This window comes from Vanessa tameamea, chromosome 26 (assembly GCF_037043105.1).
Source record: "Vanessa tameamea isolate UH-Manoa-2023 chromosome 26, ilVanTame1 primary haplotype, whole genome shotgun sequence".
NCBI classification, from domain to species: domain Eukaryota; kingdom Metazoa; phylum Arthropoda; class Insecta; order Lepidoptera; family Nymphalidae; genus Vanessa; species Vanessa tameamea.
The window spans coordinates 8034019-8094966 of NC_087334.1; the positions used below are offsets into that span (position 1 = coordinate 8034019).

At 33.5% G+C, this 60948-nt stretch overlaps 2 protein-coding genes across 2 annotated transcripts in view; both read right to left on the bottom strand.

Annotated features, from left to right (window-relative positions):
- Positions 1–21162, bottom strand: part of LOC113398503 (talin-1-like) — a 51591-nt gene extending 30429 nt beyond the window's left edge. The window contains exons 1-40 of the mRNA XM_064219193.1: positions 21050–21162; positions 19609–19745; positions 19201–19350; positions 18810–18913; positions 18550–18685; positions 17935–18126; positions 16578–16659; positions 15522–15690; positions 15037–15209; positions 14032–14187; positions 12961–13046; positions 10836–10921; positions 9760–9859; positions 9174–9251; positions 8606–8724; positions 7746–7862; positions 7105–7227; positions 6859–6973; positions 6703–6780; positions 6353–6474; positions 6119–6232; positions 5610–5771; positions 5236–5449; positions 4930–5072; positions 4453–4561; positions 4182–4259; positions 3967–4088; positions 3793–3885; positions 3556–3714; positions 3260–3473; positions 2868–3010; positions 2532–2637; positions 2226–2303; positions 1972–2093; positions 1806–1898; positions 1430–1588; positions 1122–1335; positions 812–963; positions 572–680; positions 40–117 (exon numbers count right to left, since the gene is read on the bottom strand). Coding sequence (XP_064075263.1) covers positions 40–117; positions 572–680; positions 812–963; positions 1122–1335; positions 1430–1588; positions 1806–1898; positions 1972–2093; positions 2226–2303; positions 2532–2637; positions 2868–3010; positions 3260–3473; positions 3556–3714; positions 3793–3885; positions 3967–4088; positions 4182–4259; positions 4453–4561; positions 4930–5072; positions 5236–5449; positions 5610–5771; positions 6119–6232; positions 6353–6474; positions 6703–6780; positions 6859–6973; positions 7105–7227; positions 7746–7862; positions 8606–8724; positions 9174–9251; positions 9760–9859; positions 10836–10921; positions 12961–13046; positions 14032–14187; positions 15037–15209; positions 15522–15690; positions 16578–16659; positions 17935–18126; positions 18550–18685; positions 18810–18913; positions 19201–19350; positions 19609–19745; positions 21050–21147 — 5083 coding nt within the window. The 5' untranslated portion in view covers positions 21148–21162. The remainder of the gene's footprint in view (positions 1–39; positions 118–571; positions 681–811; positions 964–1121; positions 1336–1429; positions 1589–1805; positions 1899–1971; positions 2094–2225; positions 2304–2531; positions 2638–2867; positions 3011–3259; positions 3474–3555; positions 3715–3792; positions 3886–3966; positions 4089–4181; positions 4260–4452; positions 4562–4929; positions 5073–5235; positions 5450–5609; positions 5772–6118; positions 6233–6352; positions 6475–6702; positions 6781–6858; positions 6974–7104; positions 7228–7745; positions 7863–8605; positions 8725–9173; positions 9252–9759; positions 9860–10835; positions 10922–12960; positions 13047–14031; positions 14188–15036; positions 15210–15521; positions 15691–16577; positions 16660–17934; positions 18127–18549; positions 18686–18809; positions 18914–19200; positions 19351–19608; positions 19746–21049) is intronic.
- A 4606-nt stretch (positions 21163–25768) lies between these two features.
- On the bottom strand, positions 25769–58131 carry Apolpp (apolipophorin). The gene is made up of 59 exons (XM_026637261.2): positions 57939–58131; positions 50201–50227; positions 49587–49783; positions 48964–49128; positions 48354–48503; positions 47847–48036; positions 47402–47565; positions 46975–47045; positions 46597–46762; positions 46287–46469; positions 46024–46176; positions 45560–45707; positions 45357–45477; positions 44982–45144; positions 44662–44856; positions 44247–44426; positions 43288–43825; positions 42959–43132; positions 42139–42482; positions 41728–41943; positions 41479–41611; positions 40986–41361; positions 40575–40800; positions 40223–40377; positions 39897–40056; positions 39330–39554; positions 39044–39219; positions 38692–38800; positions 38406–38562; positions 37861–38030; positions 37623–37768; positions 37168–37422; positions 36874–37015; positions 36377–36521; positions 35901–36092; positions 35459–35697; positions 35059–35157; positions 34808–34861; positions 34564–34729; positions 34131–34312; positions 33789–33988; positions 33476–33605; positions 32809–32980; positions 32458–32576; positions 32088–32216; positions 31844–31984; positions 31214–31379; positions 30566–30771; positions 30161–30292; positions 29846–29950; positions 29561–29745; positions 29125–29356; positions 28735–28882; positions 28132–28272; positions 27753–27868; positions 27219–27342; positions 26931–27046; positions 26462–26656; positions 25769–26083 (listed from the first exon to the last, which is right to left on the bottom strand). The coding sequence occupies exons 1-59, from the start codon at positions 58018–58020 to the stop codon at positions 26066–26068; spliced, it is 9909 nt and encodes a 3302-aa protein (XP_026493046.2). The 5' UTR covers positions 58021–58131; the 3' UTR covers positions 25769–26065.
- Between the last annotated feature and the right edge of the window lie 2817 nt (positions 58132–60948).

A 60948-nucleotide genomic window follows, 5' to 3' on the forward strand; every position in this document is an offset into this window, starting at 1 on the left:
AAAACATTACAACAATGAATTTACATAAAACCACCATACCTTTTATAATATCAGGAGTAAGACTTGAAATGGTGTTGATTGCTCTTATAGCTTCATCATAGTCAGGTCTTTCACGATCTAGGAAACGGATACAATTAGCAGAAGGATAGTTAATGATAATATAAACGACATTTACAAATGACGATTAAAAGAAAAAAGTTCAACAGCGGGCTATTTGAATTTGGTTATTTAACTGTCAAAATACGGGCTTGCATGATTGCAACTGTTTTTATCAGTGAGTTATGTTTTATGTATTTACGGTTCTCCTCCGCTTTTTTACACGACTTCAAAAAAAGAAGGAGATTATCGATTCTATTGTACTTTTATTGTTTCTTACTTCAGAAGTCCGTCATTTATGAACCGATTTGGAAAATATTTTTTTTATTTTGAAGGACATAATTTCCGTTCCATTGCAATTTGAAGAAAAAATATAAATATGTAATATTTTTGCTTTATATCTGATATTTCTTCAAATATCAAATGTTTTGAATTATGTAAGCTCTATTGTCCTATTTTAAGAAATAAGTTTTACCTGAAGTAGCTTGAAGCAGAGTTGCGATAGCAGCATTCAATTTCGCTAACTTTTGAGATATTAAATTATTAGTTGCTAGAATGTTATTCTTCTTAATATCGTTTTCATGCTGAAAGTTTGAAGATAGTACTTTAGTTTCACATAGAATAAACCTATACAAGTTATGTGACAATTACATAAAATAAAGTCAATTTCACATGAAGTTCTTACAAAAGTATCAAAAACAAAATATTTAATTACCATTTTATTTAATGGTACATCTGCATTTTTGATTTCTTGCGCTGAATCCACCATAGCTGATTTGGCAGCTTTTAATGTTCTGGTAAAATGGATTCGAGCCTTGTCTTCGTTGTCTCTTGATTCATCCTCAGTAGCATCACCTTCATCTTTTTCTAATAAAATATAGTTACTTTATTAATCTTTATCATCATCAATGGACCTTTTATTACGAATTTAAAAAGTTTAATATGCAAAAACACAAAATGAAATATATGTTCCAATAAAATCATTTGTTATACGCATTATTGGTAGCTATCAAACAATGTCTTACCATTGGCAACTTGACAGGCTTTTCTCAGTTTATCTAAAGCTTTATTTAATTCTTTTAGACCATGATTTAGCAGCTCTCCAGATTTATGATATGTAGGTGCTTGGATTAAAGGCTTCCACGATTGTTCCATAGTTCTTGCACGATCAGAAAGACAGTCTATCGCTGATAGTAATACTGCTTGACAACAAGCGTCCTGTATACTTGGTGCTGTTATCTATAAGATTTAATAGGTATATTATTTACGAAGTTATTTTTAACAAATTAAAGTTGTGTTTAATATATTTTTAGATCTGTAGTTGCAGTGTTACCTCAGCAGTCTTTAGCAATTGCTGTGCAGCATCAACGACTTGCACTCCAGCTGTGTCTAGTATGGTGCCTTCATCTCCACCAACACTGTTTGCGAGCTGATCTACTTTGGCCAGCAGCTGAGAAGCTTGATCGACAGCAGATCTCGATAAGTTTAAAACCTACGAAAAATAAAAACCAAGCTTACTATGATAATCGAATACAAAGTTACCTATACCATAATTAGGTTAAGTGTAAATGAGTCTGTTCACCGTGAAATTGGCACTGAGATACGCAGGCTAAGTCAAGGTCTAATTTTTTTGTAATAAAAAATCATTTTTCCTGTTTTAAAAATTTACGCGTCTCTTCGTAGAAGGTATATTTAATATGTACACTTACATCGGCTTCTTTCTTTGCATTACGACGTGGATTGAATATGAATGTTAATTTTCCAGAAGAATTTGCAATTTTGGATGCGGCCTCATTCAGCTCCTGAAGAATTTAAAATAATTAGTGTCACTTTGTTTTTTACCATATTTTCTTCCATATAAATAAATTAACTTACACCAATATTACAGTCTTCAGCGCTACCGCAAATACCTCGTGTCGCTTCAAGCATATCTTTCAAATTTTCTGTTATTTCTTGCCAGGAATTATCATCAACATTGCCGTGGAGTGCTTTTGTATCTAGAATAGAAAATTTCATATACAATCGTGATAATACTGTTTGAATATATTTATTTATACTATTTAAAAATTAAGTGTAGTTATTATAAATACTTTTATAAATATATTTATTTTATAATAATTATCGATTACCATTGATGATGTGTGGAGTAAGCTGACAAATTGTATTAACGGCTGTTCCTGCAGTATGGTAATCAGGATTGTCTGCATCTATAAAGTAAGCGAGTTATTTTGTAACATTTGAATTCAATATATTTACCTAATAAATTATATGATAGCTATATTGTACGTTTTATTCCAATTAAAAAGTCTATTGATTAGATAGTCTTATTGAGTTATTCATTATATGCTTTAGAATGACCATTGATGTGATTATTATATTCTTTCCCTGAGTTTTTAAATCATTCCTCTTTTGAATTAGTTGAATCTTAAACTTACCAGAAGTCGCTTGGACTAAGGAGGCAATAGCAGCATTCAATTGCGCCATCTTTTCAGATAAAAGTCGTCGTGCATTAGGATTTCTTGCTAAGGGACTTTTATTTGCCTATTTAAAAAGTAAATAAAAATATTTAGTTAAATATGTTTTTAGCATATCAATGCGAAATATCAAATTTATTAGTTACAAGACTTCCATCGAACATGTTTTTTTTTTTAAATTATTATTTGATATTTTTAAAAATCTTCTTGCACGACTTAAAATTTCATGTGCAAAATTAAAATAAAAAGAGTTTTGCTACCTTAACTATACTGAGTTGTATGCGCTAAATAGCTTACCAATGGTGTTTTTAATATTTCCTGTATTTCTTTATCCGCATCCATCAAAGCAGTCTTAGCTGCTGATGTTGGAACGATGAATTTAAGTCGTTCTTTTTGCTGTTCCTCGGAGTCCCAAACCTTAGGAACATCATAATCTTGCCCTAGAATTATATCAATTTTAATGTGTTGTATTATTTTATTCAGCGTAACATAAAAATGTAATGTAAATGTGGGCAAAATTTTGAACTGATATAATATTATTATTTTGAGCGATATCAAAACTTACATTTTTCTCTTAATTTATTGTTGCTTTTTAAGGTTTTTTTAGTATTATTATATCACAGTTGATTATACTTTTAATCAATTAAAAATTATTTATAAAATATTCTTTGTATTAGAATCTGTCTCACCTTCATAAGCTTGACAAGTTTCTTTTAATTTATCAATGGTTACATTTACTTGTTTGAGACCCTGGGTAATTAGTTCTCCAGATGGACGATGTAGAGGAGATTGGATTATAGGCTTCCAAGATTTTTCCAAATGACTAACACGATCGGACAGACGATCTATTGCCGATAGTAATACTGCTTGACAACGAGCGTCATCCATACTTTGTGCTGTTATCTAGTAGATTTAAAAAGAAACATTAAACTTAATAATTATTAGTTGGCTTTCCTAAATCATATCATTCGTCTGTCATTGTTACCTCTGCAGTCTTCAGTAATTGCTGTGCAGCATCAACTAATTGCACCCTAGCTGTATCTAGCGTGGTACCCTCATCTCCACCAACTCTCTTTGCGAGCTGATCCACATTGGCTAGTAATTTAGAAGTTTGGTCCACAGCAGATCTCGACAGTTGTAGAACCTATTATGCATTAGTCGAACTTTACGTATTTTTATAATTTGTACATCTACTAGTTGTGGTCATAAATTGTATACTTACGTCACCTTCTTTCTTTGCATTACGCCGAGGATTAAATATGAAGGTTAATTTACCAGAAGAATTTGCAATTTTGGATGCAGCCTCATTCAACTCCTGAAGAAATTAAATTATAAAGGTCAATTTCTTATTTACATTTTTTTTTTCATTTCATGTTAAATGTTTAAATTGACTTACCCCAATATTACAGTCTTCAGCGCTACCACAAAGACCACGTATTGCTTCAAGCATATCTTTCAGATTTTCTGTTATTTCTGGCCAGGAATTGTCGTCGATATTACCATGTAATGCTTTTGTTTCTAAAATTGATTTAATTATGTTTAGAAGTATATTTCAATAATAAAAATTAAATTGTAAACCATTATTAACTTGACTATGGATATGCTTATTACCATTGATGATGTTTGGAGTAAGATGACAAATAGTATTGATTGCTGTTCCTGCAGTATCATAGTCAGGTCTTCTTACATCTGTTGAGTAATCGTATTTATTTGTTATATCATTTTAATTCAATTTACTTGTAATTTCATATTTTAGACCTTACATCTTTCACCATAGATGGTGTTTCTAATTAAATATAAGTTAAGGATCTATACACTATCTTATTTTAATTTGTTAATCGTTGTGATTCTTTTGCTTTTAAATTCCATCTTTTAATCTTACCAGAAGTAGCCTGAAGTAGAGATGCGATTGCTGCATTCAACTGTGCCATTTTTTCAGATAAGAGACGTCGAGCATCAGGGTTTTTAGTTTTAGTTGTATCACTGGGTTCCTGTAAGAAACATATTCAGTATAAGTTTGATTAAAATTGTACACATCGACCGTTAAGGTAATACAGTAATGCAACTAAAATTCCATTAAGCAAAACTGTGGTCGTTATTTTAACCAAATCGAGTTAAAAAGTGAAAATTTGTAAATCTCCGTTAATTCTTTTTACTGTAAATGCTAAGAGGACTTTCTCTCGGGATGAGAATTAATGTTGAATCTTTAAAAACGCAATATTATTATTTTTATTTACACTATAATTATCTTGATATAATAGCTAGTTTGTTGCACTAATCTTGTTACAATGAGTTTTAAGCGGAATACGTGAATATATTTTATTAATATTAATTTTTATGAATTTAATTTTAAGCTTACTGTTAGCATTTTGATCATCTCATTTAATTCTTTATCTGCATCTTCCAAACCATTTTTAGCTGCGGATGACGTCACAACGAATTGTAGTCGTTGATTTTGTTGTAGGTCTGATTCCTCAGCGTCAGGTACATCATTGTTTTTCACTAAAATGAAATAATTGAGTTTTTCTCTTAATTTGGATGTAATAGAAACATTTCCAACTTTTTATGCTATAAGTTCATAAATCATAGCCTGATTTATACTAACTACTTCTAAATAAGGAGTTTAGTTAAAAAAAATAGTTTAAATATCTAAAAAAATTATTACCATTTAAGTTAGCATAGGCACCCTTCAGTTTATCTAGAGCCTTAGCAAGATCGAAAACTCGATCAGCTAATTGTTTAGCAAAACCGTGCCTGCCTGGCTTATCCACTAATGGTTTGTATGTTAAGGCTAGATTCTGAGCTGATGATGAAAGATTCTCGGCTGCTGCTGTTAAAGCACTCTGGCAGTGAGGCTCGTGGATTGTAGGAGCAGTAAGCTATACGTTAGAAAGTTTAAGAACTGGTTAAATACATCATATTTAATGTTAACAACATTCGTTTTAAATTCTATTTAATTTCTTTAAAATAATATATCTTTAAAATAGCGATAAATTCTAAATGATTGAAATAAAACAATATTCCAATATTTAAACAAACCTTGGCACATGCTAAGAGACCTTGAGTAGCATCAGCGCACTTCACTCCTGCAGCATCTAAATTCTCCGAATGAGGGTCGTTAGATTCTAGATTATTCAATTCATCAGCCTCCATGAGAAGCAGGGATACTTTCTCTCCGACTTCCTTAGCTATTGCCATAATCTAAATCATGGTAAAAATATAATTACATTTGTATTAAAAACATTTTACACAAAAATCTCATTTTGTAATATTAAAATAACCGCTTTTTACTAAATGCATATGTATCTATACACGGTACATATAAAAATAACATTTTTTTTCAATTTTTGTCGGTCTGTTTGTCTGTCTGTTTGTTCCGGCTAATCTCTGGAACGGCTGAACCGGTTTTGACGCGAATTTCACTGGAAGAAAACTAATGTAATAAGGAGTAACTTAGGCTACAACAATAAGTTTTTGTGAAATTCAAACGCGCACAAAGTCGCGGGCACAGCTAGTATATTATAAATTATTGATTTTACGTAATTTACCTGGTTTTCAAGGTCCAAAGTGCCATTAGCATCTGGCGTATGATCTGGTCGTTTAAATGTAAAAATAAGTTTTTTGGACACATCTGCGTAATTGTTACCCACATCGTGCATTTTCTATAAACAAAAATTTTATTATATTATAATGTCTTTGAAATAAGAAAAATAAATGAGGTCGTGAAAACTATAATTTTAAAATTTGTTTAGCACTAAAAAACCGTAAAATAATATACGTACATTAACGTCATTTGACCCAGTAAGCATGCACATATTTCGTGCACCATCTAATAGTTGTATTATTTGATCTCTGAGTTTTTTATTTCCACTTTCATTTCCAACAGACAAAAGAGATTTCGAATCTGCAATTTAATTAGTCATTTTAATTTTATTAGCAATTAAAACCTCCTTGCAAGACTTTGGTGGCAGTTGATGCCATATGTAATTCGCAAAAGTTAAAAACATAAAGAGAAATTAGAGAATACGCGATGATAGCAATCTCTCAACATATAAGAATTGTATGATATAATTAAATGATATATCAAACAAGTAGTCAAGCATACTACTTGTTGATAAGACTGTCACGACACCTTTGACGAAGTCCGGTACTAGCTCATGGATTGTTTTCATAGAATTCACAGCCATTTCATAGTCAATATTTTTCGGATCTGTAATAAATACATGCATATTTAAATTGTCTTGATTATATATAATAGTCTTAGTTTGCATTGTTTTAAATATCTCACCAGCATGAGCGTTAAGAAGCAATGCTATAGCTGCATTTAATTTGCCCATTTTGTCAACAGTTTTGACTTCTAATCTTTTCTGTTCTTCATCGGTGAGTGGAGGACCATTGTATTCCTAAAATAATATTATCATTGTGTGTGAAATATAAGTTGATTGTATTTAATTATAGTGCCAATCTCGTATGTACAACCTGTATTCTTATTGAACTATTTGATTTTATATAGATTTGTTTCAAGTGTACTAACCTCATCTAATTCAACTTTAGCATGTTCAACAGCTTGGCATGCGTTATCAGCAGCAGTTATAAAGGAGGCACGTCGAAGAGAGGCTTCAGTCTTCTCGTCTAAGATGAAACTATTACGGGAACGCTATCAAATATATAATACATTTTAGCAATTATTTTTTTTGGTATATAACAAATAAATTAAGTATTTTTTTATGCACATCATAATTTATTATTTCTTTATCTTTGGCTTTAATCACTGTTTTCTTTTTTCCAAGATACAAGATAATTATTGTTTCCAATGTTAAGAATCCTCAATACAGAAAAATTTCGAAGTATTCCCATGCTTAAAGAGTTGTCTCGAAGATACATCTATTCTTGACTAGATTGCTTTCATACACCTTCCTTTGTTTGTATAAAGTATGTTATGGAGTTTATTCAATGCTTCATAATCATGATATATGGAAGAAATTTATTCTACATCAGCAAATTTTCTCAGGATATTTTTATTTTACTAAAGACGACGATTATTATTATTAAAATCACAAATTTAGGGCTGCTTACTCCGATTGTTCTATTAAGATTTTTGTATTCGAACCATTTCGGTTTTCCTTGCTTATGTGTATATAATTGTTTAATATATTGTCTACAATTATATCTTACCCTGAGCAATTGACTGCGTCTTTTACTTTTTGGATCCAAAGAGAAGAACATCTGTGTTGATAAATCAGCAATTTTTCTTGCAGAATCTTGAGCCGTCATTAGATTGTCTGGATCGCTCTACAATTAAATAAATTATGTATTTTATTGATTTAGATTTTTTATTTTATTGTTTTTCAAGAAAATAAAAACATTACTTTAGGATGATTTTATAAGATATTACATATGCAAAAGTTTGGATGGATGTTTGTTGATCACATCCGAACGCTAGATCAGATCTGAATAAAATTTGGCACAGAGATAGACTATAGTTTGGAATAACACATAGGTTACTTATGATCCTGGAAAAATGTACCTAACACTCAAGTATTTTACACAAATGTATAAGACACATGTACATTTTCCTCGCCTCGGACAGAAACTAGTTATTTTATAAAAGATGAAACAAAATTTATGAAAAAATCAAAATCAAAATATACTTTATTCAAGTAGGCTTGTACTTTTACTTTTTAACACTTTTGAATCGTCATTTAACAAAATATAATAAGTGAAGCTACCACCGGTTCGGAATGTAGATTCTACCGAGAGAGCCGGCAAGAAACTCAGTAACAACAAGTATCAACTCCACGTTTTTTATCATTTGTATAATCTTGTATTGAATAATATGCCTTCTTTACCAATGTATTTTTTACAAATGATTTGAATTTTGAAACGGCAAAGTTAAAAATGTCTGCGGAATTTTATTATAGAAATGGAGTATATATACGGATACAGTACGTATATATTCAATATGATAAGTCATAAACATCCTATAATTTCAGAAGTATTCATAAAATATATACGTATAAAAGTAGTAAACTTACAAGGTCACTTTTCATCGTCGTAGAGACCAAAGTATTGATATATGCACATAGTTCGTCTAATTCTTCTAGAAGTTTCTTTGACTGGTCTCCTTTTAAATTGGCTGCTGTTTCATTTGCACCTGAAAATACATTTTTAGCATTTGCTCGTAACTTTAATTTAACTATCGTTGGTTTCTCCTTTACATTCAACTGATTAGAAGCTTCAATGGCTTCAAGGGATGGGTTTTGGGATACAAATTCCATTTCTTCAGGGTGTTTGTTCTATATTTCTAGTAAAAGTTTAACATTGAAAATAATAAAAAAAAATATTCTTAAAGTTTAGATATACAGATACATACAGATACATTTAAATATATATTTAACAGTGAGGTTGTCATTGCTAATATTATAAATTCGACGGAAGTATTTATATCCGTGTATTTGTTATCTCCACACGACTATACTAATTAAATTATGGACTATGATAAAATCGGACATAGAGGCAGTCGGAATTTATAGAAGCCCAAGAAAACTCGCCCACAAATAGAGATTTATGTTAATATAAATAAAATGACACGAAATAAGTTACCTTTTAATATGCCCGGTAAGTTTTCTTTGAAGCCGTTTACGATGTTTCTAACTTCCGCAATGTTCTCCTTGGTTGGATCTATCAAATGAAAGTTTGTTACGCTTTTTCTTATAAACTCTGGCGGTTGGTTAAAAGAAAGAGAATAAAATGTGTTTAACTAAGAAGATGGCATTGTCTAACTAATAATACCATAAATAACGTTCATAATAAAATCAGTCTTGTAAATTTTATGTTTCAAAAAACAAAAACTCTTAGTCTTATGTTTGCTAATGTTCAGTAAACCGTTAGGTTTAATTGGTATTGCAAGTGTTCTGTTTGGTGTGAGCGCTTTGTGCAAGGCCGTCTAGGTAGGTACCACCTACACATCAGATATTCTACTGTCAAACAGCAGTACGCGGTGTTGTTGTGTTCCGGTTCGAAGGATGAGTGAGCCAGTGTAATTAAAAAAACACAAAAAAAAAAACAAAAAATACTATTTATCCAATCATCAAAGAGTTTCTTAAGATTGAAATCAGTCTACTATCAGGTGTAACAAAAACTGAAATCTATAACTTCAGTTAGTTAATTAGATTTAAAAATATGTTACCTGAGAGCAGAACAACAGTCCTAACCGACTCAGAGTTAAGTCGATTGAGTTTCTTATCAAAATCATGAACTTTACTGTTCGACCTCTTGAGTTCACCTCTCTGAAAAAGTAAATTTGTTTTATTAATTAGTTTAGTATCTCCATCAATGACCATAGATACTGTAAGACATTTCTTAGACTGTTTTGTGTCATTAATTTAAACTGGCTTACTGGGTATGTCATGAGTTAGTTCTACCTAATCAGATACAAGGTACAAAGCCAAATAAATACCTGACGCAGGTATATAAATCTTATAATTATACTATTTTTCTATATGTGTGAGTTGTGTAACGACTAGTCATCATTGCTTTTACATCAATAACTGTCCATTTTCGAGTTTCGAGTCGTTAAAGTCGTTATATGTACGTCATGCAATTTCTGTACTAACGAAACGCTTTTAAATTACGCACCGTAGACTTTCCGTAAGCAAAACAAATTATTTCTTGAATATAATATTTATAATAACCAGATATATATAATAACCAGATAATTCGCACGTAGGTCTCACTCTAAGATCGCTTTTTCAATTCTTTGCGTGAACTATATCTGATTGAACTATATCTGATTGAATTGAATGAACTATATCTCCTATATCAGTCAGGGATATCAATATGACTTGCTGTTAAATCTTTTAGAACGTGCTCTGAACTATTGAAAATACTTAAGGTCCAAGAGTTTTAACTGCCAATATAATAATATTTATTTCACAAAAATACAAAGTCATGTTAGTTAAATACAATTATATGTATGTATGTAATATATTCTGCCTGGAAGTCAACAAGTATTAGATCCATGCTTTTTTATCATCTTTTATTATTCAATAAAAGATTAAAATCTTGTATTGAATAATATGCCTGCGGAATTTTATTATAGAAACAAATTCCTTGCCCCAAGATGGATTTAATGATTTTGCGGAGTCGGACACTTGTCAAAATAATCTTATCTTTACGTCTCGTGCACATACAATGATTATCAATGATTCTATCAAAGTGATCAATGTTACTTTGAATATATATGTATAATACAAATATACGTACCAGTGCTTGCTGACTTCTGTCTCCTTGTCTGGATGTTATCACCTCATGCACTGTCACTATTTTAGTTCCCATTTGTGACTGTTGCCCTGTAATAGAAGCAAGTAAATTTTTATTTTTTTAAACTTTATATAACTTCGCAGTCAGGCAATTGGCACTCCTGATGGTATGTAGCCACATTGGCACTGTAAGAATTAGTTCCCATCGTTGGTGGCGCCTTGGCAATGCAAGGAATTGTTCTAATTTGCCATCAGGCGGCCCAATTGCCAGTCCGCTTATCAATAGGTAAAACAAAAACTCAAGGTATCAAGTAAACTTTGAAAATAAATTCGCCGAGTTTCTTTCACCAGTTTTTTTTGTAGATTTGTTTTATAACTTACAGTAAGTAAGTGTAAGTGATTCTTATATTAAATAACGAGATTTTATTTATTTATTCAAATACTTTATTGACCACCACAAAGTTAATGGGACAAAAGGTGGACTTAATGCTTGAAGGCATTCTCTGCCAGTCAACCTTTAGGTCAAACAGAAAACCAAGACGGCGGTTATTAAAAATGAATTAACAATATATGCACATACTTATATAAAACTACATAAAAAACATGTACATACATATCCATATAGTATATACAAAATAAATATAGATCTATACTGTCTATCGTAAGAACATATATATAATATAACAATAGTTAATTTAATAATAATAACAGAAATCATAAGAGCTAGGGGCTTTCTGACAACATGTGCTCACGTAGACGAGTTTTAAAAGTAAATTTAGAGGTAGCTTTCCTAATATGTTCGAGTACTTTGTTCCATAATCGGACAGCTCGAACGGAGTAGGAATTAGAGACGAAACCGGAAGTGTGAGTAGGGACAGAGAGAAGGTAAGAATCCTTAGAACGTAGTTGACGATTGTGGTTATCACAAAGAAATTTGAATTTGCCTTTCAAATAATCGGGAGAGAGAGGATCAAAAAGAATAGAGAAAAGAGATGAAAGTAATCGGAAGTCTCTACGTTGTCGAATTGTAAACCATTTTAGTTTATCACGATACTGAGAGATATGGTCGAACTTACGAAGACAGAAAATGAAACGCAAAGAGTTATTTAAGAGACGATCAAGTTTATCCAGTTGATTTTCGTTGAGATCGTAATAACATACGTCTGCATAATCAATTATGGGAAAGACCAAAGCGTGCACAAGTATAATCTTAGTCTTGATGGGAAGGAAATTTCGAAGTCGATTCAGACACCTTAACGTGGCTGTAACTGAGCGACTAATATCAGAGATATGCACAAACCAACTGATTGTGGAATCAATATGAAGACCAAGGTCTTTTACATGATTGCGGTAAGGAATATTGATGTCATTGAACAAAACAGGCCGTAAAGATGTTAAGCTCAGATTGGTGATAAGGCGAGAGCTCCCAATAACGATTGCCTGACATTTTGATGGATTTACCTTCATTCCGAATTTTTGAGGCCAAGTATTTACACTAGCTAGGTTATTATTAATAGTTGCAACAGCATCATTTATGTCATCCAACTTGGTTTGATAGTAGAGCTGCAAGTCGTCGGCGTAAAAATGATAAGAACAGTTGATGTAAGTTGTGAGGAGATTTATAAACAGAGAAAAAATAAGAGGAGATAAAATGCCACCTTGTGGTACGCCAGTATAAAGGTCAAACCAATCGGAAAGCGATTGATCCGATCTAACTGCTTGCTGGCGGCCGCGAAGATATGATAAGAACCACTCCAAAACTAATGGCGAAAACTTGAGATGCTCGAGTATAGCAAGGACAATATCATGATCAACCATGTTAAAAGCATTAGAGAAGTCGATTAAGACTAAAATAGTGACCATTCTATTCTCCATATCATTCCGAACATCCTCCGTGACCTTCAGAAGATCCGTAGTAGTACTATGACCGGACCGAAAACCCGACTGAAATGAACTAAGGATATTGTTACTATAAACGAAGGAGGTCACTTGTTTGTAAACTGTATGTTAAAGAATTTTGGACATAAAGGGCAGGATCGAGATAGGTCTATAATCAGTGAATTGGCTAGGGTTAGATACTTTAATTTAATTTGAATTCTAAATAATAAAGATATAGAAACCATTATTACCTTGATCAACGGATATTATTTGACTCGGACCGATAAGCGAGTGTGTTTGTACTTTAGATGCGACCACATTTTGTGTCAATGTTCCTCTGAAAATTACAGAAAATTTTAATGCTTAGTGGATTAACGGCGACGTTGCTCCACCAGTATCGGAGGAATAAAAAAAAGAAATAAAGGAAGATTATCGTCGTTAGTTTTTATACGAACAAACATAAGGTTCAAATGTATATAATATAAAACTTACTAGACTTAAGCTACAACGAAATAGAAAGTTTATTATAACGAGTTTCTTAACTCTCTCTCACACACACACACACACACACCGGCATATTACTCTTAGGTTTGGTCTAACTTTTTTCTATTGTTCTAAAAGATTGTACATACATTTAATTGTTTTGTAATGGAAGAGCGGGCCATCCTAACACAAGTCCTAGTCCTTATTAGTAACTCACTAGGTTTTGGTTCCTAACCTGTTATAGGTTAAGTATTGTATGTAACACAATAAACATATTTTTTAAACAGCCTTATAAACACAATAAAATTTTTATCAAGTTACGTTGTAGCTTCACTTTATTACCTAAAAAAAGCAAACTCATCATATTCTGATTATTCTGTGATTATAATTGAATATATAAATTGTCTCATTATTTTATGCATGTTTATAAATATATTTTCATTCTCAGCTACAGAAGACATTCTCAGTCTAGCTAACTGCGCTAGAAATGTTATTATGCTTAAGCGTATACGCATAATCATTTGGAATGGCAATCCGAAACTATTGGAGGAAGTTCAGACACAGGATGAGTTTTTCATGCCTCAAAGGCATTAAGATATAGTAAGCATTCCTCAAGTGTATACGCATGAATTGGAGTTACTCCACTACAATCTATTTGTATTTGTGATTCACCGGAACACACAGACGGACAAACAAAAATTTGAAGAAATCTTATTTTGGTATATATACCGTATATACATACATATGCATTTAGTAAAACGCGGTTATTATAATATTACAAACAGACACTCCAATTTTATTATATGTATAGATAAATAGAATTAAGGAGAATTACTTACCGAGAACTTTCAACCATTTCCTCACAAATCACCTCGCCCTCAGTGTGAGTGACGTTGTATGGTGCAGCCAGTCTCTTCCGAATTATATCGATGTAGCCTTGAAGAATATCTCTTATTCTAAAGGCCTCATTAGTTTTCACTGCGTATTCCTTTTCACTGTTGATTTAATAAAATAAATATTTTAAATCTTGAACAATTTCGACCACGTAGCCTATTCGTACCGAAAATAGGCAAGTAGGATACTACTGCCGTTCCCTCATGTAATTCATGACTTGGTACAGAGTAGCATAAACGGAGAGTTTTCAGAAGCTTTTCCAAGTTCCAAACTGCTACTTAAAATGTTTGGCAGAAAAGGGTTATAAACTTCTTATTGGCCTGACCAGGGATTTGAATCCAGGGCTTCAGGATCTTCTGTTATATAGCCTAGTTTGATGATTTTTGCAATATTTAATTATAAAATATACAATTCAATTTGAATGTTTCCCATTGAGCTTTTTAAATTCACTTTTCATTTGAAAAAAACAGCTGAGATGGCCTAGTGGTTAGAACGCGTACCTATTAACCGATGATTGTAGGTTCAAACCCAGGCAAGCACCACTGAATTTTCATGTGCTTAATTTGTGTTTATACTTCATCTTGTGTTCGGCGGTGAAGGAAAACATTGTGAGGAAACCTGAATGTGTCATGCCACATGATTATCCACTAACCCACATTGGAGCAGCGTGGTGGAATAAGCTTCAAACCTTCTCCTCAAACAGAGAGGAGGCCTTAGCCTAGCAGTGAGAAATTTACATGCTGTTACTTACTAAAAAGACACAACAAAGTTGAAAAGGTACCTTAAGTACCACTAAGTTTTGCAAGTACTTATTGCTTGCGAACAGACATTCCTTCTAGAAAATTTGTAAGACGTATTTTACTAACCCAATGGTAAAATTCAGAGGGTTTGCCATTTTGAAAGGGTGCATAAATATTTGGAACGTATAAAATTGTAAATTTGAAACGTACCTGTAGTCTCCAAAATTTAACGTGAATGATTCACTTCCAGCTCGGTAACTCTTGACTTGAGTGAGAGGCCACACCTGCAGGATCTCTTTTGTCTCCTCGTCTAGTCGCAGGATTGATTCTGAATTGATCCCTAGTAACCTCGGTACAAGCTTCTTTTTGGTTTTTTGTTTTTCCTTGAACAATCAAAAAAATTTTAAGGAGGTGGTCGATGAAATGGGCGTCCTGGTGGTAAGTGATACACCCTGATATAGACATTGGTGCTACAAAAATTTTTAACCATTCCTTACATCTCCAAAGCGCTACCAACCTTGGGAACTCTTTTGTTATATCCTTTTAGTTATTGTAGTACATTAGCTCACCTTATCAAATCACCTATTAGCTTAATAATACGAAGAATTTCTGCTTGGTATTAGGTAAGTAAGTCTTTCAAATTTGCGATAGTTTTATTGAGTTCTTATAAAACAATAAGTGCAATTTTCTACTACCTTAACGAGGAAGAAAGTGACGCCATACGTCGGCAACTCTCTCGCGGTCTTCGTATACATATGTTTCGCTTCTATCTGGCTGAGACCTTGATGTTTTCGGTGCTCCTTGATGATCTTCTTCTCAATACCCCATGAAGATTCGTATTGCTCTGGGAGGAATTCTTTCAAGCTGGAATTTATCATTTGTTTTTAAAATATTTATCATGTTAGTCGTAACACTGAAAAATTGAATAAATAAATTAAAATTTAAAAAAAAATTAAGCCGACTTCTATATTTTCTTACGAGTAATTTACCTACATATATCTCTGAAACTACTGGACCGATTTTAATGAAACCACACTACACTGTTACCTAAGTTGAAGTGTACTTATCTTATATTAATAAAGATCATCTCGATATGACTTTTAGTTTTCGAGAAATTCGTGGACAAACATACATACAAACATACACTCACAAAATTTAGTACACGTGCTTGGAAGCCTAAATGGATCATCATACTCAAATATAATTAAATTCTAACAATGTTACAGACATACACGTCGAAATGACAACCTCCTTTTTTGAAGTCGGTTACAAAACAATGAACACATAAAACACTTTTTCTGGAAAACCGTTAACCTATGGAATTTATTTAAGCTTATCAAAATGTTAGCTTATATTGGAAATGTATTCCTTCTTGACCTGGGACATAAAACCTAGTTTGAATTATAGTCAATAAACTGTTATTATTTTGGATTTTTTCAAATATTTTCGGTTTTAGTGGGATTTATTTACAACTAATTTAGGAATTAGATTTTATTGGTATTTATATATTTTGGCATTAGTATTGGTTGAATCCGTGTACATGTATAGATCCAAGTGTTCACTTGATCTGTGTCAGCTGATCCATAAATGTATATCCTGTCTTAAGGACAAACAACGAGAACCACACTGATCACTGATAGCTATCAAGGTCTGAACTAAATATAACTTGAAAATACTATTTAGTTTAGTTTTAATTTTTAAAAATGTTGATGTCGGTTCTTTCTGTCGTATCTTTATAAAAATAAACTTACTTTTCAATGAAACCCGGCTTGTGTTTGTCTTCTTGAAAATCTCCGTACTGGACCTGACATTGTATCCCAGCGAATTCAGCCGCTGCAAAACAATCATTTGTTGATGATCATGTATGTGGGCACCTAGGCCAATTCTGGCTTACGAGGCCTTTCCAAAGAGACTACAGAGAGAGCTAGTTTATAGTATTGTGCATAAGTAAATGCGTTAGTTAGTTATTCTTTTAAATCTTTTCTACAAGTCTTGATTTCTATAATTAAGTAATTCACTTTTTTTTATGGCATTGGTTGGCGGACGAGCATATGGGCCACCTGATGGTATGGATGGTGATGTAAGAAATATTAACCATCCCTTACATCACCTATGCGCCATCAACCTTGGGAACTAAGATGTTATGTCCCTTATGCCTGTGATTACACTGGCTCACTCACCCTTCGGATCGGATCGGGATCGAATCGGAACACAACAATACAGAGTACAATTATTTGGCTAGAATATCTGATGAGTGGGTGGTACCTACCCAGACGGGCTTGCACAAAGCCCTACCACCAAGTAAAATTATCAGACTAGTCGTATGTGGTTAGGACTTTGTATGGGGCTAGGACATGTTATGGTTTTTAAGCCATGCAGGTTTCATCACGATACTTACCTTACATACGATACTTACCTTCACCATCGAGCTCGAGGTGAATTATAAAGACAAATTAAGCATATGGAAATTCAGTGTAGCTTGCCAGGATTTGAAACCACAAGCATCAGTTAAGATGCTCGCTTTCTAACCATTGGGCCATCTCGTCAAAAGGAGAGATGGTCTTAACCCAGTGCACTTACAAGCGGATACTTGACTTTTTATTTTGAAAGTCGTTTTAAAAAACGCTGTATATAATATTTTGGTTACGTTATTTAGACTCATTTTAGACAATACAAAAATGCTAATTATGTTTATTTATATAATGACATCATAAAAGGAAATAAACCAAATTATTTAATAGGTGTTTTCCTTGTATCGTTACTGATGTAATTTGTTTGTTTAAATTAAACACGCATCATAATTTATAAATGGATACGAACTTGACATAATTGGGGGTCATAGTATATTTTACTACCAAGTAACAATACTTAGTATTATTATGAACCGGTTCCAAAGTTAAGAGAACAAGTTTAACAACAGGCACAAACAAGATCTTAGATTCCAAAGATGATGGCGCATTGACGAAGTAAAATAAAGTTAATATTTGTTACAGTACTAATGTTTATAGGTGGTGGTGATCACTTATCATCAGGTGACCCATTTGCCTGTCTGCCTACCAAGATGGAAAAAAAGCAAGTATGATTTGGTATTACTTTATTTTTTCTCACCTTTATCTTCAGTGACAACATGTCTGCAATCGAGGATTGCGTCACGGGTCTGCACGTAGAGAAGATTCAACTGAACCGGATCCCTGGAGTCTACGTTGCGGTCTGAGTAGAAGAGGCGGCGTTTGAAGAGTAAGGTCTCCTTTGGGTCTACTTGAGATTCGCGTAAGGTTTTATGCTGGTCCAGCCATTCCACTAAAAATACAAAATAGAATAAACTATTAGTCAGTTTTAGAATTTTCGGTTGCTAATAATTTTAAATCTATAGCACTAAGTCTAACCACACTGTACGGTGGACTTCTAGTGACAGTGATAATTGTAATTAACTCTGTATCTTGAACTTTTAAAGGAATTTATGTAGTCATTGAACTATTTTTTATATAATTTATTAACACGGCTGTTAGCTTTAACAGCGTCACCAGCTAAGAAGACGAGTGTTTGACTCCGACATGAAATAAAGACGCTCAGCCAACTTTAGGGGCTGGCGTGATGCAAACCTAAGTTAAATTAAAAGTACATCATCTATTTTTAAAATGTTTTCATTGACAATTTCGAGCGATTCTTTAAGAAATCGTCTGATTTGTGGTTTTGTTTACTCGTTGATCTTAATTTATGTACCGTTATCATCCGTTTTCAATTTTTTGCTAAGCTGTTCCAATTTCGCGTCTTTTTCCCTCTGAATGGTCTTCTTTTTCAAGGTTAAAGTGCCAGTTGAAAATTTTGATTCTTCTTTCGGCTCAGATTCTTCGCGGCACTAGAATTTTATTCAGTAATTTTTGTTAGATATTTAATAATACATAAAATACTAAAATCAATCGATATTTATGATTTGTATTCTCTTGTTTAATTGATTATATTTAATTTCAATTAATTCTCACCAAACCGTATTCCTCGTTGTTAGGGATGCCGATCCTATCACAGATATGGACCATTATGTCTTGTATACTTTTTGATTCATCAACTTGAAGCGTCTTAACTGAACCTGTTTGAAATAAAATAAAAAGATTTAGTTGTTTCATGAAAGATCTTCTTACGTAAAGGATTCATTCCTAAATATTTTTAATAGTTATATAATATTTGATAATTTACGTATTACGTATACGTATTCATGGTTCGGTACGTATAGGCAATACTAAACTAAGCAACAACGGTGAAATTTTTGGATGAACTCCAGGCATAATTGTCATTCTAAATTTGAATATGAGTAGAAATAAGTTTAGATATATCTGAAATTGAATCCAGAATGTAGAAGCTATGTTTAATACTCACCATCTAACATTCGCAGTCTGAGATTTCGTATCTTTATTAAATAAAATAGAGAATCTCCATCTCGCAGCATATAGTATTCCAGCGTTCTGTCACCTTCCAACCAGATACCGGAGCGTTCATCATCAGCCGACGTTAGAAAGAAACCATATTCTGTTGGAGAATGTAATATGTTCGTGTAAATTGAAAATCGGGTATTCTAACCTAAATTATTTTACAAAATAACGTCACTAGACATTTATCTGTTCTAAGGTTACCTAGGAGAGATTGCTCATCTACTTAGGTAGTTGAAGGGGTGATGATTGGCATAAGTGCCAATCAATACCCCAATCAGCTAGTTCAATATATATTTAATGATCCTTATGATTTAATTTAAAAATAGAATTAATATTTTGCTTATAACAGTCTAACCTTTATCGGGATCTATGGTGATTATTTTCTCACGAACGATCTGGTGAGCATGTTGCACTTTGGTGGTGGTGTCGAACATCAGAGTCCTGGTGACAGCACCATCGTCCAAAACTATTTTGAGCGAGATTGGTGCCATGCTGTAAAATTAGATTTTATGATTATTTTTAAATTCCAAGACGTCCGTTTTTCATTCCTTTTACGAACATTAAAATATTTCTGCAATGTATAGTATCCCTATGCGTATAGTTTATATGTATAGTATCTTTGGTAAAAAATATTCCTGCTAATTGATTTTCTGTCACAGTGGCAATTCTCAATTGATACAATCTTGTAAGAGTGCTCAAATTTGATCTAAAAGGCAAAGATAAATGTGTTCAATCTTTTTTTGCTTCTCTGTGTGTCAACCGATTTTGACGAGCGCTCAAAGATATTTTGAGTCATAAGTATTGACGGGCTGTAGTGCATTCAAATATTAGTGTTAATAAAAAATGTTCGAGACGTACGAAATCATAATTCCTCACATTTACAATAATGATTATGGTGATTGAGTGGGTGATCTCTAGTGTATATTAATGCATAATTACAGACATGAATTACAAGTATCTTTTCGATATATGTATTAACAACGCATTCAAAAGTACTTTATATATGTATAAACTAGTAAAATCTTATTAAATCAAACTCGAAAATTCTTGGTAATATTACAGTATTGTCATATTTGAGGAAAAAGTAAAAATATCACATCAATTTTATTTAATCAATAAAACCGCCACTTTATTTACCTTAAGTGCAATAAAAAAAAATGTTATTTTAATAAAACCAAAAATAAATAAATACTACTTTACAAATAATTCGTTATCTTTGTCACACACGCGATGATTAAATGCGAAGAAAAGAGATGGCCTATGTATGATACGTTTGCTTATTTTAAAATTCTTGCGTGTTGACTAACGGATTTACACTTAAGTGTTTCGCGGTATTAAGTTAAATGTGATCCATCTATTCGTCATTTGAAGGAAGAAGACAGTATTGTTTAAATGAATTTAAGATGTAACTGGAGCCTTGGAGTTGTACTGAACCCATCTTAAAAATAATCATCAAACTAAAATGCAATCCGATACGGATTGAGGTCAGGCTCAGAGGTCAAATATTAATTATGGACGGGCATCGAACTAATGGCCTTTAGTGCATCTATTTCTGCTCTTACATACTATGTATTGAATCGATTTCCAATGAATAGATTCAGAAGTAATATATTTTTACTATTGGTAGACATTTCTATCACACAGTACAGACAATAATTTAACCGATCAAATCACACAGATTACGATAAACGTATTCATATTTTAAGTGTCAATGTGATTGAGATCACTAAAAAGCTTTCAAATTCTGCAATTTATTCTAAATACAAAATAAAATTCACTAATTTAAAATATCCTACCTTATTATCCGTAGTATTCCTCTGAACTGATGCACTACTAATGTACGGTTTGTCCTGTTTGTGTGAACGTGACTCACTTTGCGGTTCGATACGAACATTATCTTCCTGAGTTTATTAACATTTATATTGCAGATTCATGTTCTGAGCTTGATTTGTTGAACGTTGTGATGTATAAATAAAGCCACTTTTATTTATGAGCGATATTGCTTTGGGTTAACATGATACGAGAAGGTCGGAATTTGAACGCATCTTTGTGTAAAGTTTTTGTGAAATGCATGTGCCGTAAAAGTCACGAACGATTTCGTTTTTTTAGTAAGAGGAAAGAAGATGGTTTTTATTTAGGAACAATAAAGTGTTCAACTAATTAAAATATTAATTAAATATTCATCATCATCAGCCCATATTCGTCCACTGCTGGACATAGGCCTGTCCAAATGCACGCCTTATAGGTTATTAACTTAACCGCGGCTTAAGCCAAGCGAATTTTAGACGTCATAGCACATAAACCTTGTCCCCGTATTTTATCTCCTAGAGAGATGAATTAAGTTGACTCCGTAATAAATTTCATTAAAATCGGTTCAGTGGCTTAGCCATGAAAGAGTGTCATATACATAGACAGAGTTACTTTTATATTATAGATCTTTGAGTTACTATTCGTTGATTGTCGTACGGGATATGAACGTATCCTGTATAATTCAATTTAAGTGTATAATGTATAACATGATTATACAATTATAAGTATATGAATATATGTATGTCTGAAGATAAATAATGACTACTGAGTTTATGGCCAGTTGTTTTCGGTAGAATCTATTTTAGGAACCGATGATAGCTTTACAATTAAATTCATTTTGTTGTAAGAAAATGAAGAGGTACAGCTTGTTTGGTTTGTATATAAGAGGTAATCCTAAAAAAAAAACACTAGGAGCTACCCTTACTCCTGAGTGCTATATATTATAAATTATAGTTTATATCATACTATTTACTTTATTAAGTACCATATTACATTCGTGTGAATTATTAAAATATAAATACGTACATACATACACAAAACAGCCTGTAAATTTACCACTGCTGGGCTAATGCCTCCTCTCTCTTTGAAGAGAAGGTTTGGAACATATTCCACCACGCTGCTCCAATGCGGGTTGGTGGAATACACATGTGGCAGAATTTCGTTGAAATTAGACACATGCAGGTTTCCTCACGAATTTTTCCTTTTCATTCTACTGACATTAATTTTTTTATCTTATAATTTATTACATCGCTCGTGTTTATGTCCTATCCATCAATATTATCACTTAGCACCTCCACAACGTGAGTGACATCAGATGTCCAGATGTGTTTCCAAGAAGCGTTGACGTCATCACGTTTAGTAATTAAATCAAAAGTTAATGCTTTGAATTCAATCGTTACGGTGGCGGCATACGAATGCAGTCGATTGTATTCCTAATATGGACGGACATATATATATACATACTTTTCGTATATTTGTGTAGAATTTGTAAATGTTTTGTACAAAATGGCTATGCTATGACGGTGTTTTAATCCAAAAAGTTATGTTCAATGCTGACAAAATCTTAGGATATGTCAAAGCAATGTACTAAACAAAACGTCTTATAACAAAGCCTGCCGAAAAGGCCGCGATAGCATGTGTATATTTTACCTTTTAAGGTAAAGTCATGATAACTATTTTTATTCATTACTAACAAAGTTATATATATACAGACTGTTTATATTACATTTTTACATTAACAGCCTGTAAATTTGTCACTGCTGGGCTAAGGCCTCCTGTCTGTTTGAGGTTTGGAGCATATTCCAACACGCTGCTCCAATGCGGGGTGATCGAATACACATGTGGCAGAATTTTGTTGAAATTAGACACATGCAGGTTTCCTCACGATGTTTTCCTTCGCCGCTGAGCACGACATGGATTATAAACATAAATTAATCACATCAAAATTCCGTGGTGCTTGCCTGGGTTTGAACCCGCAATCATCGGTTAAGATGCACTCGTTCTAAGCACTAGGCCATCTCGGCTCTAAAGGCTGTTTACAAAGCCAATTTCTCCAATTCATTGTTAATCCTTATTCAGATATAAATGCTTGTTACCTTGAGCGCTTTATATATAGATAAAAAATTGTAAACAAAAAAGACTCACTACATCTCATATGACTCATAACGGAAATCGAGCGAGCCATACAATCGTTGCTACCTAACTTCCTTACTAATATCATAAAGGCGTATTTAATGACGGATGTTTATCACTCTTTCACACAATTACTGAATGGATTTTGATGAAACTTTACAATAATATAGCACAGGATTAACACAGGATGGATGAAATGGCGGCAGGGTACGGGAACAATTTGTGACCCCCGTATTCCCCTTAAACTTATGGGGAAGATCTATAAGACCATGGTCAGACCTGCTGTTCTATATGGATATGTGTTGGGCTACAAAAGGGATGACTGAAAGACAATTGCACGTGGCGGAGATGAGAATGTTGAGAGGAAGGTGTGGTGTTACGCGAATGGATAGAGTAAGGAATGAGTACATAAGAGGAAGTTTGAAAGTAGCACCGGTAACCGAGAACCTATCTGGAAACCGGCTGTCTTGGTATGGGCATGTTATGCGGAGAAATGAGGACCATGTTGTGAGAAAGGTTTTGAGAATGGATGTAGGGATATAGAGGTAGGGGACGACCAAAGAAACGATGGATGGATTGTGTGAAAGACGATATGGTTAGAAAGAATGTTACTTGTGAGATGACGTCAGACAGAGAAGTATGGAAGAAGAAGACATGCTGCGCCGACCCCAAGTAAAATTGGGATAAGGGCAGGAGGATGATGATTTACAACAATATAGCTTATACATCAGAATGTACGGTAAAATATTAATGTTTTTATGAAAAATGTGATTCTCATACCATTGGTACAAGGAACAAACACAATCATGTTACTCCTGTTACTCGACTGCATAGAGTCAGTAACTCTTTTGTGGGGCAATGTATACGCTTCTACAACAGGATCCCAGAAAGCGTTCGAAATGCTTCTGTTGCCAAATTAAAAAAAATTGTTAAGGAACGCTTGTGTGCTAAAGGTTACTATACGATTAGTGAGTTTATGTTTGATAGCACACCTTGGGAATGAAACGATCGCCTCCTGGCTGTTTCTATTCATATACAATTATGTATGTAATTAATTTGACAAAAAAAAAAGACCCACTGAGTTTCTTTCGCCGGTTCTTCTCCGGTCAGGGTGTTTTTTCCGAACCGGTGGTAGTGTTTAATTTGACCATCAATAAGAAAGTGTAATGCTTCTATGTTGAATAAAGGAATTTGAGTTTGAGTTTGAATAACACATAGGCTATAATTTATAAAGCTATATTGCACAGTACAGCTGAGTTATTAGCAAATCGCATCAAATACGTAAATTTAAAGTTTGTTTATCTTTATTCCTACTTCGATTGGAATAGGCTATACATAAAATCATCCTACAGTCCTTAGGGTAGAGGAGTGTTGAACTGTGTGAAGCAGCTAGTATAAAATAAAATTTCGAAGCAGTTGATACAAGAACGGGTTTTAGTTATTATATATTTATTTATTTTATCACTCATCCATTCTGACGAATGTTCATTAACTATAGTTGGTATACGGGTGGATGAATTTTTTTCATGTTATAGGGGGCAAACGAGCACGAGGCTCACCTGATGAAAAGTGATTACCACCGCCCACGGACATCTGCAACACCGGGGGGCTTCACAGGGGGACGGGACATTTTTCTTCGGATCTTCGGACATCTTGTAGTGCGGGTGATATTTGGAATTTTGTTGAATTGGTATATCAAAATAAACTGTTATTAAATCTTTTAAAGGTGACTTATATCGCTTTCTATGATATTATATACGTAAGTTTCCTGAACTTCGAACAGACTTTATAAATAGAAGTCAATTTATTATAATAATGTTATCACTTAATTAGGTATATAAAATGATTACAAGTGTCATTTTTGAATGCCAGACATGTAGTTAAGCATCATTGCATAGTATAAAACAAAGTCGCTAACCACTGTCTGTCCCTGTGTATGCTTAGATCTTTAAAATTACACAAAAGATTTTGATGTGGTTTTTTAATAGATAGATTGATTCAAGAGGAAGGTTTATATGTATAATAAATGCACAACTAAATACAGAAATAATGATAATTTTAGAGTTTTCTAAAGTAATGTCGTCTTCCAAGCGATTTTAAGCAATATAGCATTAATCCTTATCCAATTAAGTACCTTAAATATGTTGTGTATTTAATATAGATCAATACGGCCCTTTACAGCATGTAATTTAAATTAATATTTTCGAAGACATTACAGATTTAAAATGCAGTGACATAGCGGTTTGTATTGTCTAATGACTGAAAAACTGTTAACGTTGTAAGACGTTCGGTAGCATATTTTGTATCAGCATTGCACCCGTGCGAAGCCGGGGCGGGTCGCTATTTAAATATAAATGATACATTAATTATTTTTTAATGTATCAGCAAATTTAGTGTCAACGGTTCCCGGAGAATATTTAGCTGTCAGAAATTGTCTAAATGTAAAATAATTTTTTTGTATCATGATGTTTAAATATTTACGCAATGAAAAGTTGACGATGGCTTAATGGATTTCCATGAAGAAAATCACGGCCTAGAGCTATCGAAAATAGTATTTTAATAAAACAAATTAGTAAATAATATATTTTTATTAGTGTTATCGTTTTAATACAGCGATTGATTAAAACCTTATGGTCGGCGTTTCATAAATAAACTATTGATAAAACAGAAAGTCTAAATTCGATAACAGACTCATTCCACTAGGCTGCAAACTTGGACACTATTATTATTTCAACTATCCTAGTCTGTTAATAGCCTTAAATTATCTTTAAAAATGTATTTATTCATTTTACTGAGTCCGTAAATGTAAAACTAAAAGTATTTGGTTGATGTGGCACGAAGAATCACAGATGGGTGGTGGATTCGATGGCTTACTTTCGTCTGCGAGCCTGAAATTAACAAAATACGGTACCATCAGTAAAAACACTTACATATACACATATGTTTATATTATTAAGATATTGATTTAGCAATTTGCAATCAATTGTCTCTGTGGATAGAACTTATAGATTATTTCGAAGATAGCGACGTAAAATCGAGGAAACTTCCACTGAGTTTTTAAATCATCTAAACGAAAGAGACGTAGACGTTAAAGTTTTAACCTTCAAGACAAGTAAAGGCTTTTTCCAAGCAATGGGATCTCAGTAAAGTAGCAATAGCAAAAGTAGCTAGATTTAATTTAAGTCTGGATTTCAAGGATGCTTAATAATATACATTATTCATACATTTAGGTTCCGTTGAATATTCGTTGATATCTCTATACTTACAGTTTCCTTCCTATCCTTGGTGACGCACACAGAGCGCACCCTGAAGGGGTCGACGTAAGTGCACGTGCATTCCTGGACGAGACTCTCGTGTAACAGTTTGCCGGTGATAGACGCGGCAGCAGTCTGGATGAACTGCTTCTGTTGAGCCGGATTCAACCCATGGAAGTTGCTGGCTGACATTGTGTAACCATCCACCTGGAGGAGAAAAATTGGTTAAATGATACCAAATTGATAAGATGTATTGTATATGAGATGTGGGGAAGTTAAGACAATATTGACGCTCAGTAGTAATATTTTGGCCTGTGGTATTATCGCACCTTCTTCCAGCATTAGCTTCAAACTTAAAACTTGAAGAGTAAACTTGGAAAATTAGTTAAAAACACACATTATCATTGAAAGCAATAGATAAGGGTTAGATTCACTGTCTTTATCATGAGTATTGGTTTTTGTTAATGATAGTTTTTCTTACATTTTGAGAGAATTCAATGCATCCATCATCGTCTCCGACCACCAGTGACGCTCTCAGAGATTCAGTGTCTTTCGGTTTCTTGTCTCCCAGCATCAGCACTCCATTGCTAGAGAAACCTGGTAAAATAAAATTATTGTCAGTATAAATTAAACCATTCATTTCAAGATTCAATATCATTTAAATTTTAGTCATTTGTATCAGTAAATTTTAGCTTTGTCTATTATTCATTTCTAATAATTAAAGTGGTTTGCTTTTATACCATGGTTAATATTTTTTTTGTAAACTTACCAACGACTTGGTTAACTTGCTTGCCTCCGCCAATCTTGAGATCAGGTGTGTTGGCGATGAGTGTGTGAGTAAGTCCGATGTTCTTGAACATTTCGCTGTACACTACTGAGCGGAGTGTGCTTACCTGGAATATTATATATTTTGTCAGGTTTACTGTTGATTTTATTGATAACGTTGGCAATAAAGCGTACACCCGGTTACTTCTTCAAACCAACGAAGAAAAAAAGTAAAATGTCTTTAGTGCACATAAAATACTTAAAAGGAAATTCAAATAGACATTAATTTATTGGGTTTGGGTGTACGAAGGCAGTCTTATTGTTATAAGCAATCTCTTACAAACAACCTTTCACAAAGGAAAATATCAGCAAGGAATCGGGATAGCAATTGCCATAGGTACATATGTATTATCTAAAGTTAAATAAATATAAAGACATATTACAATTGAAAATGTTAACTTTAGAACTTTTAAGATTTATCAGTCCATTATTTGGCAGATAAAATGTTCAAGTATTGGGCAAGTTCGATTATACTTACGAAGAATGATTGAGGTTCACATCTGTTGCCAATCGAGCTGATGTAGTGTTTGACTGCAGCTGGTCTCAGGGGCAGGTCAAAGATGGAGTGGTAAGTGATCATCACATTGTGGAGACCTAAAGTTTTGAGTAAAATATAAATAATTAAGCTTAGATATTTGAAAATGAAAATATTTAAAAAGTTAAACAATTAAAAAAGGAATGTGGTTTTCGTCACGTTGGCAATACTCAAGGGATACTAGCGAACTGTGCTGGACATACTATAGGGGATATGTGCGAGTAAGCACAGGTGCGCTTGAAAGTTTAAATAATTTTTGATACTGGTCTTAGATTTTCTGTTCAAATAAGGTTGTAAAAAATCTTAAAAATAAGTAACTTACCGAGCTGGGTCTTGATGGTATTTAAGATTTCCACAATACGTTGTTCATAGGTATTGGCTTGGGGATTACGTAGGTCGATTGTGCTGATTTTGTTGTAACGGCTAGCGTCATCAAATTGTACTTTAGCGCTCTTAAGCCTCACTGTAGGACAAAGAAAACCGGTGTTAATTCTAAATACTCTTTAATAAAATCGATACTTATTTTTTATATTAATATTCCTGGTACTAATATGGTGCTATTAAGCTTAACCTTGAAGTAATAGTGCGAAATCCGTGAAAATGGTGACACGATCAGAGAATCTAAAAATGCTACTAAATTTTTGCCACGTATAAATTCGGTTCATGATTACGTATTAAAGACCACAATGTAAAAAACTCTCATTGAAATACTACTTTTGTAAGTAAATAGTTATAATAATTAACAAGGGTTATCATGACAGAAGTAACTTCTATAAATAAAAATATAATTACTTCTGTTAGGACAAACTCAAGCATCTTACCAATGCAAAGCTGAATTGTTTTTTTACAAAAGAAACAATAATTGCAAGGAGAAAGGCATTAAATCCTTATTTTGCCAATGGAAACAATTTGCCTGTGTACTTACGGTCGGTGTCGTAGAGGATGGGGTACGGGAATTTGGAGGTGACTCCAACGAGGAACACTTTGACGTCGGTGATGCGCTTGGCCTTCAATGAGTCGATCAGCTGAGATACCAGCGGGACAACTATATCCTTGTAGTTCTTCTCGTTATCCTGGGTTGAAATAGGTATTCATATATTAATTACTGCGAGTATTGTTATGATATGCGTTATATTACAAGAAAATGACCACAAAAAATTTTAAATATTTCAAATTATTTGAAAATAAATAATATCGTTTTATAGGCTTCGACTATAATGTGTTTAGTATTCAATGTCAATATAAGGAACATTGTTAGGAAATCAGCAATCGCATACGCCCAGATCGGGTAAAATAAGATACCAATAACACTCACGGTGGTGACTTCGACGGAGACGACGATGTCGGCCTGCTTGCCGGGCAGCTTGACCTCGTAGATGTCGCCGACCTCGCGCGGCGCGTCGGTGTCGCTGCAGCGCACGCACTGCGGCGGCAGCGCGGCCGGCAGCGCGCCCGACAGCGCCAGCGCCGCGTACCCGCGCGCCAGGTCGCACGCCTGCTGCAGCGCCGCCGCCGCGTCGCCCGAGCACGCGTGGATGCACGCTTGTCTGAGGGGCCGATGGCGTTGTAGTATCGACACGATTAATTGTGTTCTACTGAACGCACAGACTCATAATATGTCACGTCCACAGTTCTGTAACGAGTGCAGCTAAATCAAAATATTCTGCATCGAAGTAGGCTCATAGAAGCACGTTTGGATCGTTCTTTTACAGTGTTGAATTAAATGTAAAGCTAAAGTTAGTACAACATACCTGAACGGCATCATATCCAGGAACAGCGCCAGTGGCCTGAGCGGAGACATGCCCCCGAAGACTGTCTCGCATGCAGGTGGCAGCGTCTGGTGCATCTGGTGATGAGAGTGTTCCGGAGCCTTGACTTGAGGGCAGCTGCTGGCTAGCCTGTATGCATTTCCGAAGTCGCTCTCTGATGTTGTTATCTGTAATTAAACATTATATTTTATCGTTAGTTATAAAAGCCTTTAAAATAATGAACAAGTTATAGAGTAACTTCAATAACTAAATATTTTAGAGACGTACCTTTCCGTTGGGCATTCTGAAATCGTCGAAAGGTTCGTTGTTACCGTCTCCGAGAAGACCACGGAGTTTGCCAAGGTAGAAACCAGATACTTCAATGTAGCACACCTATTAATCAAATTTAAATATATTTCAAATCAGAATTTTACTATAAGAATATATTTTATTAATTTGATACAAAATGGTCCAAAATTTTTTAGATATAAAATTTCGTTGACTTTAATAAAATAAATCTGCTTTCTTATTTTGTTGACTGTATAGAAACAAATTATAGTGATAAAATCTTCTAATGTGGCCGTTCATGTTGTTGGCACTCACCTCAAGTTTGGATGTACAGTAGGCCATGAGTCCGTAGAGCGAACCGAGTCCAACACGACCGTTGGCTTGACGGAACGCAAACACGTCCTTTTCAATAACTGGGTATCCGTGGGCACCGCCATTAAGAGCAACCTGCAAGGAAAATTAATTCTTAATAAAGATGCTTCCATTATATTTATACTCAAATGCAAGAGTTTATTTGTTTCAACGTCCTTATCTCTTTCTGCTAGTCCAATACGATAAAATATTTTTAGATATCCATTTATTGAGAAAGCTTATATTCGATTTGATAAATCATGTATTCCGATAAAAAGCTTTTTCACCAATATTGTTGTGATTAGATTTAAAACATTGAGATTTAGTAGCATTTAACTAAGTACATTTAGTTATATAAATATCACAAACCTGTCCGTTCTCTTTCAGCTCGATTGTGACTCCACTCTTGTCTTCCAGGATGAGAGACTTGGGGCTGCCGTTGGCGAGTTGCATCATTAGCGTGAAGTTACGGTCGACGTGGTCGTGCACGAGCACGTAGCGACAGGTGCCGGGGAATGTGAGGTGGCGACCGTCGAATGTGAAGATGTGCTGACCGTTCACGATCACGGCTCTCACTGCAAGGAATTACTTAAAGTTATGGAAGAATTTTGCGACGTTGAACTCAAATTAGTGTTCGTGAAATTGTTTGTTTTGGAAATCAGTGAAGCTTCTATAAGGTATGTTAGACCGAGTAACTTCTAACGTAACATTTCTATGAAATTCATAATTTAATTTATAGTATGTGACTTAAAGATACATTTTAAAAATTATAAGTTCTTCTAAAAATTTTATTTAGACAAAGAGGTTTTTTTTTTTATGTAGACAAAGTCGTAGGGGCTGTCGATTTGGTTTGACATAATATGTACCTATTTGATTTATTCGGTAATTTACGCATCGAATAAAGTAAAATAGATGAAAGCAAAATTCGACTATTTTTAATTTTTTTAAGTTCCTCAGTCTTTCTAGGAAAACTATTTTTAAAATCCAAGTAAAATATTTTTTGGATAGTTTACTCACGTTTAGCGGGTATTTCATCAAGAGGGTTTAAGCTGCGTGGTCTGTAGGTCTTGAACAGAGTCAATGGATCTGGGAAGTCGCCGTGGATCAGCTGAGTAATGAAGCTCCATGCCGCTGAACCTCTGAATGATGGGATTGAAATTGGCGACAGACCTGGTAATCTAGCCTGTTGAATAGAAAACAGTTTTCAATATGATTTCTTAAAAAAGTTAAATTAAGTTGTTAGAAATATTTTATATAGTTACGTAAATATGTTAAATGTTAATAAACTTTTGGGAGTCACATGATCTCATGGTTCGATATTCTTGTACTTTAAAACTATGAAAGTTAAGTGAACCTAAATAATCAATAAATAATATACTAGGAAATTGGCATTAAATTCTTCGAAATTTAGTATTCACATATTTTAATAATTATATTCTAAGTGCCTGTATTCTATGACCCACTTCTAGGCAGAAGGCCTGTTCTCTTCTTCTTCTGTATAACAGAATTTTCAATATCCTCACAATGTTTACCTTCACAATTCCGAGATGAATTAATATACAAATTAGGCAATTTTCAATTAAGATCCACGTGTTCTAGCTCGGTTTATTTGACTGGAATTTTTTACGTTTGTGTTAAATTACTTACATCAGTGATGACGGGGTAAGTCACACCGAACTGTCCGAGGTGTGTGCGCACGAACTGTACCATTGACGAAACAGCCGATATCAGCTTCTCGTAAACAACCTTCAACTCTGCCCTGTCGTCACATTTCTCTTGTCTGATTTTCTGTTAAAAAATAAAAAGGGGTTTTTAATATTTGATTTCCAATGAAGGAGTACTAATTAATATTGGTATTGTCAAAAAAAAAAAAATCATAAGGGTACATTACCTTGTTCATGTAGTTAGTAAGTGCATCCAAGAACTGCTTGGACTCTTCTGTCGGGAGTATGGAGCGGAGAGCACGCGTCGCTTCCTGCATTAATCCTAGGAGCTGCTCGGGGACCGCCAGCTCTTGCCACTACGAGTTGTGAGGTGAGGAATTATTAGGTATTGATGCTAAGTATTTAGTACACAATCTAAAAAATAACTTGTTATTTTTTATATTGTGATTGGAGAAGAATTATGTCGTATTTCGTTAAAGAGATAGTCTTTCCAACGTGTAGGGTTGGCAATATTTGCCATCTCAGACTTGATTGAACTAGTTATAAAGATCAAATGGATTTTTAAGGCTTATTATAAGATAATTGTTTATATTTTACCTTCTCTTTGATAATTGAAATGATTGGCATTTCCTTGATCTGTGTCGTTAAGTCAGTGATGAATTGCGCAGATTTTGCACGCCATTCCTTGAGCTGAGCAACTATGATACGAGTCAGGTCTGAAACAATAATAATATTATTAACAAGGAAACTTAATAGTTAAATAGGGGTAACTTATTTATTTATAAATAAAAATGACCACATTTGTATATTTCCTTTGTGTAAGGTAACAAGTAGAATTTTGGTAAAACCGGTTATGATTTTAAAGTTCCTAAAAAATTTTGTTCTATTCGTAATTTTATTTTTAAACGTAACTTTATTATTTTATTTATTTGATCATATATATTTTACCTTTGAAGATAGAGGTGAATATTTCAGCCAGCTCTTGTAATTCAGGCTTATGGCGTTCGAAGAAGTCGAGGATGATAGCGGAGAAGTGAGCAGCCGCGTCAATGAGGCCGTCCGTGTACTCGCGCACAACAGCGCCAAGGTTTGACCACATCTGTTTGAATTGAGGCTCCAACTGCGAATACAAGAATCGAATTTAGTTTAAAGGAAATAATAGTGAAACAACTCACACATAGATAGAAGAATATAAAACTCACTGAAGTCATTAAACATAGAGGAGAAAAAACATAATATATGCAATAAATAAGAAATGTTGTCTTCAGAAATGAGGTCTGCGTGACGTTTATTAATAGCTAGCTGAACCTGCGGCTTTACCCGCGCGTAATTTATAGAACACAAACTTTCAAGCCCGTTAAAGGTGTTAAAGGTGTACACCCTTTAAGGAACCTACCTGCCAAATTTCAAGTTTGTAGGTGTTATAATTTACGAGATTTCGTGATTAATCAGTGAGCGGTATTTCGCTTTTATATACATATATATATATGATATTAATTTACATTATCATCATGAGTTATGACATTTAAATTACTAATTCCTAATAGAACTTTTCTATTGTCTTCTTTTAAACACACACTTATAAATTTCATTAATCAAAATGTTTGATACATACCTCTTTCTCGTACATTTCAACGACCTTCTTGGAAAGGTCAGTGATGGTTTCAACGATCTTATCAGCGAAGGGTTTGAATATATGGATAACATCATCGATCATCTTAGCGACGATTTTAACGAGAGTGTGCCTGAAAATTGAAAATTATAAATTGGTCTCTCTTACAACATAATGTTTCTAGGTTTTTGTTGCAGAAAATTTTGGTGATATACCAATGGGATCTATATTCTATAGACTGGTAAATTATATATTATTAATTGTATTATATTATTTGTAATTTGAAAATGCAACGCAAATGTAACTATTGACTTACAGAGTTTCAGAAATTTCCTTCAAAGACTTGTCGTTTGAAATTTCATTCATGAGTTTCTCAAGGTCCTCTTTGTATGCTTGTTCCACTTTCTTGTAGGTTGGCTCGACGCGCTTGAGGATTTGTTTGAAGTCAGCGCTTGTTTTCTCACCGAGCTCATTGATACGGGTTTGTAATGTACTGATGTCCTTTCTAAGTGCATTCTGTAAAATAACAGTGATTAGTTTTATAGATAATATTTACTGTTTTATTTAGCCTTATACGCTGGCTACCATAAAGGATATATGTCATTTAGTATGCAAATCAAAGATTAATAGTAACAGAAATTAGAACAGGAATCCTTACCACGAAGTAATTGAAGTTATCCTGGGATACACCGTAATCACTCTTAATGACGTTATTTTCAAGGAAGATAGCTCCGTGTCCGATGTTCTTCTTTTGTCCCGCGAGTGAAATATCCACAGTAATGTCAACACGCTTCTCCGGGTTGAGGTGACCAATGACGGATAATTTACGTTCAGATTCATCTGAAGAAAACAATTATAGAAGACCTTTAGTCATTTGTGAAGAATAGTGGCGATAGATAATCCGTTATAAATAATTTATATTGGGCATTGTTACCAGACTCTAATCATTAAGGTCCCATGGGTAAGTCAGTATGGTTTCACGAATTAGTGTTTTTATTTTTAATTATCCACTTGAAACAATATTATCTTTGTCTCTTTTTTTCTGTCTACAACTTCTGTTCAATCTGGTAAAGTATCTAAAGAATTCTTACCACTGTAGCCAGTCGTGAACTCGTAGTACTGGTAGTCCTTAACGACAGCGTATACTTGGACAGGTTTGCCCTGGAGTAAGCTGAATTTCAGGTCTCCTTGTTGGAGGTTTTCCTTCATAGTCGCTGAACCTTCTAAATCGATGACCTTAACGACTGGGGTGTCGATCTGTATGGAATAAATATTTTAGTAATGTTGCCTAGGAATTGTTTATCAAAAAATAAGTATGTACTGAAGTTTACTGACCATTAATTTGATGTGCACAGGGTTGACTTCCAAGAAGAATTTCGATTCACGGTCCTAAAAGGAATAACAATCGGTATTAAAAAATAGTCGAATATGAAGTAGAAATAGTTTGACTAAACAATATTTAAATTGAACTTACATAATAAAATCGGAATCATCCTTTGTAAAACAAAATTAAAATAATGCCAATCGTCAGAGAATCAGAGTTCATGGGCATTTTGTTGATGGAAAAAAAGTTTATTTATAAATACCTTTCCAAGACAAGAGTGTGAGATGACACTAGTAGTTTCAATCTTGATGGTGTTGCTGTTGGGTCTCTTCATGGATCCTTGGAACTTAACGAGCGCTTCCTGTTAAAACAACACAGTTTGAAATACAATGTTTTGTAATAAACGTATACAACGCTTTTGTATTCATTTAGACTTTTACGGATTCAGTATTATCAAAATATATTATTATTATTATTCTCAGCGATTTTTTTTTCTTCAAGTATTTTATTAATAAGCTTAACAAAATTTAAATATCTTTAAAATATTATATTTTATTATGATTCAAAGTATTCACTAAGTCTTGTGTCAATTCCAGGAGGCATTGATGGCTGTAATTTGCATTAGTTGTATAAAATTCTTTTCAAAGAGATATGTAACTAACCTTGCCAATCTTAGGGTGGCTGAAACCAATCAAACCGGAGGCTTCTCCTTGCTGGTCATTTCCAGAAGCATCGAAGTTGAATCTGAAGCCAGTCTTTGTCTGGGGGCGGTTCTTGTCAGGGAACATGTTGATTTCACCATGGATGGGGAATGGTAGAGTTTTGTCTGTAGGGTACTGAACGAGGGATTCTACGGCGATAACTCTTTGTGGGAATGAGAGTACGATACCCGCTGGGAATTCTGGGGGAAAAAAGGGAGAATTTAGTTTTTATAATTCATTAGACTATTAGTCATTAATATAAATATGGTAATCACCATTACTTACACTACACCTACAAAGAAAATCACAACCTACAAATTGTACTAAGAGAATGTATACAAAAATAGGATGAAATCCGTTTATTAAATTCTGGGCAGCATAAAGGTTTGACTTGAATACTTACTGCCATGCTCTGGCTGGCTGTATACGTGGAAGTGGATCTTCTCGCTCTCTCGGTTAACGTGCAAGTTCATGTCGTATTGAGGGAAGTTCTTGTCTGAGAATTCATTGGCGATTTGTAGACCGAATTCTGTAGCGAGACCGAGTTTGCGGAGATCTAGACCCATGTTGAACTGGTGTTGCAATACTCCGGGTTCTAGAAACAAAGGTTTATTATTAGTTTAAGTTTGAAAAATATTTGTAGCAGATTTAACGTGTGGCAATGTTATCGCTTCGTTACTTCATAACATTGTCAAATAAAGAATTGAACTTGAGACTGACTGAGATATTAACTACGTAAAAAAATATGTAAGATGACTTTAGCATCAAAACTAAATTATACATCATTATATACTGTAACATTTTGACTGACAATGAAAACATAAAATTACGAGAATGAAATTATATGTGGATGTATAGTATATAGTAGGCTCTACTTACTGTTGGTAACAAACTTCGCGTTAAGTTCAGCGTGCGCGCATTGCTTCTTCTCTTCACAGTACACATACGATGTCTTGTATTCAAGGTTGGTGATACGTGACTCGGCCACATGGTTGCGTTCTCCGAACGCCACATTGATGAACGTCTAAGAATTTCAAAAGTCTTAACAACTGTTATGTGTAAAACTCCTAAAAATTAATTTAAAATGATTTTCACGTTGACAGTCCAATGAATATTGCGCTGCTGGCCAAAATGTTGGTCATTTAAGGGGAAGATTCGGAGCGTATCCTTATGGATATACCCCTGGCGGCATTGTATGCGATATAAGCAACATTTCTAATAACGTTCCATTTCACCTACAACTCGAGATAATAAACTCAAACTAAATAAGTGACAATTCTGATGTGTTTATCCGAATTTGAGGTCGAATATTTGGATCCAAGTGTCGAATTAAGAGTTATAATCTACGCATTATAATAAATTTGAAGCTGACTTACCTCTACGCCTTGTTCGTTGCCTTCAGTGAGCACAGTGCGGATATATTTGAAGTTAGCGGGCTTCTGTTCTTCCTTGATCTTTAATGTTCCAGAACCTTCGATAATGGTTTTTGGTCCTTCTTGTTTGCTGATAAACGACGTGCTGCAGAACAAAGGTTATCGTTGTCATTGTGATGTAATTGGAATGGATACTTGCTATATATTATATAATTTAATCAGCATAATGATAGTTAAATCTACTATATATATATTTTTTACAACTTATTAATATATAAACGTATGTAAGCGTCGCACCTTCCACTAAGTACGTTCTTGCTATCATTAACGGCATGGAATTCAAGTCGCTTTCCACTTCCAGCGTCCTTGCTCGAGATGTCTATCTGGTAGTTCTTTAAGCCAAGACTCTCAGCGTTAGCTTGGTACTTGACAATCAAGTCCTTATCAAAGTTGGCCTCAAATGTTGAGTCAAGGTCGAAGTTCCTGAAGTTCTCCACCTTCATTTCTATACGGCCTTGGGTCGTGCGGAGTGATGTACCCTTGAAGAATAGCCTGAAATCAAAGGTAAATTGAATAAATGTTAACAATGTACAATGAATAAGAGTTAACAAAGAGCGAAAAATAATTGGACTTATTAGGATATCAATGAAGAGTATAACATACTCTTATTAATATTCTTGGGTTATACCCAAATAATACAAATCCTCAAACATAAGGATGCAATGTACATATATCTAATTGATTTATCGTACCTGGTGGGTTTGGGTGTGGAAGGACTGGTGTACTTCAAGTCCAGTAATGGTTGAGAGGCAGACTGTACCACGAGTGCGTCGGCGCGGTACGTGCGAGAGTCCACAGCCATCGTCAGGACTGCGTTGTACGTGTCGGGAGATGGGTTCTGGAAAATCATAGTTATTGTGACGATTAAAATGTGGACGGAAATAACAGGTTTAGAATAGCAATTAACTGTTATTTTTTTAATAATATTACCTTAGCGTTAAGGTCGAGTTCGAATTTCTTAATATTTTCAATATGCGGGCAGTTCGCAAGTATCTTGAATTCAACCTCCTTCTCCGACGAAACTCCTTGGACTGAGACGGTTGTCACTTTACCTTTGCCATACTGAGTCTTTACGTCAAAGACACCAGACGCTTTCTCTTCTATTAAAAAAATATATGTGTAAGTAAATAATTGTCTATATTCATTCATACTGTATAAAGATTGGTTGCATTAACCCGTTCGTTGCATTCGTTGCAGCAAAATACACATTAAATGTACAATAGCAACTTCGATCGAGGGTTAAATGAATTTTGTACCAATATTTTGATGTTATTGTTTAAGATGAGACTTTAAATAAAGATTTTTTTTCAAAATTAAAAAAGTTTTATTCCATAAACTGTATACTGCAAATGAGAATTGAAATAAGAGAGGGTGAAACGAGGAATTTTAAATGAAAATTTACTTGAAATATTTGACATTAATTTTAATAAGGTTATTTTTCAAATAATAAGCATTCAGTAAATCATTTTACTTACTTGACATATCAACCTTGTAGCTGGAGTCGATGACGATGGGGTCAACGTGAGGAACTATGACCTTCAGTTTGGTATTACCATTCTTCTCATCGTACTTGCCGTTTGATTCAAATTTGTAAAGATCGGCGTTGATTTGAACAGATTCCATTACTGTGATCTATAAAATTAACAAAAATATATTGGAATGCTACGAGAGAAAGAAGCAACTTTATTTGATCTATTTATGATGACAATAGTCCAAATAAGGTTAATAATTAAAGATGAACGAGAAAAAGAAGAACTTTACCTCAACCGCCTTATTCTCGGGCTGGAGGAACAATAATTTTGATACCCATTTGATGTCGTGGGCTTTTTCGAAGGGCAGACGTACTGATAGTGTGTAATCGTCCATAATTCTGGTAACAAATGAAAAATATACATTACGTTTCGATGGTAGGATAAATTATTGACTATAACATTGTATTTAACTCGTAAAATGAAATGCTACTTTTATGTTTAAGTTATTATAATCAAGTTCACTTTCTGACTTTTCACGGTCATATTCTGTGGTGAGTTTCGAGTTTCTTCTCACAGAATAGATATTATATACATATATACATAGATAGATACTATATACCTATTTATAATACAAAACTTACTTCTTTTCTCCCTTCTCAGGCCATTGCATTTGGTAGCCGCCTACGAGTTCCATTGCTAGGTCATCTCCGTAGCTGGCTTTGACTCTGTATTTATCGTCTAATTGTTTCACATCGGTGTAAGATGAAGTTGCCTCCACAATGGCTTTCTTTGGCAGCATATTACCACTGATTTCACTCTGAAATAAGCACATAAGATTAGATTCAAAATATGACGAACACTGATTGTTGCCTTCAATGGTAATAATGAATAAATAATTATTTGATTTTCTCAAAAAAAAGTATTTACCTTGAAGGCCATGTCTGACTTGTCTCCCTTAGGAGTATTTTTGAAAGAAATGGTGTTGAGAAGGTTCTTGCCATCTTTGAGACGCATTTCGATTTGAGCATCGAGATCGATGATCTCGTCGTTTATGTTGGTCTTGGTCACTTTGGCCTTGTAAGTGATGGTCGAGGCAGGTCCACCGCGCTTCGGCGCATCAGAGAATACTGCTTCGGCATGGCCGTTGTAAATCTAAAATCATACCAGGTGATTACATCTTAACAAAGCGACGGATTATTTATACTTATTATTATGAAAGTTATATTAAATTACAAATTCTAAGGACCAAATATTTCGAATGGGATTTAAACAATTTAACATATTTTTTGAGACGTTGATGACCTTTGCCTATAAACTGAATAAAGGTGACGTCACCATGAATGTACTGTCATCCATGTGATCTAAGCTGTTATATTTCTTGTACCTTTAATAGGTAAGCCTACAAGGGTGACTTTCAAAAAGAGAAATAACAAAATATGATCTACAAAGTTCATCAATTAGTACTATATAATTTAAACTGTTTTATAAACTTACGTTATCCTTAACAGACAGTTCTCTATCAACATTGAAGCTGAGACAACGCTCGTCCGGCAGCACGAGCTCCGCGCTGTACTGACCACGTCCTGTGTCTATGGCGGCACCTTCCTTGTGCAAGTTAAATTCAATATTCTTTCCGGAATATTGCATCTTGTTTCTGAAAACATAAACAAACTAAATTGTAGAAATTAATTTAAACAGATTTTAACGGACCAATCTGACATTCAAATAAATAAATAGAAGCTCTGCTCATAATATCTTTCTTGATGTAATTACAATCTTTTAATTTAAATAAATACTAAAAATGATATCAAATTACTAACTTGCTTTCAATCAGTTTGTCGGTTTTTTTGTTTGTTGTGCTAAAGTGTACTTTGTCATTTTTGTCTTTTTCAAAGTTAAGGTAGAAGTCGGCTTCAGCATTGTAAACTGGTTCCTTGACGACAAACTTCACATCACCCTTGATGACGCGGTCCACCTGGATAATTATAACATAAAACATATTAAACAAAGATAAAATTAAATTGAATCAGCTTAGTCATGAATCAACGTTATGTTATAAAATTTTTGAGGTAATCTCTTGAAATTTATGAGCATTTTCATAATTAATTAAAAAATCTCAATCTCAAATTTAAAAGGCGAGGCTTATTTTATAAATAGAACCCATGTTAGTACCTTTTTGAAGTTAATCATTAAGTTTCCATTTCCTTTGCCATCATTATCTGTGACTTGGAATTGACCATTGGCAGCAATAGCGTCCTTCAAGTTGAACTTGAGCTGACCGTTAGGGTTGTTTCCAATATTAATCTTCAGCAAGTAATCCAAGATTTCTCCCTTTGTATTGGAGATGGTAGCGTGCGAGGAGTAAAGGTTTGCGTTTTCAATCGCTCCGATGTCGAATCTGGTGAAATGGGGTTAAAAATTTAGATGCATAAAATTATAATTTTAAATCAAGAAAAGTTAATTTATAACAACGAATATAGTAGCAAATTAACAAATTCATTATAATATCCGCTTGCACAAATTTGTTATTAATGGTTTAATTAACTAAAATTATCAAATGAAAATAAAATTTTTAGCACTCACTTAATGTCTTCATCTTTTCCAGTACCACTAATTTTCAAGTGACCAACAGCACCAATGTTTTTGTCGTGTTCCTTCATCCTATGAAGCACTACTCCTATAAGTTCGAGTTTACCGACGTTCTTAAAGTCGATGTAGTTTTCCAAGTTAGATTTATCAGCGGACACAATTTCTCTCTTTATTAATGATTCAATAGTATGCTTATCGATATTCATCGACCATTTGATCTTGTAATCGCCAACTTTCTTAATTTGAGTACGAGCTTCGAGATCGAAGCTAGCTTTCTTGTCCAAGTAAACACCTCCAATATCAAGATCAAATTTTTTGGGATCAGATTCTAATTCCAATTTGATTTTCAGAGGTAATGCGAAGATTTCAACTGGAATAAAAGATAATATCATAATGTTATTTTTATTATGCTTCTTCATTGTACTTGTTAAGTGTTGTGTCTCCTGTTAGTTATCGAGACTTAAAAAAAAGTATATGGACGACTTACATTTGTTCTTGGTTATGATATTAAAGTCTTCTGGTGAGGCGTAGTGTCGCTTGAACAATTGGTTAAAAGCAACGCGGTTTTGTGGGTTGTGGCAATCTCCTCCGTAGTACAAATCGATGTCATTATGCATTATCTAATGAAAGTAAATTAATTTTATTTAACTTAATATATTTAGTATTAAAATATAGTAAAAATCTAATTGGAAGAATATTATTGTAAAGTAGATATTCAAATGTATATATGACTTACGTTTTGATTGTTTTCAATGTGTCCATTGACTCTGAAGTTGACATACGGGTTCAATGTGTTCATAAATTCAGCTTTGAAGTCACTGCCCTTTAGGGAGCCACTGAATAATATGTTCTGTTGACCCTTCTTTACTTTAATATCGGTTTCAACTGCCTTTGGCTCATGTTTGAAGTGACCCTCGATATTGACCGGTTCGTTGGAGTTTGGAATGTTGAACTACAATAAAATATTTTTATTAAAACAGACTTTCTCGTACATAGCTTCATCATTAGTTAGGTTGTAACTATTTTTATAATCAAACGTCATGGTTTTAAGTAATTATTAAAAACCATAATATATAGATATTCAAATAAAAAATAATTCTGATCATTAAACTTTAAACATATTTAATAAATTTTGTATGATTTTTACCTTGACGCCTTCAAGAGTGTATTTGGAAGCTGGTCCATTAATCTCCTTGATTATTTGTCCATCAACTTTGATGCTCTTCTTTCCATCTCCTGGAAGTTCGTATTCGAGTAATGGTTTCCAGACTGACCGTTTGTCATTACCCTCGATACTAACACCAGCACGCCCATAATACTGAGCATCGTCCATCTTTGCTTTCATCAGTAAAGAATATTCAGATGGCTTAGTGTTGACAGAGAATTGGCCGAATAAGTTCTTGATGGGTGACTCAAGATTGACCTTCAAGGATTTCTCCTCTTCGGTGTTAATTACTTCACCAGTTAATTGGGTTCTACGATTTTTGGATCCTGAAAATTATGATTTTCTTTACTAACTTGAAATTAATAGTTGATTTTCGGACTTGTACCAAATCCCTACTTTTTTAATCTTTATATTCATCAATTATGACGACAATGTCCTCCTTTTGATCGATATCGAACATGTTAGCTAGTCTTAAGAGAGATTAACCAAATACACATTAAATAGTGCAAGTTAATATGTTAACATATGTGCAATCCTTAACCTTTAATCTTTATGTAATAACCTTAACTGGAAAATGGACAGCAATTAAGCGTTGCTAAATAAAATGTTTTTCTACGCAATAACAGAGCAAGGGATGAATGTGATCCTATAAATTTTATTATTAATAGCAATTGTCTATGTTTAACCATTGATACATATTATATATATGTATGTACATTGTATAGGAACAGGCTAATAGGTATTTTCTATATTCCTCGATTTTTATTATAAGTATGTATTGAATTATAATTATATGAATTACCTTCCGCTTCGAAAAGCAGTTCCATTCCATATTTGCCTGCATGGTCGTTTTGTACAAGTCCTTTAATGTGGTATCCACGAAGGTCGTTCTTCTCCAGTACTAAATTAACTTTAGATGATCCGACGAGAGGATAACGTGCCAAATATTGGGAGATCGAATTTTGTGACTTTTGACCTGTTGAATACAATGAATATACAAGTTTCATTAGAATATGATTAGACTGAAATGTATTTCTTATATAAGTTTTTGATAAAGTTTAAAATGTGATGACATTTTATTGAAAAAAAAAGACAATAAATTTACGTCAAGGGTATTTAGTATGAACTTACCAGAGAATGAGAATGGTAGTGACACTTTTCCGCAAAGAGTCAAGCCTAATACTCCAGATAGCTGGTCAAAACAGCCAGAGTATTCGTTCTTTTCAGAACCTGTCTTGATTGGAATGTGCTTCTCCATTTGACCCTTTTCAGCAGTGAAGAATACCAAGTCGTTCGAAGCAGTTAAGATTTCCTGTTTGTCAATCGGAAGACCCCACTGAAGATCGAAGCCTTGTCCGTTTCCAATAACCTTTGCAACAATTTGTCCACCAGTGGAAGAATGTAGGTTTGTCACGACCTTAAGACCAGTCGAAAGGCAGTCAGCATCTACCAACATGATCAGAGATATTTCGACGTCCGAGCTTGGTACAAGCTTAATGTCAACTTTAGCTGACTGAGGGTTTTTGAGGATCTGGCGGATATCCATGCTAGAAGAAACATCGACGCGAGCAGTTGCTGCACCCACGGCGTCCAGCTTGAGTGGGAGACCAGTAGATGTGGGATAGGCCAGCTCGGCGTCCATGAAAAGAATATGTCCACGAAGCTCTTGCTGTTGGTGGAAAAATATTTTTTTTATAATATTTCATTTTTTGCCCAGAGGATCGGAATTGCGACACAATAGCCAAAAAGCCATCTTAGCAACAATTTCACGCAGTGATTATTTTCACAGTAAATGTTTTTTATTTTTATGAAGGTTTTATTATTAATAATTATTATTTAATATTAAAACAGTTATAACAGTAACTCCTGTATGAAATAGAAAGGCAATCTTATTTTTATGATAATAAGACGATCAATGCAAGGATAGGTTTTTAGTATTTTAACTCTCAATGTCATAGATAAATTAAAGTTGCTAAACAAAGGCTCCATTATTTAAAAGTAATTTACAGCCTTCGTAAGGATTACAGTTATAAATTTTACTGCTAACAAATTAAATTGTTAAATAAGGACAAAATTTAAAAGTCAACTACCTGGAAGTTCTTCATTTTATTGAAGCCATCATTTACACCCTTCAAAGTCTGGTCGAGGAAGGTGTTGAAGTCGAAGCCTTTGTCATCTCCAAGGGATAGGAATACAGCGTCAGTGCCGAATAGCTTGACGTAGACGTCCAAATCCAACTCATTGTTGTAAGGAGCAGATTCGGCCTTTACCTATAAAAAATAAAATAATCATTTTTAATGACCAAACTATTGGTACTGACGTTTTCCAAAATTAATAATTTGTAAGTTATTCATGTCTTTTCTCCTCCGTGTGATACTATCACAAGCAGTTTGAATAAAAATGATAGAAGTGTCATTAACAATGCTGCTCTTGGCTTAAGGCTTTTCATTGATTATTGACATATCTATATTTAATTGATAGTATAGATTTTAGCTTGGCACTAACTTGCTTGTCGAAGTTGTCAACCTCACTCTTGATAGAACGACGTCCTCTCACATTGGAATCAACCTTCTTGTAAGACTCCTCAAACTTATTATACAAGTTGTCGTAAATTTCTTGGGGTTTCTGGGTGCGGAGGAAACTTTTAGGCCCAAGGAAGTGTTCCACTACACGGTCTAAGTTGCCTTGACGACCTCCAATCTGTAAAAAGTTAATATGGATATTGATTTATTTTGGCAAATATTTAAGAAATAGACTGTGACTCAGTGATGGGATGACTTATATGGTCGTAACAAAGTATATTAGATTTATCTGATGTAACTTACCTCAAGAATGTTAACATTGTGTCCAAAGACTTCAGCAGTAAGATTCAAGCTAACAGATCTCGGTAGGAAAGAGTCCTGTGAAAAGATAACAGCTTGTTCCATGTTACCACCAGCTCCAAGTACATCAACATTGTAGCTCATTTCCCGGTAGAAGGAGTATTTCCTAGAATAGAAAACAAAACAATTTTCAAAACATTTTATATAAATAGTACAGTATTCGATTTTTAAATACAAAATATGTTACCAGGAATTTAATAAAAGACACAGATTTCATTTTTTGTAATCTGCCTATATGGATGAGTAAGCAAAATTTTGCTATAAATGTATTCAGTCCCTTATTGGTGTAGGGAATTGGAAAGGAGAGGAAGCCCTTACCTGTCATCAATATTGTATTTGTTAGGGATTCCGATGAGTCCGTAGTGTTGGCGTGCGAGCTGCTTGTCAGGGTTAGCGGAGGACCGGATGTGACGAAGAGAAGTGGTGATGAAGCGACCCACTGTAACAAAGGATCATGTTTAGTAAACCAGAAAACATTGACCAAATAATTTATTAATTTAATATTACTTTTAATATCATACCTTGGTGAACAGGTTCAGATTCGATTAAATTCTTGATTTCGTTGGCGGATTTTCCGCAAGGACACTGAATGACTGCGAGGTAACCCTTGATACGGATTTCAGAATCCAATTGACGGTTCTTCATGATGTCCAGACCAGCTTTCTTCAACTGTAAATATATATATCATTTACTACGGACTAAGAAGTGATTTAAAGACACAAATTATTAATATTACCAATGAATATGAAAATATTGCCACAACCGAAATTCATTCCTAATTATTAAGGCAAATATTTTGTTTGTTATAAATGTATGTTTTGTTAACTATTGATTAATTGTGAAATTTCATATATGCACCATTTATTTAATTTAAATATTCGTCTAGAGTAGTATGTTTAAGGGGAAAACCAATGACAATAAATGTTGATTTAACAAAACTTAGATATTTCATAAGCTAAATTAATAATAAAAATATTTAACAAACCTTAGCAGCACAAGGATCAGCTTGGAAGGCTTCGAGAGCGGCGACGCGGACACGAGCCTTGACGTTGTTGTCGATGGCGCAGTGCACCAATTTGTCGATAAGACTGTCCTCCAAGTGCCGGATGTTACGGATACCCTTCAAGACTGCTACGACCTGATGCAGAAATTTTAATTTAAGTCTATTCGATCTTTTAAAAATAATATTTAATTATTAATTAAAATAATGTAATGTCATAAAAACCAATATTTATCGTTTTGCCTTACATTATCCTCCTCGATTTTGGTCTTAGGCTTGCAGTTCTGGAGCTTGGCGGCCAACTTCTTACTAACAGCGGTGACACCTTCACTGTGTTCATCGTGACAGCGGTGGTCACGGCAGTATGTACCGGCAAGCGCGCCCACACCCAGGTATACGTTTTTAGGGAGATTAGGAAGGTCCAAAAGACCCTGAGAAGAAAAATATAGAAATTAATACTATTCTTTGAACATATCATTCTATATTTTAATTTTTTATATTACAATTAGCAGCTGTTCAGATATCTGCCAATTATATCAATAATAATATTATACTTACAGCAGCAGCCTTAATAGCTTCGCTTGTGACGTGTCTGGCGTTGCCCAAAGATAAGAACACAACTTTCTCTTCAAGAGGAGTCAGCTCCTTGCTCTTAAGGATTTGGATAGAGGCTTCGATGCTGTGGCCTGTACCTGCACGAAGGAGTCCATCGAGGAAAACGCGCCTGAATAACAAATAAGTTCAAAAAATAAGTAAAAGTTTTAGGGTTAATGTTAATGTTTGTCTTTTCGTTAAATTCAAAAATAATCTCATTCAATCACAGATTGAAACACTTTTGAATTGTCAAATGGTACTGCTGTTTCTTTGATAGAATCTATTGTTTTTTTTTTAATTTAAATGCAAGTTAAATAATAATATTGAATAATAGACAATTACTTCTCCAAGCTATTTCCTTTGATTTGTCCGAATGCTTTCATCAAGTCCTCTTTGTTGGCGGTGCGGAAAATCTAGAGAAAAAGACAATGACGTTAAAAATTACACAACCAACACCAGAGTACAATGACATAATATTAAATTGTAAAAAGTGTGATTTAATTGAATGATAATTAAATGCAAATATATAAACCATAAATATCACCGGAGCAACATTAGGTCTGAGATGGCCAGTAGTAAAATCAAGCTAATCCTTAATTCATGCGTTTAATTTTTATAAAGAAGACGTGGTGAAGAATAACTTTGTAAGGAAATTTGCATGTGTCACACAAAAATCTACCAACATGTCCAAATTGGTAAATTGGAACAAAATGGTGGAATAAGTTAATTCAAAAGGAAAGTAAATTGTTCCGAAAATATTATTACTCACCCTGACGAGCTGGGCGAAGGTACCGGCAGATTTGAAGCTGGCTTCGTTGGTAAGAGTTTTGCAAGTCTCTTTGATGGCTTTGAAAACATTTTCGTAGTTGCTGTGACTCGCTTCAGACTCGTGTGGGTTCTCGAAGATGATGCTGCGGCTCACGGGGCAGTTGCCTATACATAAGGTAACTTTTCAAAAGGCTGTACAATAAGTTATAGATATAAATCTTTTTTATTAATAAGCATTTGTGCTATCGGCATCGGTGAAATAAATTACAATGTTCAGGAGACTAAATCGTTGCTATCTCAAATAGTGTGGACAACATTTGAAATAATAATCCAATATGTCTTATATTGGATTATCATCATCCAAGTTTTTTATCACAATTTAGTTACTCGACTCACTATTCTAAAATATAAAGTGATAATGGAAAAGTGGTAAATGATGAGGTTACCTTCAGCAGCTCCCTGGGCAGTTCCGGTAAGAGTAAGCTTGGTGTTAACTTCAGCCCTGGCACCGTTCTCTCCAATAGAGAAGGGTTTGTATAAGTACTGTTCGACCGCGGAGATCTTTTCTGGTACTCCATTGTTGACTTTAGATTCAATGTTTAGAATGGACTGCAGAAGCTGTGTGCTCTTGATTTGCTGTAAAAAATATCAATGCTCTTAACATGTTCTAATAGAATAGAAAATCTTATGAGAATTGCTGGTTTAAGTTCGGGTAGGGGCTATTAATTGTTCTTTTTACACAACCGACCAAAAAGCAGTGTGATGTTATGAGAGTTAAGTCAGGATCGTTTTCGTCTCATTAAAATAAAATAAATTAATAAAGCTACTAATAATAATAATATTTTTCGAGGTTCTATTTACTCTATGTTCTCGACATATGTTAGATAAGCGAAACCTTTGTCCAGCTGAGTATTAACAGGTACTAATACTATATTTCAGTTGGTTATGCTTACAGCGTTAGGATTGTAGACAGCGGTAATCAATTCATTCTTCGTCTGTTCTCGGTGGGCACATCTGCTGAGGTCGCGACTCCTGTGGACTAATAACGCCGACCCTTCTTGCGATGCTGAGACTTCAGTAGGACATGAGCCGAAGACATCAGTCTAAAGAAAAATAAAACAATGATTACTGAAAACATATGGTTTTGTGTATAAATATTCATGATGTACAGTAGTGGTCCGTGGTGGTATTCTCTAAGAACTGGAAATCTTTGTATTCCATTCGTGAAATATTGCGTACTGAAGTAACAGTGATATCCTATTTTGATACACGTGTCCTTAAAATGCTATAATTAGTAAGGTCAATTTTGCATCTAAATTTCTTAAAATTCTCGAACGTGTTTTGCGGATATTTCGAGTATTTTCTTATATACTCTTGAGTATATCCAATGCTTCATAATAATAAAAATGAATTTATTTCCTTTGAAAACAAGATTATTATAATTTAAAAAGGCTATGCTAATTACACAGATAATATCCAAATCTAATTGTGTTTGGATTGCATGAACTAAAACGAAACTGTGCAATAATTAACATTTCGTCAAATATCGTTATCCATCCATACCTGAGTAGAAGGCTTTTGTTCCGTTTGCAGCATGGAAATAATGGCTCTCTTTATGTTAAGAGATGCGCGCGAATCATCCTGTTCAGCGCAGATCTCAGGTCCAACTCGGCCATCTTGAAGGCTGAATCGTACAGGCTTATCGATGCCTTTCGGGGCTGAGTATTTCTGTAAATTAATTAACAATTTAGTTTTGTTGTTTATCACGAGAGAAAGTAAGTTAAAGATCTCAATCGATTGGAAGAGTTACACTGAAATTAATTTGTAAGATTTGACTCTTACAGGTGACGTTAAAAAAAAGCTGATTTTGGCTAGGTATCTTAAAATCAGATCAAAATATACTTTGTTCAATATAAATTTCAAAAACTTTTAAAAATCAATTAATTTTGTTATTACATATTCAGCCATAACAAAATTATTAATTACAAAATTAGCAGCTGTATTTAAGTCTTCTCTTACCCTGAATATTTATAAAATTGGATCTTTTTTCTATTAAAATACATTATTACAATTATATCTTAAGTTTTCTTATTTGGTCTTAATATTATTATTTAAAATGTCTGTAATGGCTAAATATCATTATTTTATGGTTATCTCGTGATTACTAAAAGTATGTGTATTAATACCTTTCCATCAGGTCCAGATATCACCAACGAATTGACCTTCAAAGACAGAACACAGTTACCAGCAGCCGTAACCGACACCTGACCGAAGATCTTCACGCTCGTCTCCTGTTTTTCTGCTCCGGTCAGATAAACCGAGACCGATCCTTCAACTCCGTAAGTGTATTTGTGTCCATTTAGAAAAGTTGCCGCTGATGACGCTGTGGAATTGAGATGTATTTGAGAAATTGTTTTTATCTAAATATTTATTTGATACGTTAAATAGATTTTTTAGTCGACCCATTGGTAAAAAGACGTGAATCTTAACCGAGGTTCAGACCAAGCGAGCACTTTTACATTTTCGTGTGCTTGATTTATATTTATTATTCAACTCGTGAAGGTAAACATAGGGACGATACTTAGTAAAGTAAAGTATTAAACTTCAAATTTTCTTCTACTTCACAATAAAATTTTTGTTTGTTTAACTAATGTAACTAAAATTTATGAGTAATTACTTGTCAATCAAGCAATAAATAAAGCAAATAAAATTAAATCGTAACTACTACATTATAAAATGATAAAAAATATATAATTAAGGTTTATGTAAGTATATAATAATGTCTTCCCTATTTACTTACACCCTTGGCAGGACAAATTACATTGACCTGAAACAAACAAAGATATGCTAATTAAAATAAATAAACAAGATTAAAGTACAATCGTTAACGAGATAATTTTTATATAAATAAATAATAAAGGAGTTAATTATTAGAGATGAAACGGATAGCAGTTTGGCCGGATACCGGATAGCCGGGTATACGGCCGCCGGATATCCGAAACGTAGCCGATCGCCAATGGGACTCTTATTCTTTGTGGGTAGCTAATACCAAACAATATCCAAATTTAACAAAGTTTGCCAAAATCTACCTCTCTGCACCTTGCAGGAAGGTGTATACCGAAAGACTTTTTTCTGAAGCTGGCCTTATTTATGAAGAGAAACGCAACCGCCTGCTACCTCTCAATGCAGAGAAATTAGTATTTATTCACCATAATTTGCCCTTAGTGCAGTATGAGTACTAATTCATAAATTTTCTTCGTATTACATTAATTTACTATTGTGTGATTAAAAATTTACAACTAAAACTATATATTTAAGTTAAGTGACACTAAGACTAACTAAAGAATTACTCAAAATATGTTTCTTTTATCCAGTTGTTTTTTATTCGGCCGGGTGTCTATCCGGTATTCGAATAGTAGCTATCCGGTATTCGGCCGGATAGTATTATGGCGGCCGGATAGGCCGGATACCGGAAAGTTACCGGATATCCGTTTCATCTCTATTAATTATGTAATGATACAGTGTTAACTTATACTAATGATTATTATATAATTAAATTATTTACGCTATAATAACAAAAATATAATACAAGCTAATTTTTTTTGGGGGGGGGGGGGTCCTATTTTTCTTAAATCCGTGAAGTGGAAATCCATATTAATATTTTTAATGAGAGAGTAACTGTCTGTCAGTTACGCTTACACGGTCAAAATCCTGTATATAAAAATAGAATTTCATGAAATTCGGTATGTTTGAACCCAAAGGATGATGTATATGAACTTAGTTAGAAATAAAACCTGCGATGAGATTAAGTAACAAACTCCGTATTTGGTCTTTCCGATACTTAAAATACAAAGTTATATTAGTTAAATACAAGTAGCCATCTATATAATCTCGTGTTGAATAATACGCTTTATTTATTAACGTTTCTTTTATATAACAAATAATTTGAATTTATGAATCGGCAAAGTTAAAATTATCTGCGAATTTTTATTATAGCAATGATGATTTACTTTAAATTTTAAAGAAAATCTATTTGAGTAAGATAGTCTAAAGTTTAAGTAATAGTATTTACTTGATATAAATAAAATACTTTATTCAATATTAATTAGAATAATAAATAATATCTTATGTAAATATTTACTCTAAAGGTTCAAGGTACATTAGGAATCTTACAACATAGTATTCAAACACGCCCGGATCATTTAGAGCTATATGAAAATATGAATCATCATAATCTTCTAATGTTTATAAACGGGCCAAAGTTCAGATTGTATTTGTGAAAGATTAACTCTATATATTTACATTTTCGTTCATATGTGGCATAATATTTATTTCTATTGCCTTATTGATCTAGTACCTAGTATTTGATACTTGAGGTCCTGTGTTCAATTCCAAGTACTTTTTGTATTTAAGATATAGGGGATAGCAATTTTGCTCGCTGATGGTAAGTGGTCACTACCACCTATAGACATTGGTTTTGTAGAAAATAACAATTTCCAACTTCGCCAATACATCACTAAACTTGGGAACAGAGATGTTACGTCCCTTGTGCCGGTAGGCTCACTTACTACTATACAAATCAAATTGTTTGAAGGTGCAAATATCTGATGAGTAGATGGTACCCACCCAGACGAGCTTGCACAAAACCATACCACTAATTTATTAATCGTTGCGTTATGTTTACCATTTGAAAAAATAAAAACAAAACAAGTGTTTTTTTTGAAACATTTTCAGTAACAACATCTTCCAGTATTATATCTAACAAGATTTTTTTTTTATTCAGGAAAATTATTTTCCAAATCGAAAACCAGTTGATATTGAGTGTTAGATTATATATCATGTAAGGTCGTATCTCTGCTTCTAATATTATAGATCTAGCAAAAAAAGTCCAAATGCATCGCATATGTTTATCACGTGATCCCTCAGTACAACATTGAGGTCTGATTACCCAATTTATTTAAATTGTAGGGGTCCCGATTGTCTTTATCGTTGTATTCGGGCCCCTCTCGATTTTATCGACTATAATTTTATAAATCAAGAACATAGGACTCGACTACACCAAGATTGTATTTCAATACTAATTTTAAGACTTAAGATTTTTACGAAGGAAACTATATAATCAACATAAAATTTACGCTTGGCACGTCAGACTTAAAGCGGGTTATACTGCAAAGCTATACCTTATAACTTAATAACTTTAATACGTTAAACTTTTATGTATATTTGTTTAGTATTTTTTTCATTTAGGCATTAAAAATAACTTAATTACTTTTAAAATATTTCTACTTTTAAAGAACGCTTATAACCGTTGCATGAGTAATAAATACTTATAAAGTTAAGTACAGTATTTAAAGCTTCCCAATATAAGTAAATGTGCTTTGACAAAAAAAAAAATATATATTTTGTAATGTAAATATAATTAAAAAATTCCACAGATGTCGTTTATGATTCTAAATATAAATCTAAGTATATTAAAAATATTAATTGTATTAGTGCTAAAACAGTGTAAGATCAACATTACTGATACCGAAATATTACTAAAAATGCATATGTCACGCAAATAAAAGATTTTATTTGATTGCTTTTTTTTTAATATGTTAAAAATTCAATTCATCTTTTGTACAAAGTAGTATATTTGTCAACATAATTGATTTAGAAAACACGTTCCGTATCTAATACAATTGTATTTAACTAACATGATTGTATTTTTAGATGATGAAAAAAACTACTGAGTTTCTTGCCGGTTCCTCTCGGTAGAATCTACATTCCTGTGGTAGCTTTACTTTAAATAGTTTGTTAAATGACGATTCAAAAGTGCTTGTAAAAGCCTACTTGAATAAAGTATATTTTGATTTGATTTAATGTTGATAGGCGTGAACTTTGGAGGCAAACTGTTTCTCCTTACAGGTTGCAAAGTAATCTAGCTACGAGATCTACGGCTCATCACCCAAACCCAACCCAAAAATCTATGATGCACTTCAAATAAAAATATTATTATCATTATTTTGGCTGGATCAAAATATGTAAGGCTAGTTTTCGTCCTCAGCATCGCTCGTGCTTTAGGGGCTGGTTGTCAGGTATTATTCACAAAATCCTTACAAATTATAGCCCATGTTTTATTCTGATGTATAAGCTATATTATTAAAAAGTTTCATCAAAATCCATTCAGTAGTTTTTACGTGAAAGGATAACAAACATCCATACCTACAATTTTTTTTATAATATTTTTATAAGTAAGGAAGTACGAAACAGCTACAAATGTTCTTAATACATTACTACGAAAGTCATTAAATTACAGTCATTTATTTTTTTATGAAATTACATACTTAATATAGTTTTATTTACAAGCAATCGTGTACGGATGCATCCGTTTAGTAGATTAGATCATTGACAAATTAACTGACATACGCGCTCTCGTCCGTCGCTCGACATTATCGGACGTGGGAAAAATTGAACACACGACATAACTATTATTTTCATATAATATATTAATTGCCCATACTGTGTGACTTAGCTTAATATTGAGGTCCAGGGTTCAAACTACATTTTGTTCTCAGCATAAAATGCTATAGAAAATTGAAAATATTGTACAAATAATAACCACGTGGCCCATTTTCCAGTCCTACGACATATCCCATAAAAAAAAAAACGAGATATGTATATTTACTTGCGGGTAGGGCTTTGTGAAAGCTAGTCTGGGTAGGTACCACCCACTCATCAGATATTCTACCGCCAAATAGCAGTGCTCAGTATTGTTGTGTTCCGGTTCGAAGGGTGAGTAAGCCAGTGTAACTACAGGCACAAGGGACGTAACATCTTGGTTCCCAAATTTGGTGGCGCATTGGTGATGTAAATGTTTCTTACAACGCCATTGTGTATTCCACTCAACCGCATTGGAGCAGCGTGGTCGAATAGGCTCCAAAGCTTCTCCTCAAAGGGAGAGGAGGCCTTAGCTCAGCAGTGGGAAATTTACAATTTACAGGCTGCTAATGTAATGTTTGAGAAAGAGAAAGGTTCCCTGGATAACGCTCTTTCCTTACGTGACGATTTCTGCCAATAAACCGCGTAAAGAACTTTGTTCCAAAAAAATCAAGAAAATTTGAATATCAACCATTGAGGCGCATGCCAGTTAATATTAATGCACAAAACACTCACTAATTATATATTTTAAAGTATAATTTATCTTGTTTTGTGTAATTCGATATACAATGAGTTTATTACAAAGACATCCACGATAAGTCGGTCAGAGGTGACAGCGCGTCTGTGTTATCAAATATTGCGAATGTATTCACTGTCAAGGCGATTCTTTAATATTCTAATCAGACATTTGTGTAATGAACTTGGCTCGTTCAAGGTCAAAGTTTTGAGATCATTCCGAATTTTATACAAATGTAAATTTGATATCATTTAACGATATACGAAATTCAAATATAGAGATCAGATTGTTTGGGAACAGCTGAATCTTATTTGAAGGTTTCTGGTTCAAATCCGCTTTTCTTGTGTGTCAATTTGTGTTTATAGTTTGGCATCGTTTAACAATCCATTGTCTTTGATGGAACAGCGTGGTCCAATCATCAAATTATTTTCCTTGATAGGAAAGGTTTTTGATCACCTACGACTTTTTATTAGTAACTAAAATGGGTTGATCATCCTTTACATGGCAAATTTTTGGGTTAAAGCTCCCATTGTAATGGAGAAGATTTCATCTCATACTGCCCTTATATATGGTATGGCATAGGTTTTTTATCATCGTTTAACAAGATGACGAATTTTAAGCAGTTCACATCAGAGAAATAGTCAAGGGTTCGGACCTACAATCTTCCTTTAAAATCCAGTGTAATCTACTGGTCTATCTCAGTTTATACCGCACATGATAAATATATCCATTATTGTTATAAATGATAAATCATTATCAATAAAATAAAATATGATTAAAATACATATTTTCCATTTGAAGTAATATTATTGTTACCAATGAGATGATAATTTCACATACCTAATTGGCAATACGAGATAAACCATAGCTCTGACCTCAGATATCGTTATCGTTTTAGGTACCTTGAGCGCTTTTATAACGGACTTTTCCTTTAAATAAAAAAAACATTCATATTTTAAGTATTGTATGAAATTTTCGGTGCCTTTATGGTTCAGTGTCTGCGAATCTCAGTTGATGGCTGGTCCAAATAATGTACCGTTTAATTTCACTTAGTTATATTAATCTTTGTTAATTAATAATGGATGTAACTTAAGCACTTATAAATTAGACTATTAAACTATCATTATTAAACTCAACTGTTTGGTCTGTCAAACATAATATTTTCTTTGTTTTATTTGGTCATGTAGAATCCTAATTATTTTTCGAAACTGAAAGTAACTTAGGTTACACTTTAAAATATTATCTATCTATCAGGGAATATTTCGTCAAAATCGGTTTAGCCATTTAGGACAGAGACAAAATTTTACAAATTTGGATTTGATTTTTTGTTTTGAATATCATGTAAAAGACTTATATTACAAAAATACACTTCAATGTTATTTATTCGTATAAATAATAACAATAGCTTGTTAGTTTATGTATATAGTGTATTTACTAGGCATGTATAAATATTAAAATTATAGTAAATGTATTCAGATATTTGTCATAATAATATTTATTTGCAGAGTAAATTTACCTTTTTCATCCTTCGCCTCAAAAGGAGGAGGCCTTAGCCTTGCAGTGGAACAATACAGAATGTTACTTAAAATTTATACAAAAAAAAATTGAATAACTAAAACTAAGTTTTTTGAGACTAAACCGAATTCGATAATAAAACTTCATGTTCCATCACGTGGAATATGAAGTGCTACAAATGTAGTAGATTTTATCCAACAGTTTTCCCAACGATACTTTTCATCGACGACCATGAAATGATTCATAATGAACCCGCGACCCGTAAGTTCTAACCACTGACCCGTATCGGGTACCTAGATTTAAGAATAATACATTTAAGATTGTAAGCAGGATCTTGCTACGGGTACAAATATTTACAAGAACAATTGACCTAAGAACTCTATATCTACGTAATTATTATTGTGTTATATTTATCGTTCACGATAACCTCGACCAAGAATAACTCATAAACTTAAAGGTAAAATAATATCAAAGATCTCTCGTGTTCGCAGTATAATATGGATTTATTATTTGGATGGAGACTCTTGTCAACTTCCTCTAAACGCTATCAGTCCTGATTCTATGATCACATTAAAGCTCGACAGGAAAAATGGTGGACAGAGAAAGTAAAAGAAGAGACAGACAAGATGAGATAGTTCATCTTTGCCATCTTTATATATATATATTTTAGAAAAAACAAGTTGTTACTTATAAATGGGGAATTGCTATCATTTTTTTCTATAATATGCCCCATTTTATACTTATTTTCATCTCCGATTAAGCTTTAAGCTCCTAGAGTGGGAACGACAATAGCCCCAGGCCCGTAAACCATTGCGATAGTGACGCTCAAGTTATAATAGTTCTTCGTATTCTTATATAAGTTAGATTAAGATCCGGTGTCAGTCTGTTTCGTTATAAACACATCTGGTTACATATTTTATGAGCACCATCTTGGCCTAGTGGTTCGAACATGCACTAAAATCTTATGTTTTATTTGATGAATTTGTGTCTATATTCCATTTCCTATAAACATCGTGAGGAAACCTGCATGTGATAGAATAAAACCTACCAGATATGTATATAACCAGCTCTGGAAAGTTTTGGATTTTTCTCTTTGGCATAACTTTTAAAAACCTTTAAAAAGTAATTTTAAATTATTCCTGATTAAAAAAAAAACTATTTATGTTAACTGAACGTCTTGCTGGCTCTATGTAGAATATACTTTCTGATAGTAACTTGAAATTTATCTTGTTAAATAACGATTCGAAAGTAATAAATAATTATTTGAATAAATGTTAATTTTTACACAAGTTGATAAACTCACGAAGGTTTTAACTAATATTAACAATAGAATATTTTATATATTTTTGTAAAATAGTTTCAAAAGCCATTTTATTTAGTTATATGCATCAAATGACAGCTGAGCGATAAATTTCAGATTTTTACGAGTAAACTAACGCTTCCCTAAGGCAGGTAAGATTTTTTTGGCTTCTGATTATTTTCTACTTTTTTGCACTATCAGAAAATGCTTAGTACTTAGAACTAATTAATTCGAAGCACAAGTATGACAAAGTTTGAAAGAGGCTGGCAATTTATAACAGTACAGACAACCCATCATATCTAAAGAAGGAATGTTCTTCATATATGAATTTATAATATTAAGCGATGTTCATGTTTTATATTGGGCGTTCTTTTTTAAACTTATTCATACCGAAAATATGTAATTTATTTTACTATGCCAAAGATATTATAAACTTACAAAAAGTATAGTTGTTATATCAAAGAGAAATAATAAGTGCCGATAACTTTAGGTATTAAGCGTAAATGTTTAAAAAAAAAAAGTATTGTTAATCGTTTTTTATAAATATAAACAAAGGGAGAAACTTACCGTTGGAGTGAGCTGGGGTCCACAAAACTGTTAGCAGTAATATAACACTAAAAATGCTAAAACTTATACTAGAGGTCCCCATTTTCGCGGGGTTAAAAAAATCACTAATATTTTTATCAGTCTATCAATTAACTTATACTAAAATACTTTGAAGACGTCGATATACCACCACGTCTGGATGGCAAATGCATTCCTGCGCGTTCTTCTCACGCTTTTATAGATGCAGCGCCATCTATTGACCAATCAGCGTTTGAAATTCGAATTATCTATACCAATAATAAAACCGAACAACATGTAATCTTCGAGTTTAAAATTAGAATTATATACAACGAAAAGAACGGATATACCTAGCAATAGTATCCTAGAAAGAAAATTTTAAAATTCAATAGTGATGTTAATCACAAAACGAATTTTCTATCGATATAATATTTTCTCGGACGTATTGATTATTCAACTTATTTAACACATAAATAATATATATTACAACAAACGGACATAGAACTAATTATCTTATTAAATATTCTCGAATTATCATTAAAATTATTAGTATGTTTATTTTCTTTGTGATAGAATTTTATTAGTTCTGACATTTTGAGCGCAGATCGGTACCAATTTTATACGATTATATAGATTTTAAACATATATATTGTTGGCAAGTTTTTGCCTTAACTATCAATAAGTAAATGAAATCTCTATGGATGAAAAAAAGTACTTGATATATCATTTACTTGGTAGGGTAGGGCTACCTGCATGCTTGGATTAGATATCACCTACCATTATTTTGTTCTATCCTATTTAGTACTGATGATTTCTGGTTTGAAGGGTGAGTGATTCAGTATAATATCTGGTACATGGAGCATAACTTCTTAGTTCTCAAGCTCGATGGCGCCGGGCCTATCATCACGATACCTTTTCCTAGTCCGCCAATATATTAGAAATAAAAATAAAATAGATGATTTCCGATATCTCTGGGTTCCAGTTGACATCAGACTTCTAATACGCAAATTGTTATAGTTTAATGTGCCTTTGCCAGGCTGTTTCTAATAACTTACAACGCGTACGTCCAGTATCAATCAGTCCTTTTATACTTTCATACTCATATACTTTGAAACGTCAAATGCAGTAACTCATGACCTTGACAATTTACTTTATTAGAAGAAGTTTTTCTTGTAAAATGTAGTTTTGTAATAAAATGTATATATTATTTATTAAAGATAGCGGTAAAGCCGGAGGTCGATCGTAGAATTATATTACGTTCATAGTTACAAAAATATTGTCATAATATATAATAACTATGTGTTTGGTTATTTATTAAATCTTAAATTCGACCAGCTTTTAAAATCATGAAAGAATTATAAAAAATTATAGCAGTATTTCTGTTACAAACATCTAGGTTTTAATATTATGTACGATATAATATCGAGTGAGCTTAGTTGGTGTTAGGGCTTTGTGCATACCCATTCATCAAATATTCCAATTACATTGATACCGCCAAACAGCAGAACTTAGTATTGTCGCTCAAGACTTGGTGAGGCGCCACCAACATTAAGCGCTCAGGCTTTTTGCAGCTTCGATTAGGATGTAGGCAGTAGGATGCTTGGCAGTGTAAATGATTATGTGATCTACCACATGTGTTTCTACTTACCCACTTTGAAGCAGCGTAGTGGAATACGCCCCAAGTTATTTTTCCATTTAAAGATATATTCAACGTTCCCCTTAGTCACATTCAATATACGTACCAGTTGATACGACACCATAGACGTGGACTGTGCTCTACTATTTGTCCATATAGCTTGCTTTTGAGAGATGTGCCTGAAGTCACGTACGTAATTATTATTCTTGTAAACTTCAGATATTAAGGCTCATTCGTTACAATGATCTTACCTGAGGAAGCTAATCTTTATTGTTATATATAAAAAAATATTGCTCGTAACCTCTTTTGTTATGGTAAAGCGGTCATTACTGGAATTAACTATTGTTTATAGCAATAAAACTTAAATTGTTTTTTAATCTCTATCTTCAACTAAATGATGTTTAGGCTTTGTTCTCAATTCATACCTCCTGTTATTATCTGGGTGGTAGGGCTTTGTGCAAGCCCGTCTGGGTAGGTATCACAACGACTTATAATATTTTTTCAGTTTGAAGTGCGAGTGCATCAGTGTAACTACAGGCACAACGGACATGACATCTTAATACCCAAGGTTGGTGGGGATGGAAAGAATTATTAATATTTCTTACAGCGCCAATCCCCATGGGTGGACCATTTACCATGTGGCACAATTGTTCGTCCGTTTGCCTGATCGATAAAAAAAAACTTCAGTACTACATAGACATGAAGTATTTTTTTTTTATCATTTGGTAAGCGGACGAGCTAATACCACCACCAAGTTAATGAAGTATATACCAATGTATTCGTGTGGTTAGTTTATAAGGTTGCATATGCCGAGGTTCTAAGTTCAATAACAGAATCAGGCTACTGAAAATAGGGTCGATGGATTCTCAGGGCTGGATGGCTGAATGCAGGATACCTGAGTGTAAGAGTTGATAGTGCTTAGACGCCCTTCCATCGTACAGTACGTAAAACTGTTGGTCGTGCACCTGAACTCCCTCCAGAGCGGATTTGTGTCCTTGTTTGTTTATCGATAAGACTTTACAACTGTTTTTGTAAATCATCTCTTATGTACATTTTTGTTATTATAAAACAAATATTTTTTCCGATGGTTGTTCAGTTTGGGAAGTAATCCTATTAGTTAATTATGTATCTTAATCTTTAAGCTCCTCGTTAATAGATCATTAGTATCATAAACCATGACTGTATAGTCTTTCTACGTAAGGGTTTAAGTCCAAATAATAAAACTTACTTAACTTATATCGTATAATAGTATTGTTGTACTATTGTTTGTTTTGTAATTATCTATATTAATATTATAAATGCAAAAGTAGCTCTGACTATCTGTTTTTTTGTCTGTCTGTCTGCTGTTCTTTGACGGCTAAACCACTGAACCATATT

Bases quoted from the DNA above. Each gene is read 5' to 3' on its own strand.
- Apolpp (XM_026637261.2), bottom strand. From the start codon at position 58,020: ATGGGGACCTCTAGTATAAGTTTTAGCATTTTTAGTGTTATATTACTG. The intron at 36,093-36,376 runs GTAAGTAGAGCC...CTTTGTTTCTAG, and splicing joins CGCGAAGTTTGTTACCAACA to AACCCGGAGTATTGCAACAC. The intron at 29,951-30,160 runs GTGAGTGCCAAC...TTTGATTAATAG, and splicing joins ACTGTACATCCAAACTTGAG to GTGTGCTACATTGAAGTATC.